The sequence below is a fragment of the Vicia villosa genome, unplaced genomic scaffold, assembly GCF_029867415.1.
Source record: "Vicia villosa cultivar HV-30 ecotype Madison, WI unplaced genomic scaffold, Vvil1.0 ctg.003339F_1_1, whole genome shotgun sequence".
NCBI lineage: Eukaryota > Viridiplantae > Streptophyta > Magnoliopsida > Fabales > Fabaceae > Vicia > Vicia villosa.
Window position 1 is genome coordinate 200,951 of NW_026706183.1, and position 66,968 is coordinate 267,918.

Sequence of the window (66,968 nt, forward strand, 5' to 3'; positions counted from 1 at the left end):
GCTCTAGCAAATACTTAACCATGGTGTTGGTCCCACATGTCAGCCACTCGGAGTATATGAGAGGGATTCGAATGGGATAATCTCTTTGTGATGTCATCATGAACAGTCCGATCAAGATACACCCGGAAAGACAACATGGCTTGATTACCTTTGTGGGGAAGATACATGATAGCCCTCTGCATATCCTCCATATATTGCAGATAAATATCAAAACCATTAATACGGTAGAAGTGAGAAATGATCCATCCCTAAAAAACGAATAGGAGTCATGTAATAACAAATTATTAATAGTAAATTAAATTCAATAGTTGGAATAAAAGGTACTGTCAGTAGTGTGGTAAAGCTTGTAAGATTCCTCGTCCTCTAGTTAGAGGCTTCATTCAGCTTTTGGTATATGTATACCAAACAACTGGTCTGCCAATTCCACTCCCTCACTATATCCAAATCCATGAAGTACCAGAGGTATGTTAAATCCACGTAGTTTACACTTTTGTCCATAAAAGTGGACGTGCCAACCAAGAACATGAAGTAACACACCTTAAAGCATATTCCCGGTGATACTGAACAAAGAAGGAATCACTCTTAGTATCAGAATCAGTTGTCGCAATGAGATGTTTGTAATAAACATCCTTCAAGAATGATAACTTGGCATGAGCCTCATTAGTCGAGGAACACTGCTCAACCACCTTTTTTGGTTGAGCTCCCAAATAGTCAACCATCCATTTAGTGGTAACATCACGAGTGATGCGAGAGTGGTTAAGGAACCTCCCTCTGATATTTGATATGAAGGTGTAGCAGGCAGGCGGCATCATCTAGAGTGATCGTCATATCTCTAAGCGGAAAGTGGAAAGACGAAGTCTCCTTGTGCCATCTCTCTATGAATGCCATGCATTATATGGATAATAGTGATGTAACAGGAACAATAAAGTCCGACAAGTCCATAGCAAAAAATGGCCTCCTAAAACCAATTCGCATAAGGATGATAGAAATCAAATATTTTTTCGTGCGCGATTCACGGACTTTAGTGGCAGTCGTTCTTGTAAAGATAAATAGTAATATTAATTTTAACATATTTGTGCGTAAATCATTATGAAAAGTGTAATAAAAAACATACCTGTCTAGTGGAAACATGTCGAGCGACATGATCAAAGTAATAAATCAAGAGAGCGGTGTCAGATGGCCCTCATGGATACTCCGGGTTAACCTGCACGGATTCCAAAACATGAACCTCCTCGGGTGTCGAAACATGAACCTCCTCAAATTTCGGAACATGAACCTCCTCGGGTCTTCATTATCCCTCATAGCTTACTCAACTCTCGCGTTGAGCGAAAGTAGTTTGGCTTAGCCTGCCGAGTATAATCTTGTTCGAGTTTTCAACCATTTTTCTGGAAAAAAAATTAGTACTCAAAAGGAAGGAACAAAAACAGGTTTGAAAAAAAAAACTCATGCATAATTTTGGAAGTTCATCTCCGAAACTCCTCAAAGGTGTTTTTGGTAATGCACTTTCGAAAACATATGCGATTGTCATTTTGGACCTTCAACCTAAATCCCTCAAAGATGCAACTTTTACACCAAAATAGCCACATTTTACCAGTTATACTTCAACCTATTTAATTTAAACGATTCTAAACAACTTATTATACACATACAAAATAGTTCAAATGATTCAGAGAAACTTACTTAAATTTAGAGCTTTGAGAGTTGTTGAAATGTGTTAAAATGAGTAGAAATGAGTTTTTAAAGTAGAGATTGTAGAGTTTTGGGGTGCTTGGGTGTTTGACTTTGTAAAAGAACAAAATGAAGGATTTATGTCGTTGATTTATTGTATATATTCTTATGGGAGACGCATCTCCGAAAAGTCCCAAAACTTAAAAAAATGAAATTATTCGAAGATGCATTTTCGAAAACACCCATGATTTTGACCAAAAAGATGTTTCAGAGATGCATATCCAAAAATATCCTTAACAAAATAAAATATAATACGTTCAGATATATATATCCGAATTCAGAGATTAAAACGAGAATTTCACCAAAAATTCCTAAGAAAATTAAATGGTGTATAAATAAATTCCGGAAAGAAATTGCCTTATTAGCCCACTTTCGACTAGCCCACTCCCCAAATGGAAACTAAGCCCAATCCATACTAATATGGTAGGGGACCCATATGATAGTGTTAACCCGATTCAAAACATACTGTACACACAGTAGTATAATAATAAACCTTACACGTGTTAACTTGCACAATACTTCATCATAAAAAAACGGCTGACGATGGCGGCCGTTAGATCCCACAAGTCGTCTCACGTGGCGGAACGCTATTGGTCCACTTTCTAGTGGGTCCCATTTCTTTATCCATCTCACTTCTCGTCCCTTCCAAAAGTTCGTGAATCGTGATTCGTGACGACATTTTTCATTTATGACACTTTAATTTCAATTTAATTTTATTTTTGAGACAGTTTCTTTTTTTTTTACTAAACTCAATCGCCTCTTCGCTCTCTTCTTTCTAATCCCATATATAAAGTTGAAATCTCAACCACGAACCAAGCTTTTCGCTTCAGTTTGTTCCCGCACTCTCACTTTTCTCTCCTTACCTTTCATCCAAAACCAAACCCTAACACTTTCCAATCTCTCTCCTTCACTGCAGAGTTCAGTGTTCTTCACCAATTTCAGATCTGTTACTAAATTTCTCGATTCATATCGCTTTCAGGTTTTCTCTCATTTCTCTTTCAATTTCATCGATTAAACATGTTTGGATTTGAGTTTTTCGATTATTTTTTTTTGTTTTTGGTCTAGTTTTGTAATAATTCTGGTCTGTATATTTTTTTCTATCTCCAAATTGATTGAATTAAACGGTTAGGCGGTTATTTTTTCAATTCAAACGTTCATTTAGGAACTTCTATTGTACAGGTGGATTGATTATTGTTTGTTTTGTTTGTTTTTATTTCCATTTCTATTTCTGTGTTTTTTTTCCCGGTGTTTTTGGTTCTAATTGATCAAAAACTTTTTCTAATTTAGATTTCATGTTCAGGAGTGTTGATTGGATATGAATTTTGAGTGAAACTCTTTGGAAAATTCAAATTCAAGTCTAGCATTGGTTAATTCGTGGATGCTGTGTGGGTGGCTTTGCTTTTCTGGTAGTTATTGTGTGGTTTGAATTCTCAGAGGCTTTGTTCGTTGATTTTGATGGGAGAAGAAGCTGTTTGTTTGCAAGCATTGGAAGATGGAAGAACGGAAAATATTGAGGTTCCGAAGTCGGAACTGAAACGTGTTGCTGATACTGAACCACCAAATGTTTCTCCGAATAAAAAACAAGCAAAAGAGGTTTCTAATGACGAAGTGCGTTCTGAAGTTTCGAATCCCAATGTTTCTGCAACGGAACACGCGCTAACCTTTCATGATATTAGTAGCCAACCCACGGAAACGGAAAACATCAACCATGCAGAATGCGGTGAATTAACGTCTACTTGTTTGGAGAATTCTAGTTCTCATGATACTCTTAGTGATGAGGCCGTTGATAGGAATCATGATAATAACAATAATACTTCTCTGTATGATAAAAGCACTAGTAGTAAGGATGCAGTGATGTCCCGTGTTGTGATGGAAATTCCTAAGCATGTTAGTTCAACTGGAATTAGGAAAATTACTTTTAAGTTCAGTAAAAAGAAGGAGGACTATGATTGTCAAACACCTGCGGGCTATACTGATGGATATGGCAATGGCTATCACGGGGATGATGAATATTTGGCAAAGGATGATTATAATAGTGGCTTGTTAGAGACCTCATATGGCATGCAATATGTTCCTGATGGATATTTGGAATCATATTCTGGCAATATGGAATTGAAAATGTCAAAGAAAGTAGTTCCTAACTGCTTCCCTACAAATGTCAAAAAGCTCTTATCAACTGGTATCCTTGATGGAGCTGCAGTGAAATATATTTACAACCCTGGAAAGGTAAAGCACAAATTATCATAGTCTGTGTTTTCAACACTTCTGCTAGGTTTCTTATATTTTGAAATTGTTGCCAGGTTGAGCTAGAAGGGATTATCGGTAGCGGTGGGTATTTGTGTGGCTGTTCAATGTGCAGTTACTCCAGAGTAAGATATATGACTTATTTTGCTTCATTATTGGACTTTTTTCTCTGTATTTACCAGACAGCTAATGTCAATGTTTTCTCAGGTGCTCAGTGCCTATGAGTTCGAGCAGCATGCTGGTGCTAAGACTAGACATCCAAATAATCACATATTCCTAGAAAATGGAAAACCAATTTATAGCATTATACATGAAATAAAAACTGCTCCAAACAGCATGCCAGATGAGATTATAAAGAATGTGGCCGGTTCATCTATCAACGAGGAAACCTTCCAGGTTTGGAAAGGTGACAATTATTTCTTTAGTTTATTATTGCATTATGGGGCCTATAGGTTTTAGGTTCATGTTGCTCAAATCAGATGTCTTAAAAGGGGGGCATGTTATTGGTAGTCTTGAAAGGTTTACGTCATTTTAGGTAAGTCTTGATTTGAAACTAATGCTCAACTATCTAGCTTTAAAACATTTTACATAAGTCCTGATTTGAAACTAATGCTCAACTATCTGAATACTAAGTTTGAACCAATTATTGTTTTATGTAATCTAAGTGCGTGTCTGTATAGTGCACTTTTGAAGAGTAAGCCTATTGTAAGTGTAAGGCAGAAAAGCTACCTGCAATATTAAACTCTCCTTGAAATTAATACTCAATATTTATAGAAGTAGCTTCTCAAATTAATTATGAGTTGTTTTTTCCCTCTAGTTTAAAGAAGCATTCTATTTATTTTTAAAAAGTTGCTTTGTCAAAGTACAAATCATTTTTCTTTTTAAAAACTCAAATAAATAAACCCACTCTCAAACGTGATAGTCATCTGATCTATCATCAAGGAGAGTATTGTTGTCAATCTCCAACATATTCCAAAAGTTTATGTTGCTAGGTGAAAGCTTTTGAATGATTTTATATCTAAGAATTATCATTGCACAGTATCCACGAATGCAAGGAATAGAAATATAAAACATAGAGTAGCCTGTGCATGTTGTTTACTATAATATTAGTCATACTGGATGCAGACTACTTATCAAATAGTTAGAGGTGTTTCTTTTGCATATTTCTTACATATGTTTATATTTTTTCCACGAGTTCTGCAGAAAGTCTTCTAGAAAGCAACAGAAAGGTTCCAACTCATAAAAATTACAATACAAAGTTTACTGGCATGCCTCATTCAAACAACAGGTAAACCTGAATAAACCCAAAAGTAAAAAAATAATATCTCATAATATTCAGGCTGTACCTTAAACCGAACAATGTTTGACCTCTGCCATCTAAGTTTAGTTTGGACTTTATACTCGCAGGTTCAGCTTGACCTCAGTTATTACTCTTTCCATGTCATATTAAGATATTATGTGTTGTTTAAGGTTATGTACACTTCTTAAAAAAATCACTGAGTGTATTAATTTCTATGATATAATGACATTCACCAAACGACCCTTTTAATAAAGTAGTTAGTGGTGTCGTTAGGTGGATTGAGATACCATAAATAAGGGTATTAGTGAAAAAGGTAACCAATGTCTCATTGATGATATGCCAAAATGACAAATAAAGAGTCAAACAAATATTTCTAAATGTAACATTTATTGTGAGATGGAAGAAGTATATATTAGTTATGAATTATTTGTAACTGATACCAACCTCCCATTGTGACTCAAATCCTTGCCTATGGGGCACACCAACCTAATTTTCAAATCTCGTTTTCATTCTTTACAAATTCATTTAGGTTTCCTAAATTTTTCCATGGTTTAAATCTTCCATATTTTGTTTTTGGCGGATATCGAAAAGTCTTAGCTTTTGTTGCCTGGAAATTTCCATTAATAATCAGTCACATATCATCTGCCTTAGTTTTAGTTCTCCTACGCCTCCACCATTTGCCTTTCCAAGTCATGTTTAATGAATCCCATATTATATTTCCCTTTTTAAGTGTTTGGAAATTGTAACAGCTAACAAGCTTAATGCTTAGTGAGCTTTAGCTTTGTGGGGGTAGTAGATATCTCATGATACTTGGTTGTAAGTATTATGATTATGACTGTTTCTTTTTTGTTATGTTTCATGATTTGTTTTCTAATTTAAGTTGTGCTTCACTTTTAGGTATTATAAATAGTTTTCTTATTTAATTAGGATTATAAGTCTGTGATTAATATAGTTTAGGGTTAGTGGCCAATTCATTTAGATGTAGGTAACCTTCATCATCAGAAGTAGTTTTTGCTGTCAATATTTTTTAAACAGTAACAAAACTTTATGACAAATGTCAATGTGTTGAATTTTAACCACTTAAGTGATTTCTACGCTCCACGGACCCCCTTAGGAAAGAGTTAAACCAGAGGCTGTTTCTGTGATGCCTTTAGGTGACTGCACTAAGTCGTGTGAAATGGTGTATCTGCTTGTGCTTTGAGCAAAAAGCCTAACTTCCAGAATTATTTGCTTACATAATTAGTCTTAAGGTTTTCAGTTGCCAGTGCTTTGAGGATTGAAGACTTAATTTTTGCTAAATTGAAATTAATTAGTATTTGTGCTTTTACTTCTAGCATCTCAGAAAACTCTGGATTCTGTCTTATTCTATCAAATTTATACGTTACTAACTTTTCTCTTATGTTAATAAAATTTACCTGACTATTAAACGAAAAAGAGATGACACGACTTCTGACCTATTTTATTCTGATGTTGCAGTCAATCTACAGAAAGTGAAAGCCCTTTCTTTTCTTCGCGTGTACGGAATCATTTTGAACAGCACATGTATGTGAACCAGACATCTGATGAGTGGAAACGCGTGGTGAAGAAGTGTGTTCTCCCTCTTTGTTTAGTTGCTAGTACTTCATACTTGTTTGTTAAGCATGTGCTTGGGCTACCTGCATATGTAGAAGGTTGTCCGTTCAATTAAGTTGTTGTCCATTTCTTCTAGTATATTCACAACAAACCCTTTTTCTGCAGGCCAAGCACCTACACTTATCCCTCAGGTATACTGCAGAAGAGAAGTACTGATGGTTGCACTAAGAAAAGGTACATTTTGTTTTGTATTTTTTCCAGTTGAGGATTCTTCTGATGTGTTTTTTTTTCTCTTTCTCTAGCATCTCCGTGTGGATTGAAATATCTTTGCTAAAGTAGTTTGAAATTTGAATTGAATTTTCTTTTTTCAGGGATAATGATTTACACAGGTTACTTTTTCTGCCTAATGGCCTACCAGATGGTGCTGAGTTGGCCTACTACGTCAAAGGACAGGTGTCTTGATATTTTCTCTTAATATTTTGTGTTTATAGGTTGATCTGCACTTGATTTTTTATTTTTTAAAATATGACTTGACTGATGTGCGTTTCAGAGATTACTTGGAGGTTACAAACAAGGAAGTGGTATAGTATGCAGTTGTTGTGATATAGAGGTATTGTCTTATACCTATTGGCACCAACTACCTTATTTTTATACAAGTGCAAATGGTATGATAAGCATTATGTTTTTTGTTCATTGTTAAACAGATAAGCCCTTCACAGTTTGAAGCCCATGCTGGAATGGCTGCTAGACGTCAACCGTGAGTAGACTGAAATAACTAAATTGACATGTCTATTTTTCTTCATCTCAAAATGACTTTTATCCTTTTGCAGTTATCGCCACATATATACTTCCAACGGATTAACGCTTCACGATATAGCTCTCTCTTTGGCAAATGGTCAAAACCTTACTACGGGAGATAGTGACGATATGTGTGCAATATGTGGAGATGGAGGAGATTTGATTCTTTGCAATGGATGTCCTAGGGCCTTTCATGCAGGTGGATTACCTTTTAAATTTTAAAAATTATTAATCTGCTAATATTGTTTTTATTTGACTGTTTTTCTTATCAAGAAATCTTCGTATTATAATATATTTAACATCAAGTTATCATGAACATTTTCTTATATTCCAATGATATCAGTTTCTCGATTTTTTTTTTCATACCACTTAAAGAAGTCATGTGTTATCCAATGCTTCATTAGATAATAACATAACAGATGTCATTTTTTGCATACCTGGTATAGCTTGCATATCAGTCTCTTGCTACCTTATTTTGTTGATACCGACAACAAGATGTTATAATATTATGGTACTTTCTATTTCAATTGCAGCCTGCTTGGGTTTACACACTGTACCCGCTAGTGGTTGGCATTGTCTAAATTGTAAAGATAATACTGATGATGAAAGAGGTGTGAGACCCATCATGATACGGTTGACACGAGTTGATAAAGAACCAGAATATGAAATGGGTGGATGTGTTGTTTGCAGGTAGGCGATACAATTGCTTGTTTATTTAAAATATATCAAAGCAATCACATTTTCACAACCGTATGGGGAAGCAGTTTCCTTTCCTTGGGGGGAAAGGATGTGTCATTTTACTTTCAATTAGTATTATGGTAATACCCTGGTGGATCATGATGTTAGTCATGAAATCAAGGGTTCAGTAGCATAAAACCTTAATAGTTCAATGCAATGCATGTCATAAAAGGTACTCTCATGGTAAGACTAGTGAAGATTTGTGGCAGTAATCTGTTGAATTTTGAAATGGTATTTTTTATTTGTCTTTTATGCTGAAATCAGTTCAGTTTGGTTTCTTACTTGGACTGTTACTGCATACGTGCATATCAGTTTTTTGTCATATTCTTCCGCCAATTTTTTTTGGAAATGTGCGGGAACTTTAATCTGCTATATCTGCAAAATTTGCCATCCAGCATTAGTCTTTATTTTTGTATATATTGCTGTATTAATTTATTTGATTGGTCAACAGGGAAAATGATTTCAGTGTTGATAAATTTGATGACCGAACAGTAATAATTTGTGATCAGGTATGGTCATTACCTGATGAAAATTGTATTTAACTATTTCTTTCTTTTGTCAAACTGTAAGTATATTTTGGTTGTTGTCCAGTGTGAGAAGGAGTATCATGTTGGTTGCTTGCGGGACATTGGGCTATGTGAGTTGGAAGTAAGCACAGATCCTTGTAGAAAATATTTATGTGATACTTGTCTTTTCTGTTTTTCATTTTTTATCATCACATTGTTTTTACTACAGGAGCTTCCCAAAGAAAAGTGGTTTTGTTGTGATGACTGCAGTCGAATATATGTGGCTCTACAGACTTCAGTTTCTGCAGGAGCAGATACTATACCCACACCCTTGTCTGAGCTAATAATCAGGAAGCACAAGGAGAGGGGGTTGTGTACATATGGATTCATGAATGATATTCAGTGGAGAATTTTAAGTGGAAAAAGTCGTTATCCAGAGCATTTACCGTTACTTTCTCGAGCTGCTGCAATTTTTCGAGTGAGTGTTTACTGCTTCTCTTTTACTTATGACTTTAACTCTTTGCTGTAAATGTGGTTGCTATTCTTATATTTTTGTCTCAAAAAGTCTGTTTTTCTGGGTTTTGCTTACATGGTACTCTCTCCGTCCTTTATTATAAGACCCTCTTTTGAGATTTCGGTGTCCCTTAATATATTATTTTATAAACTTTGACTTGCAATAGTGGTTTCTTTTAAAAGATACTCATATTTTAATATGAGGTGGCTTTTCAACAAGTGTTGTCAAATAGTGGCTATAGCGTAGAGGAATTTTTGAACAAACCACCATTGTTCTTTGTTACGCAATTTAGTGCCAAGTGTCGTCAACTAACGGCTATAACAGCATTATAACATTATAGCATAGTGGGATTTGAACCAACCACAAATTTCTGGATCCATGACACCACATTGTTTTCAACACACCTTTCACACACAGTGTTATAGGCGTGGAGCATGCACAATACCAGTGGCCCAACAAAAGATTAAGGTATACTTCTTACACATGACAAACCATCCAATGTGGGATCAACACACCACCATACACCCATTGAAAGCTGCCCAATAAGACCACAGTTAAGGCGGGTTTGCAACAGCGACTATTGAGTATTCATTTTTTTTGGGGGTTACTGCTCTCACTTGTTTAGGTTTAAATTGTGGACTTTTTTTCGGTCGAGATTTTTAACTGTTGTGAATTATTTACTTCTCGTAAATTCCTTTCTAGTGTTCTATATATTGTAACCGCATTTGTTCACGATTTGTTAATGCTTTGGCAGGAGTGTTTTGATCCTATTGTCGCAATATCTGGCCGTGACCTGATTCCTGTTATGGTCTATGGGTAAGCAACTAAAATTTATTTTAATGTTGGTTGACTGTGGTTGGTCCTCATCTATACAATCTTCTTTTCCTGTAATTCCGGTTTCCAAGTGATTGTCTATTTTATTTTGAATTATTAAGTCTTGCATTACTTACTCTAGATTATAGATTACCAGCAACATACTGTTGAAGCTGACATGAATTATAATAAATAGGCACTCTTACCCCCTCTCCCCTACATAATAATTGGTCATGGAAAAGCTATTCGATAGACTCTCTGACCTACCTTTGTGGCAGAACATTGTTAGGGAGAATTAATTTTCACCTTTTCTCTATCATTCACAAGAATTTATTTAAAAAATTTATTCTGTTAGCATTTGAATTTATTTTGTATGACAAGTCTTGACAGTGTCTCTTTGGTTGAGTCAACAATGATGCCTTTTTCAATAAGAGGTTGTAAATGATTTTTCATGGATGTTGTTGGTAACTATTGCCTTAAGACACTAGTTAAGAAATACTACTACACAGGAAAATTTATTGAAAATCAATGTGTATTTAATTTATTAGGACTGCCTTATGTTCAGTTTGCTAGCCCAAAGTTCTGTTAGTATACATCAATTCTATTCCATATTTTCTGACGTGTTATAACGTATTTTGAACTTTGTGCAGGAGAAATATTTCTGGCCAAGAATTTGGGGGAATGTATTGCATTGTTTTAATTGTGAAGTATGTGGCTTTCTCGGCTTTCTTATTTTCCTGATAGTTCTTAATTTTGGCCTAACTGACTTTGTATGTATCATACTTGGCAGTTCTATTGTAGTATCTGCCGGGCTTCTCAGGATTTTTGGCCGCAATATTGCTGAGCTTCCCCTGGTAGCTACAAGTAGAGAGTATCAAGGAAAAGTAAGCAATTTTTTGTGAATCACAAATGGCTCAAAATTGAAAAAGTAGATTAATAGATGCATTCTATTAACACACTGTCTTCCAAATATGATAGATATTTTTTACCAAGGATGAGCTCTATTAACATGCGGTTTTCCATTTAGGGTTATTTTCAAGTGCTGTTCTCTTGCATAGAGAGGTTGTTGTCTTCTCTAAATGTAGAAAAGCTGGTTCTCCCTGCTGCAGGGGATGCAGAGTCAATTTGGACTAAGAAATTAGGCTTTCACAAGATGAGTGAAGATCAGGTAAAAAATACATCTTTTATATTTTTTGGTTAACCAAGTAAAGTAGATATCTTGAGCCCATTTGCTAAGAACCCAAACTTGTGAATCAATTGATGCTATGCATGGAATTGCACCAGTCTTCAATTTATTGCGTCCCAATGTCTTTTTCCATGTTTTTTTTTTCAATGCTACAAATTGTAGTTTGAGACTGGACGTATGTTCCACAATTTGTCACAGCAAATATAAATTGATGCTGAATACTGGTGTCGTTTTTCTTGCATTGGTTAGGAACTTAGGACTATGACTCCCTTTTGTTAATGGGCTATATTCTGATACACCTATAATTCTTGTACTTTAATGGTTTGCTAGTTTTGAGAAATTCTTTTATGTTTTTGAAGGATATCGTACAACCTGTTTATTTTACTTCGTTCTATTTACTGAAATGGCATACTTGTAGAATGTTTATGGTGACCTAGGTTCAGAATTCAAAGAAACTATTGCAAGCATTAACAGTTACATTTTGATTGTTTTGGCCAGTTAACCAAATATCTTAGAGAGGTGCAGCTCACCCTCTTCAACAAAACTTCAGTGCTGGAGAAGACTGTGCAGCTTGTGACAGAATGATGCTTTATCTGGTGTTGTAACTAAATTTTGGTTCAATTTTTTTCCTCACTGTAACATTAGTGCTATGTTCTTGCTCTTAGCTCTATTGTTTTTTCTTTTCCTATATTTTTAAATATTTTTTTGGAGTATGGGTGGTTGTGGCAGCCAGCCATATCTCTTTCTTTTTGTACAATGTAGGATAAAAGAGTAAGCTTAGATAATGGAGAACGTAGCCTAAAATGATAGAAGTAGAGGATTTGAGAGAGCATGCTGACCAATTTTTATATTAGCATGTGTTTGCTATAGGAAAGTTCTTGTATTGAATTTTGTTTTTCAAAGATCGGGTATTTTAATGTTGAATTAAATGACTATGGTTCTTGGCTCTTTTTGGGTGTGTAAGTTTTCTTTTTGAGTGTATAAATTTAAAGTGGGAAAGCAAAAGCATGCGCTATAGCATTTACTTGACAATTTTCAAATGCATTCAAATCATCTTAAAAGATTTTCATTTACAGTCTATGTTGAGTATGAAGTTAATGTATGTTTTCATGTGCTTACATTTTAAGAAAATTAATGAAATGGTTTTTCAAAATTAATCAATTATTTTCCAATTGTTAACCACAGGTAACTAAAAATTAAGCATATTTTCTTCAAGTACAAATGTTATGTTTATGTTTTACCTATTCCAAGGTATTGAAATAATACTTCATTTCTTTGAGTTGCAAAATTAATTTAATCTATCGTATGTATTTTTTTGAGTTAAACAATATTTTTCACTTTTTGAAAACTCAATTTTTTTGCTCTAAAGTTAGACATATCTAGAGACAAATTCAAACATCCATTTGTTTTTTGTATAAACTTGTTAGGATTCAAACATGTGATCTTAAAGAGAATCAGACTTAGAAGTCTTCTTCAATGCTACAACCTCTTGTATTTACTAATTTTATGTTTTTAAACTAATGTTTAATTTGGGAATGAAACTAGGTCATAGTTTGAATAATAATAATAATAATAATAATAATAATAATAATAATAATAATAATAATAATAATAATAATGATAATAATAATTGAAATTTGACAAAATAATGCATAATTAATCAAATATTACAAAGATTAACCTTTTTTTTATCAAAGGGGTTAACCACATTTTTAATCAGTAAATGTTTTCAATTTTTTCTCATTATCATGTACATATGTTAATGAATCAAAATTAGGCAAACTTGTTTGTTTTTCTAATTATAGATGATGAATGATTCTCCAAATTTTCAATATTTAGAGGTTTCGAAAAAAGACACATGTTTTTTATTTTATAATGATAAACTGAAATTAATTGACTTTCCTAAATTTTCTTAAGTTGATTTATTATTAACCTAATATATTAAATGATTCATAATTTTGGCTTAAATACATTTTTATCCTTAATTTAATATTTTTTTAATTTTTAATTCTTTCTTTTAAAAAATCAATTTTTTTGGTCTCTCAATTTTATATCACTTAAAATTTTGATGGTCATCGTCCAGTTATGCATACATGTCATTGAAGATTTTGATAAAAAATGTACTTTTAATAATATGGCATTGATGAGTGAGATATTTTCATTTTATAGAATTAATAAATAGTTAATTATTTTTATTAAGTTTTTTTCTTAAAATTAATTAATACAATTATTAAAATACATTCTTGGGCTTTCAGCCAATGTTATTAGCATATTAATCCAACCCACTAAATGACTTTACTGAATGTTAGAGTAAACTCTGTAAGTTTAAAATAAAAGATGTGGGATATGTAATAGTAGCTTTTGAGTTCTCAACTTGCTATTATCTTATTCTCTTCACAATTCGTTGTCAAGTTTTCTCTTTACTATTCACAAAATTCAATAAATCACAATTCGAGAATTCAACAACAAAGTATTTTTCTCAACGTCTAGGACTATGGACACGAGTCAAATATTTCTGCTTCTTCAGAAAACTTTCCCAATCGATTCAAATCCATGGACTATGAACACGAGCCACGATTGACCGCACAATCAAGGAATAATTTTCTTCGATCGATCCTACTCCATGAACTATGGTCACGGGTCACAGACTTTCCATAGTATGGAATACTTTCCCCGATCAATCAAAATCTACGGACTTGGACACAGGTCATGGTATCCACCAATCAATAATTTGTTTTCCCAGTTACTACTCTATATGAGTCTCGAACTTATGACAGACACATATAGGGGTTATTCTCGAATGCACTATTATATTTCACACATCACCATAATATTATATCAATCATCATGAGATTATAGCAACTGGATACTTTCCCCGGCCAACCCAAATCCATGGACTATGAACATGGGTCACATTATCCATTTCAATTACTATGTTATCATCTCACAACTACAATATATCATGTTTTCGTACGAGCTAGTTCAATTCACAATTTATTCATCATTAACCATCCATGCCATCCGACGCTTTTTGTAGATGGAACGATCGATCTCTAGAAAATACTCGCTCAAGAATGCATGTCGAAGCACCTCTTACATTCGAGTGTTGCAACCTAGGTTATATTTCTAAGTCATTCACCTAGCTATACTCCTAACTTCCCCTCACTAATCATGATAAGGTTTTCATCATATTATTACACAATTAACACATCTAATAAATCATAGCATGATTCATAACCTACTCATCATAATATCATACATAAGGCGCACATCATAGTATAATATGTTAAATAACTCTTAGGCAAAGCTTTCACGCAACCCGCTTCAACCTAACCTATTCCATTTACACACCACATAGTAAGTGTACGCCCGATCTTCATATGGTGGGGTTAACCGGAGTCCACGGTTTAAAGTGTAGTTGAATAAACGTATAGAAACTTTTCAATGTTATAGCCCTCAACGTTAGCTTTCTAACACTTTTAACCACACCCAAAACAGAGCTACAAAACTCATTTACTAATCGTCTAAACCTAATCGAGATTATAGGTTAAAACACAATTGATCTCCTGGAATTTGATCGATTATTATTAATTTAATGCATATACATCATGGTATAAATTATAGGACTACGAAGATAGCTTAGAAACACCAAACATGTGGTTTTGGGAAAAATACAGAGCAACCAACCGATTGCTCTTAGGGAGTAATCAATTGACATAAACTCACTGTCTTCAATTTTTTTTGAAAATTAGCAGGACCAATTGATTGGTCCAACATGTCAATCCATTGACATCAACAAATTTCAGTCTTTTCACAATTTCAGGACGGAACCAATTGATTATTTCTGGAATCCTCTGCATGACATTCGATTGGTTCATGCTTATTTCTCAAAAATACCACTTCTAAACTCATATTTTTCCAACTTTGACAACACCAAACCATTCCCATTCATAAACCAACACAACTTCAAGTGATTATGAGTCATAGCTTCAAGAAGCCAAGCATAATACAACAATTCACATCAGCACCACATAACACCATAACTTATCACAATAACCCTAATCATAGCAATAACCATGGAACAACACACATAAGTATGGATATCAACAAGATCATCATGTATTAGCAATAACTTCATGATTTAAGTAAACAAACATAAACCCTAATTTCCTATTTCATGTAAATTACTCCCAAAAGTTAATTCTATTTAGGAACCCACCTTTATAGATGAACATGATGAAGAAATTGAGATGATTTGGTGGTGATGATGATGATGACTTCATGAGCTTCTTCTTCTTCCTTGATTTTTCTCTTCTTCTTTCTCTTCTTTCCACTTTTTCTTCTCTTCTCAGTCTATTCTTTTCTTTTCTTACTAACAAGAGTAGTGGTGTTTTTTAGAAATAAGCATGAACCAATCAATTGTCATGTAAAGGATTCCAAAAACAATCGATTGGTTCCATCCTAAAACTATGAAAAGGCTTAAAGTTGTTGATGTCAATCGATTAACATGTTGGACCAATCGATAGGTTCTGTTAATTTTTCAGAAAAATTGAAGACATTAAGTGCTTCTCCCCAATAACAACAATTAGAGCACTTAAAGGGATATTGGATATTACACTAAATCATAAACTTATGAACAAAACAAAATCATTTATGAACAAACATTACAAACAAAAACTTTTATGTACAGAATCATAAACTAACCTTAACATAAACAACAACACATTTATCAAATATACTTCAACAACAATATTTATCAACATACCTAACTTAAACATCAACACACTTTAACAAAAAAATATGTAAACTAAATCATAAACTTATGAAACTAAACAAAATCATTTATGAACAAGCAACATAAACAACAAGATTTATGTACAAAATCATAAACTAATATTAATATAAAAAATAACACATTTATCAATCATATCTTAACAATATTTATGAACAAAATCACAAAATAACTTTAACTTAAACAACAAAATATGAAAGAATGAAGGTCCAAGCGGATAAGAAAAGAAGTGACAAGACAAGTTAATAGAAAAATGTAATAAGTTATTCCCTCATTAGTATAACTATAATGAGGATCAATACAAGATCAACATTTTAAGTATTTATTTTCCCCACAGTATCATTAAATATGGGAGTTGAGAATCTTTTTAAGCATGGAAGTGCCTCAGGAGAAAAATGTCATTTTTTTTGTCTCAAGCCAAACTCTACAATAATACAAAACCCATTAAGGAAATTACTTACCTCATGGTTTGATATCCATTCATAAGTGTCACACCCTACAATAATATAACACCCATTATTAGTAAAAATATAAATGATATAGAGATGGAGACTGACACAAAAGAGAGAAAATATTTGTTTTTATTTCAAACTTAACAATATGCTCTTACCATATTGGTTGAATGGAATATGTAACATCCCTTATAATATACATCTAGAAAATAATTTATACGAAATATTAATTGATGCTGATATAATACAATGTATGACATGTGACATACATTAGTGCCTCAACAAAAACTGAGATGTAAGTACAATATCCTCATTGCACATAATTCACAGTGGAAGATCACGACAACAAATTCTTTGAAACATCATCAAACAAGCTTCCTCTTGCCTTTAACCTGCAAATAACTACCTGAAAAACAACAACAATAGTGGGGGTGAGATATATGTCTCAGTGAGTTCCCCTATATTATGGGTTTGGTCGACTCTAAAAGGTTCTCTTATCAATTCTAAACACCCACTCAACCATACTGACTAATCTTTACGGGATCCTACAATCCAAAGGTACTAGAGAACGAGTCTTGTATCATGTGAGAATGCTATAATGATTATCGTCAATTACGACCAATGTATACCATCTGTAGCAACTGAGGCTTATGGTTACACTTACGGGATAAACGTGTAATTATCCATTCTTTATGGCCATTATACCCAGATTAATCTAGTCTAGAGTCTAATACCAATTCTATAGTTTTCTCACATCATTATGTTTTATTCACACGACATTCAACTTAACCAATTGGTGTATTAATTAAGTCACGTCTTTTTCGGCACTCTTACTAGTATGAATGTATCTTTATGACTCCTAAGTAGAAGTAATATACTCACATCATCTATAATTCTCCAGATAGGTACTTAGTCACACAACTAATTACAACTATGCTCGGTTTGGATTTAGTACATGGCATTCCATCGCTATTTACGACCCATCCCGATTTAGTTTAGTGTGTCTAACTAATTAAGGCTCCATATGGTTGAATTAGTACCCGAGTTAGTTACAATTTATAAATCACAGACAACAAACATATAGTTATTCACCTAAGTCCCATCTCACAGAGACTTACAAGACTACCCCCCTTACGGTTAGGTTTTCAGGGTTTACCTTCCGACCTACTATTGGGAATACCATTCCTCAAAGACCAGTCTCACGATTTTACTTACCTACCTAATTTTAGGGACATAGATCATCTAGTTGAGTTATTAGAACACCACCCTCAAGGAAGAACCAGGATTTAACTTATGTTCGAGGTAATATGTCATCTACTGAGGACGGTAGTGAGGAATAACCAAGCTTTGACTTATGTTCAAGGTAATATGTCATCTGCTCAGGCGTCTCTTTTGATGACCCAGAAGGACTTAATTAGAGTCTTTGCGCCTTGATAACGCTTCTTTGATTTAACAACTCAGTGACTATACTAGTGTTACCCTAGAGGCAGTTTCACATTTGTCTGACAATGATTTGTAGTAGGTGAATCATTTTCGCCGTCATTTGACTATCTCGAGGGAGCAAATTCGACTGGACCAAATGCTCAAAGATGAAGATATAATTTCTCTGTGGAAGTAATCTTATTGGTCTCCCTTTTATTTTTTAATTCTTTATTGTTTGTAAGTACTGTATAATGAAATAACACATATACATATATTTTCTTTTTTATGATGAAATACATTTTTACCTATTTAAGGTGTATTTGTAGGATCCTGAATGCAAAGCTCTATATCATATGCGAAATTACGAGGTCTTCCCTCGAACTTAATTGGAATTCAATGAGGGTGTTCCTTGTCAAAGGACAGTTCCCTTTCCCCCATCAGATGAAAACCTGGCCAGAGGGAAGACGTGTGGTCAATCTATCACGACCTCTAGAGTGTCTAGTTGTCAAAGAGGATGTACTGTTATTTCCTATGGGGACTGATTGATGTAGTTGAATATGCAATGCATCTTTGGCAACACCCTTGACTTTAGGTGAGGAATTTATTGATGTATACAAACATATAAAGAGTCTCTGATAGAATCCCTAACTTTAGGTGGGGAATTAATTGTTGTAGTCAGATGTACAAAGCGTCTCCAACAGCACCCTCAATTTTATTTGTGTGTGATTTGTATTGTAGGGTTTTGATTGTTGCAGTCAGATGTGTAAAGTGTCTCTGAGATCATCCTTGACTTTGGGTGGATCAGGCCTCAATTTATTTGCCTGTACCCTGGACTCGCCGTCACAATGCACAAATACAAAGAAACAAATATTTCAAAAAATGCAGTATTTCATTTATAATCGTAAGACATTCATGTATATAAAGATGTTGGTAGTACAATCACAATCTTTAAGATAAATGGGGCAAAGAAAGCATAACCAGGAGGGCTAGTCGTCGCTTATTTATTTTGTTCGCCTATGTTGTCCTAATCACTTCTAGGAGGACAGATGTCCATCCTACCGAGTTATCCGGTTAGGGAAGCAATATTTATCTCCATGGGCATGTCTTGTCCTTGATCTTTTTGGAGACCTTGGTAGATTCTTTTTGCTCCCTCTAGGTTAGCATTGATGATGGATGGATCCCATACAAGTTGTGGTATTTAAGTTTACGATGCATCGGATAAGCTACGGCGTCCAGCGTGGCTGCAAAAGGTCTTCCTAAGATACATTTATAAACATTTTTGCAAGGAAAAACAAGGAATTGTGAATTGATTTTCCGTATTTCTTTCCCATCAACTAAAAAGACCATCAACTCCATATATCCTTAAGGAGAAGTGGGTTTCCATTGAATTCTTGAAGGTCTGAGCCTTCATACACCCATATGATGCATATGTCAAGACCCATATTTTTGAACAACTATAAGTACACAATATCACAAGAGTTGCCAATATCAATGAGGAACGAGGAGACATCAAACTGCTTAACTTGAGCTTTAATAACCAAGGGGAAAATTTAGTTAGGGATACCTCCGACCTTCTCCAAGTACTGGAACCCCAACATGGGTCAATCAGGAGTTTTTGTCGATGTGTGTGTATCCTTTCTGTGGATGGCCATCATCTTAACGATTTTCCTTTTCATAGTCCCCTTGGAGGGGAGATTTTCCTGATGTTCTCCTCTTGTAATGGTGGTGGCTTATGTGCATTTTTCCTTGATGGCCTCCTTTTGCTTCCGTTGTTGGTCCTAGAATCTAAAGTCTTCAATGGGGATTCACCTTTACACGATTTCTCCCTTCGATGGTGCCCTTCAGTTGGATACAATCGTCAGTGTTATGGACATGACTCTTATATAAGTGAAAGTACTTTAATTTATCAGTGTTTGATGTTTCCCTAACGGGGTACGAATGTCAGACTCCTCCCTTACTAAATTCGATGTTGGCGCAGACCTGGTAGATATTTTCCTAAGAAACGGTTAGAGGGGTGTACTTGTTGTACAATCCTTGCATGCTTGAGTCAGATTCATCTTGGCATCAATGAGACTCTTTCCCGTCCTAGAAACTAGATGGGACATCAACGGAAACGAGATTATCAAAATGCGTATTCAACTTCTCTTCTAAGAGCATGTAAAACTCAGCCATGGCCAACATCTCTTGGATGGTCTTCACTTTCTTCCTCCCTATCTTCGACTGGAAGGGATGGTCCATCAGGAGGCCATCCTCAAAGATCCAACACTGAATACCCTATTCGGCTCATCCGAACTCGACAAAAACTTGGGCGAATCGATTTGTGTACAATTGCAAGCTTTTCTTCTTTCCCTAGATGATCTCGCTTAGGGCAACTTCCGTCATTTGCCGCCTCTTTCTGGCTTTGAAGCGTGTAGAAAACCGCTCATAAAAATCTATCCAGGATGTAATGCTCTCGTGTGACAAGTTATTTAGTCTTGTTAGTATGATCAAGATTTAATGTAAATAATTTGCACTTAGATGCATTTTCAACACTGGAGTGATTTAGCCGGTCGTTGACGAGATGCACATGCTCGTTAGGGTATCCCTTTCTATCATATTCACTCAACTTGGGTGGATTTTCCATGGATTTTGTCACCTTGTTTACAAAAATCCTAATAGATAATAGATGCTTTAGATGCACCTTTCCCGATAGATTCTTTGCTAGAGCCGGGAAAGGAACGTAGCTGCTTCGGTCTCCCCCAAGGCTTTGGGGAGGAGTCTGTTACCTCCTGCTCTTATGTTGATCTTTCGACTTAGGAGCTTTGTCTTTCTTCTCCCTAATTGGTTCCTAGACGGAAAAATGAGTCCTTCTTGACACAACATCTTGGACAATGTTTCCGCGAAATGGAGTGTTGTGAAAGGTTATAGGTGTTGTAGCGTTTCTTCGAGTGCATGCGTACTTTGTTGTCGAGTGATGTTGTAGACATTATCCAACAGTTGTTAGCACCTTGTACTCTGAGACTTGCTTGTATCACTAACACCTTAGCTCGTTAGAACCTGGACCAAATATGGTTGCAATGGAATTGTCGTTCCAGGATTTGCGATGCCTTACAGAAAAGGTAGAGGTGGTTGATTTGCGATACCTTAGCTCGTCAGTCTATCTCGCCTTAAGTCCGTCATTTTTTAGTTAATTATAGTAATTTCAATTTTTGATAGTTTTATTTTATACATTTAATTGTAAAATATGTAAAGAAAATTAAGTAAAATTGTTTAAAAAGACGCTTTTATGAAAAATTGTTTTAAAAAATAAATGAAAAATTTGATTAAAAGGTAAAAAAAATTATTAATATACTAAAAAATTGAAAAAATAGACTGACAAGTCCGCCGCTTGTCAACCCGCCATCTTGGCAGGACGGACAAGATTTTTATGTCCATTTCACATAACGGATTTGTCCGCTCCACTCATTTTTGGATGGACTTAAAGCGGGACGGGCTTCCGTTTTACCACCCTAATTAAGATTATTTTGATGAGTAATGCTACTCTTACACCCAATTCCTACACCCAATACTTACACCAAACACTGTTCACCGTATTTATACGGTGAACAGTGTTTTAAAATAAAATAATAATATTTATAAAAAATATTTTTTATTTTTAAAATTACGGACGACACTGTTCATGTACAAACGTGCATTAACCAAGTTCAATATTGCATTAACCAAATTTTTACACTGTATTAACCAAGTTTGATGACTGCTAAAAATTATTTTTAATACCTGGATTTTGCATTAACCAACTTCATTACTATATTAACCAAGTTTTTACACTGTATTAACCAAGTTTGGTGACTGCTAAAAATTATTTTTAATACCTGGATGTTGCATTAACCAACTTTATTATTGTATTAACCAAATTTTTACACTGCATTAACCAAATTTGAATAATGTTATTCGCACACCCATGAACAGTACTTTACAGTAGTCACCAAATTTGGTTAATGCAATGTAAATTGTTGGTTAATGAAATTATAAAGTTGGTTAATGACACAAATTTAAAAAAATAAAAAATTATTTATTATTATAATGATATTTTATTGTTCATAAAATATATATTTTTATTTAAAAAACACTATTCACCGTATAAATACGGTGAATAGTGTTGGGTTTAAGTATTTGGTGTAGAAAGTGGTGTATGAATAGCGTTAATCTATTTTGATTGACATTTTACAATTGATGTACTATTTTGATCTATGTTTGCCATTAGAATCATTTTTGAGGAAATCGAATCTAGAACTGTCTTAAACATTTAAACAGCAACGCAACCCACGACCTCACCTCACCTCACTTCACTTCACTTCACTTCACTCCACTTCACTTGTCATCATCAATATCATCATCACACTCTCTCTCACTACTTGATCGCGTATTTCAATTTCAAACCCTAAAACACATTTCACATCTAACACAAATGTATTCCTGTATTCCTCAATACATTTCTCTCCATTTCCACTTCTCAACAACTTCCCCAAATTCCAAGGTATTTTTCAACTCTTTCTCTCATTCTTCCATAACTGCATCTTTCCTCACAATCTTCACTTTATATTCCTTCACAGATATTTACCTCCTGCTCTTATGTTGATCTTTCGACTTAGGAGCTTTGTCTTTCTTCTCCCTAATTGGTTCCTAGACGGAAAAATGAGTCCTTCTTGACACAACATCTTGGACAATGTTTCCGCGAAATGGAGTGTTGTGAAAGGTTATAGGTGTTGTAGCGTTTCTTCGAGTGCATGCGTACTTTGTTGTCGAGCGATGTTGTAGACATTATCCAACAGTTGTTAGCACCTTGTACTCTGAGACTTGCTTGTATCACTAACACCTTAGCTCGTTAGAACCTGGACCAAATATGGTTGCAATGGAATTGTCGTTCCAGGATTTGCGATGCCTTACAGAAAAGGTAGAGGTGGTTGATTTGCGATACCTTAGCTCGTCAGTCTATCTCGCCTTAAGTCCGTCATTTTTTAGTTAATTATAGTAATTTCAATTTTTGATAGTTTTATTTTATACATTTAATTGTAAAATATGTAAAGAAAATTAAGTAAAATTGTTTAAAAAGACGCTTTTATGAAAAATTGTTTTAAAAAATAAATGAAAAATTTGATTAAAAGGTAAAAAAAATTATTAATATACTAAAAAATTGAAAAAATAGACTGACAAGTCCGCCGCTTGGCAACCCGCCATCTTGGCAGGACGGACAAGATTTTTATGTCCATTTCACATAACGGATTTGTCTGCTCCACTCATTTTTGGATGGACTTAAAGCGGGACGGGCTTCCGTTTTACCACCCTAATTAAGATTATTTTGATGAGTAATGCTACTCTTACACCCATTTCCTACACCCAATACTTACACCAAACACTGTTCACCGTATTTATACGGTGAACAGTGTTTTAAAATAAAATAATAATATTTATAAAAAATATTTTTTATTTTTAAAATTACGGACGACACTGTTCATGTACAAACGTGCATTAACCAAGTTCAATATTGCATTAACCAAATTTTTACACTGTATTAACCAAGTTTGATGACTGCTAAAAATTATTTTTAATACCTGGATTTTGCATTAACCAACTTCATTACTATATTAACCAAGTTTTTACACTGTATTAACCAAGTTTGGTGACTGCTAAATATTATTTTTAATACCTGGATGTTGCATTAACCAACTTCATTATTGTATTAACCAAATTTTTACACTGCATTAACCAAATTTGAATAATGTTATTCGCACACCCATGAATAGTACTTTACAGTAGTCACCAAATTTGGTTAATGCAATGTAAATTGTTGGTTAATGAAATTATAAAGTTGGTTAATGACACAAATTTAAAAAAATAAAAAATTATTTATTATTATAATGATATTTTATTGTTCATAAAATATATATTTTTATTTAAAAACATTATTTACCGTATAAATACGGTGAATAGTGTTGGGTGTAAGTATTTGGTGTAGAAAGTGGTGTATGAATAGCATTAATCTATTTTGATTGATATTTTACAATTGATGTACTATTTTGATCTATGTTTGCCATTAGAATCATTTTTGAGGAAATCGAATCTAGAACTGTCTTAAACATTTAAACAGCAACGCAACCCACGACCTCACCTCTCCTCACCTCACTTCACTTCACTTCACTTCACTTCACTCCACTTCACTTGTCATCATCATCATCACACTCTCTCTCACTACTTGATCGCGTATTTCAATTTCAAACCCTAAAACACATTTCACATCTAACACAAATGTATTCCTGTATTCCTCAACACATTTCACTCCATTTCCACTTCTCAACAACTTCCCCAAATTCCAAGGTATTTTTCAACTCTTTCTCATTCTTCCATAACTGCATCTTCTCTCACAGTCTTCCCTTTATATTCCTTTACAGATATTTACTTCACGCAATTTCAAAATTCGCGCTGTATCATCAACAGAGAATCAGGCCTCTCGATACATTCCCGCTGCTCCGATTTTCCTTCCAGAAGGCCCTTGGAAGCAGGTCATTCTTCTATTACTGTAGAGTTTGTTTCAATTATTTTCTCTCTAAACTTAGCATATGTACATTGTTGTGATTTTTATTACTGTCTGAAATGTTTAATTTCGAGTTTTTCAGATTCCGGGCGGAGTTACTGCTGCGGAGGGGTTCAAAGCTGCGGGAATATATGGCGGATTGCGTGCTGCAGGAGAAAAGCCTGATCTCGCACTTGTCACATGTGATGTTGACGCCATATCTGCAGGTTAGCTTTCTCATCTCGATGATTATCACAGTTTTAGTTTTGGGTTTGGTATGCATTTTATGTAACCAGATTTCTTGCAGGGTCATTCACAACTAATGTGGTTGCTGCTGCTCCGGTTTTATACTGCAAAAGGACACTAGACATTTCAAATACTGTAAGCAAGTTCCGTGTTCCTTGATTGCACTCCAATGGCTTAATATGTCTTCCGAGATGAACTTTTGAATAATGTATTGCTTGATGATTTGCCAGCTGATACATCAATTTTATCAAATTTTCAGGCACGTGCTGTGTTAACTAATGCAGGTCAAGCAAATGCCGCTACGGTATGCCACTGAATCTCTTTTTATTTCTATGTGCATGTGGGCATTGAATAATAATCAGCGTATAGTATAGTCTACTACTGAAGTGTAGTTTTACTATAGATACTTCAGTTTGATGAATGTTATACAATACCTTAGATCATTTAACATGTTTTTGTGTCTGTGTGAGAAATTAAATAAATATTTTATTGGTTGAATCCTTTCATGTATCCAGGGAGAAGCAGGTTACCATGATACGTTAGAATGCGTTGAAAGCCTTGCAAAGGTATGCATTGATTTAGCGTGTTTAATTAATCTTCCTTACAGTGCTTGAAAGTGATTGTGCAATATTTACTAGAGATGTTCATAATTTCAGCTACTGGGAGTGAAGCCCGAAGAAATATTAGTTGAATCCACTGGTGTAATTGGTGAAAGGATAAAGAAGGTAATGCTACGTGCTTGTGTCCTTGATGATCACATTCTGTAATATTCATAAGATTTTGGACAAGCCACTTGCAAAATATTCAAACAAACTTAATTGTGTAATTACTTTTTTTCTAAAATTTATATTTGCCATTTCGCTTTCAGGGGGCACTTTTAAATTCACTTCCCTTACTAGTGAATTCACTATCTTCTTCAGATGAGGGGTAATTTCTGCATTTACGAATCAACTTCCATTTTTTATAAGTGAGATGAGATACAGACCCATTTGTTTTAGATTTTTTTAAAATCATTTTTAACCCATTTGTTTTAGATTTTTTTTAAATCATTTTTAATATAAATAACTTAGAGATTATTATTTAAAGACTTTAAAAAAAAGCATAAACCATGGTTAGAAAAGCTTTCAAGTTGAAAACAATGCATGTTAAAATAGTTTTTATTTGTTTGGTTGAATAAACATAGGTACCATAATAAGCTATGCTTTTGTTTCTTTTATATTAAAAAGGATTTTCTTTAAAAGCTAATTAAAATAGCTATCTCGTTTTCAATATAAAAATTATTCTTTTAACAAGATGATTTTTCAGACAAGCTTACACACAAACATAACTAAAATATCGAAAATGTTTTTAGAAAAATCTAAAACAAACAGGCCCACAATCATATGAAAAAAAAAAATTTGTGGTTATTCAATGATCATTTTATTCAGAGAGCTTTTTCTAAGCCTTATTTTCACCATTTTAGTTTCTTATTTATTGAAAATGTTAAGTTTCTATGAAAACTTATTTGTTCATTCTTTTCAATCTTTTCCTTATCCACTTCTTCTTTAACGCTTATTTGTTTCCATACAGGGCAGGTTCTGCAGCAGTGGCAATCACCACAACAGATCTTGTTAGCAAGAGTGTGGCAATCGAGTCTTTGGTATTGCTCGTTCCTACTTAACTTGCTGTCTTCATGTTCATACAACTAATTCATATTTATCTGGTTTATGAAGCAGACATACACAATAACACACTCTGTATGGATGGGTAGATTTAGTCATGTGGATAACTAATAAAATGCAATGTTGTCAGTTTACTTGTACGGTTCGTTGATATGAACAGTCACAACAACACAGTGATTATGTGACATATGGAAACACTAATCAACACTTGATTACTTAGAAAATTTTATCATTATGCAATGCTCCCACTTCACTTCAAGTTGTAATTGGAAGCTTTAGTTCATAGGACCTGCATAGCTCATTGATGTTTATAAAACAAAAGGCGAGGGAGGATAGTTGAATCAGTTCGCATATAAATAATCTTGATATGTACAGTAGCTTCCAAAGTTTTGGGAATTAAATAAGCATCTTATGTTTGGTTCTTATTTACATTCTATATTTCCAATTTCAAGGGGTGGGAATAAAAGTGAGATTGTCTAACTCTTATTTTTGTTCGGTATTGGTTAGGTTGGAAGAACTAAGGTCAGAGTTGGGGGAATGGCAAAAGGTTCTGGAATGATCCATCCAAATATGGCTACCATGCTTGGGGTATGTCTTACTTGATGCTTTCATTTTTCTAATATATGAATTTTCAAGTCCATTCCTTGAGCTAAGTCTATGCAAATTCCTTGAGCATAGGTAGTAACAACTGATGCCGAGGTAACTAGTGATGTTTGGAGGAAGATGGTCCAGGTTGCTGTTAATCGAAGCTTCAATCAGATAACTGTATGTGATTTTCACTCTTTTCTAGAGATTGCAAATTCTGATAGCAACAGTGGTGCTAATACAATAATTTAAATATAAATTTTTTTTTTCTCTCTGAACTAAAGTGCAAAAACATAATGTGGTAGTTTCACAATTGAAGTCATAGTTATGTCAACAGAGTATTTAGAAAACTTGTGCAAAGTGATGCCATGTTCTCTTCATCAAAAAGATTTTGCTCATTATATTTTAGATGATGATTGATTCTTACATTGATTTTGCATCATCTTGCTTCAGGTAGATGGAGATACAAGTACTAATGATACTGTTATTGCTTTGGCTAGTGGGTTGTCTGGGCTAAGCCGCATTTCTTCTCTAGACAGTGATGAGGCAATTCAACTTCAGGCATGCCTAGATGCGGTAAGCTTGACCTTGTATAATAATGTAAAACTATAAAAGAAAGTACTGTGATGTACTGGCGGTACTGGCTGTAGTGCCGCATTTCTTTAGTACTATATTCTTTTTGGGTTGAATAATGTAAAACTAGAATTGGCAGCATTTTGAATGTTATAGTTGAATATGATGATATCTTTTCACGCATAACTCTTCCTTTCCTTGCAACGAAGTAATAAAAGATGCTTGAGATTTCCTTTTTGTCATCCTCTCTATCCTTAGATCTTGTGCTGTGATTTCCTTGAGATGTGAAATTTATCGTCCAGAAGTGCTCTTCTTTCAATAAATGTGGAATTTTGACTTGTCCTTTCCAGGTAATGCAAGGTCTTGCCAAATCTATAGCTTGGGATGGAGAGGGAGCAACATGCCTCATTGAGGTTTGTTCTTTTGCATTGAGGATTGCTGTACTATAACATTGATTGGTGCTATTGTGTTCTTTTATACTTGCAATAGTAATCCTCCACACTCCTTGGCATGAATCATGACTGAAATATCTAGAAGAGAACTAGATATTGTTCTCATCATGCACTTCTATCAAACGTTCCTCATCTATTCAGATTTTTCTTAAGTAATAATCGATATAAATACTGGGTTGAATTGCATATGTTAAATCAAATTAATTTTCAATAATATATAGCTCATCTTTCCCCCTCTTTTATTTTTATTTTTTCTCCATCCCTCAACTTCAATTCATTTGCATTTTAACTGTTTTTGTTATCATTCTCTTGATGTGATAGAAAAATCATTGCAGACAAATCCCATTGACAGTCATATTATGTGTATACCTCTCCTATTAGGTTGCTGTCTAGCTGGGTTTTGAAGTTTTGTTAATGTTAATTAGTGAAAGTGTGGGCCCAGTTCTGCTTTATATTGTATTTTATAACCAACTTCCATCTTCTCTTTGTAGGTCATTGTGACTGGTGCAAATAGTGAGGCTGAAGCTGCAAAAGTTGCTCGTTCAGTTGCATCATCTTCACTTGTAAAGGCATGATAGTTAAACTGAAGAATTTTTTTGATTTGAATGTGACTAAGTTCTATCTTCTAACATAATGATCATCATCAGGCTGCAATATATGGTAGAGACCCCAATTGGGGACGTATTGCCGCAGCAGCTGGCTACTCGGGGGTTTCTTTCAACCAAAACGTACTTAGGGTGAAACTGGGGGATATTTTACTAATGGATGGTGGGGAGCCACAATCATTTGACCGGTAAGAGTTTACTGTTTTGGGTTATTTTCCTTGCATCTGTTAAACTAGTAAATCTTCATTTTTTCTAATGTTTTTTTGTTTTTATCTACTCCTAATTTTTCTTACTAAATCTTTAACAAGCCTAGACACTAACAAAATACTTATCTTAAACCCGATGCTGTGGAAGGGTGTCACTTTACCATTACTAGCACCTATCTTATTAATAAAGCATTTAGGAAACTGTTTAGTTTATTTGACTTATAGCATTTTCATTAGAGATCAAAGAATCAATACTGTAGAGTGTAGAAATGAGAATAAAAAATACGAGGGCAAGATAAATTGCATTAAGGAAAGTGTTTTAAGATAAATTGCATCAACTGTTTTATCAAATTATTGGTCGTTACGTAATTCAAGTCTCATATCCACAGAGCTTAGATTCTACCCATGCTTGCTCCTGTATGTGCGCTCGAGAATATAACTTGTAACATGCTTTTCAGTTCATCCCTAATGTTATTGTTCATTTATTTATATTATAAAATTTGTGACTGTTGCAGGGGAGCAGCTAGTAGTTATATGAGAAAGGCTGGGGAGACTCACGGTACAGTTAGAATTCAGATATCTGTTGGTAAGTCTAACACACTTCATTGGTTTTTTCCCCTTTTGGAGATTGTCTAGAGTTTATAAGCCTTAAAATTATTTGTTTACCTGTATTTGATATAGCATCTGTTTTCCTACTAACAGGCAATGGACCAGGACATGGACAAGCATGGGGCTGTGATTTAAGCTACGATTATGTCAAAATAAATGCAGAGTACACATCATAGCCAAATGATTGGCTCGTTCTGGCATAATAATTGATTGTGCACTATTTTATTTTTCCGTTAATTAAGAAAACCATAATTATGTAAGTTGTACTGAAATCAGTTCATAAAGAGATTAGCTGGAATTAATAAAAAGTTCGCGACTGCATTGTTTTCTACTGAAGCATCAATTTCGTATCCAACTCTTTCCGTTTGTATTGTGCACTGCACATAAGCAATTTGAAAGCATGTTGCTACTTGCTTGCATATGTAAGTATCAAATTTATTCCCGGACAGCAGACATCAAATAAAAGATTTAAATATCAGATCTGTGAGCTAAAGATTTAAGTGTCAAACACTGTTCACTATTAGAAATGATATACTATTATCAAACCAAAGTTGCCACACATTATTCAACCCAAAAAGAATATAGTACTACAAGCTGCTTTTCCGCAGGATATTGCATTGTATGACCTGCATGATTGTAGCACTAAACAATTTTTAACCGTGAAATTATAAACTCTTCTTCACACAACCTAATAGGAAACTAATTATTTATGCAATCATGATATAGAATACAAATTATTTATTTATGCACTCTTGATATAGGAGACAAAATCAAGGATGTTACTAAGCGCTTCGCCAACATGACAAGGCTTTGCTGTAGCAGGTATTTTTGAGTTGCTAATTTCATGGCATGAATCATTGTCAACAACATCGAGATTATTTAATTCCTTTGAAGCATCAAATCCTTTGCCACAAGATTCTGGCCAGCTATAGCTGTAGTGCTGCTTCTTATCTTTGCCGCTACCCCCTTTAGAATAGTTGACCTTCTGACCTTTCTTTACATATTTCTTTTCACTCTTCTTGACCCTAGATTTAGGGTGTTTCTTGACTCTCACAGTATGTGACGATAACGTTGGTATTGGATCATACACATCAGGGGCCCACTTAACAGACAATTTCATTTCAGACCCCCCATGTTTTTCACGGCTACCCTTCATTGCAGATACAAGTTTTAGAGATGCCTGTGGTGTAATACAGAAAAAACAAAAACCAATAAACAAAGGATAGTAAAACAAAAGAAAAATACCTATAAATTATGTCTGATCAAAAGTACATGTCTAACCCAACAGTTAAATGCACGTCAAAATATGTACTAACGCAACAAAACTACTTCCCAACCATCTTGGAGGGGTTTTCTCCATTTTTACTCATTAAAATCAAAACAATCTTTAACTTGCATACTAGAACTAGCTCGGATTCATTAAAATCAAAACAATCATTAACTTGCATACTCACTAGCTCGGATTTTATTAGGAACACAATAACAACAAATTCTAGCGTTTAAAAAACTTACTGGCTGAGAAGCCTTGCAGGAGTAACTCTGTTGCGGAGATTGGTTAGAAGGTGATTTTGCCAGTGGTGTATCAGCCTCCTCATCATCAGAAGAGCTTGAAGGTAACACGGTATCAGGATAAGGAAATGTTGAATACTCCTTCAAGCTCGTCAATTTTAGCGTGGTTTCTTCTTGTTCAAAACCATCACATTCACCCTCCTCCCCAACATGACAATCGCCAATATCATCCTCGTCAGATACATGTTCTAACTTCTGATCATTTTGCATTTGTACGGACGTAGCAAAAGTACTTCCAAGTTTACTTATGATAACATCATCCACAGCATTAACAAGAGAGTGGATGTCCATCAAATGTATAGGACCACTCTGCAACACAAACCACAAATCGACAAAACAAAATATGAGATGAATAATAAAAACATCAACAAGTAACAAATAAAAAAATCCACACATAGGTATGTTGCTCGCGCTTTATGACTGGAAGGAGGAAACAGTATCATATCAGTCTTTTACATGAATCAACATATAATGATAATCAAAGTGCTAACAAAAGAAACTGATCAGCATAATTGCATTGGTAAAGGAAGCCAACTCAAAGAGTTCACGATGAGGAGTAATTTAAAAGGTCACAATGCATGATTCTAATAACTGTAAAACTATAGTTTAATAACTACTAAACAATATTCACCAAAAAAGCTACACTGTAAGGCATAATAAAATAATGAAAATCACCTTAGACGACGATGTGTGTAGATTCAATTCAGATAGCAAAACAGCAACAAGCAACAGCAAGCTTTCACGGTCTTTGAAGTAAAAGCAATACCAAAACTTTATTCTCCCAACGAATTTCCTCAAAACCACGCACGATCGAAGAAAGCACGAATCAAAACGAACAAAACCAAAAGAAATACTCCGAAAAAGAGATAGAAAAACTCGAGAAAACGAATTGCAGAAAAAAAAAAAGCGTAGGGTTAACTAAGATTACCACGCCTATCACTTTTTGAAAGATGCTTAAGACGATGAAAAGAAGATCCACCGTGAAACAGAACCAAATGACGTAAAAAGAAGAGTCCAACGGGCACCGAATACATCATTTCTCGCTCGTCGAAACCCTAATTACAACAAAAGAAGCCAGAGAAGAAAAATCTACAAGCCTTTGTTCGATCGGAACCGATCGAAGATCGAAGAACATACGAAATAGATCTGAGATGATTGAAAGTGAAGAAATCGAATCGGTGATCGATTTATTATGATTGAGTTAAAAGAGAATTAATCCATATGAATTTTGATTTTCTGGTCTTCGATGCTGGTATTCAGCAAGCGAAGTTGGATTAAGAGAAACGCGTTGAAAAGCGATCTGTTCTGAAAGGGGAAAATTGTATTTATATATGGAGATGGAGGGAATGGGAAACTTCGCTGGATGGGTAAGAACGAATTTGGATCGTACACGTTTCTGTTTTCATGGTAAATCTGTTTCACCGGAAATCGTTATAATAACATGTGTTAAAAATTAATTTAATTGATATTTCATCAATTTTACAGTCATAATTGTTAAATTTTAATGAGTTTGGCTTCTTCTTTTTTTTAAATCATAATAAAAATATCTTTGATTATGTAAAAAATTTATACTCTTCAATTAATTTTTTAAAATAAATTTAAAAAATATTAGTTGAAATTGAAATGCACAATTATTCTTTTTATACCGTTATTTAATCATAAATGTTGAATATTATAAAAGATTGCATTTTATTTTAACCACTTATAAAATAAGAGAAATCTATGATGATGATGATGAATTGGTAATGCAAATATTTTTATATTGACAATATATAATTATTAATTTCATATAGCTAACTTAAAGATTAAAGTTATTATTCAATTATGTCATATAACTAATTTAAAAATATCAGTTTAATTTAATAGAATACATAAAATAGTGATAGGTTGACAAAGTAAAATTATTACGGTATATATTTTCTAAATAATTAAATAATTGTATAGACTATTTTTTTTATTACTTTAATGTGTATTTTCAAAAACACAAGTTTTATATTTTTTTTTCATATTAATTACTACATTAATTTTTCTAATTCCTCAATTATTTTAAATTTGCAATAAATTTACTATTAGTTCACATCTTAAACGAAAAAAAAAAAAAAACCCTTAATAGCTTGTTACAGACGTAATTGGAGATTAAAATAAATTAAATTGCATTACGTTTAAAAGCAATATTAGTTGTTTTGGTAACAAATTCAATCGGGAAATAGGATATCACAATCCACTCTTTGATTCTTTTAGATTTTCTTAGGTACTCGGCGAAATTCAAATTATGTGTATTTACGAAAGTAGTTTAAAATTGTAAAAAATGTTCCGTAAATATATTTATGAAATAAATTGTGAAATTTTCATAATAATTTAGTCAAGAGAAAATTCCGTAGATATACCTACGAAATAATTGAAAAATTTTTATAATAATTTAGTTAAGAAAAAATTTTGTAGATACACCTACAAAACAAATCATCGTTGAATAATTTCATAGATACACTCCAAAAACAGAATATTTTACATAATAGAATAAAGAGATTTCCTTAAGAAAAATGCTAAAGAGGATAATATTGTTTTATTCTCTTGAAAATATAGGCAAGCGTGAAAAGGTTTTCAAAATAGGATTTATATTTATAAGAAATAGAAAAATATACCTTTCCATTTTTTTTAAAGAAAAATAAGGTTGTTCTCTACGTGCAACGAATGCACCAAAACACAATTTTACAAGAAGATTGAGAATATATATTTTATATGAATTTTGTACCAGAGGTTTTATCTTTGTCCAATAATTAAATATTTGTTTGAAGTTCATTAGTTTGATTATTAATTTATAAATTAATTTTTGCAATATTAGAAGGAGAGAATAAGCAGCTTAAAATGTGAATCAGAAATTTAAATGAACAATTTCAAATAAAATATTATTATATTATTTTGATCCTCAAAGTTCAAAATATAATTCATTTATAAAATTTACGAAATAAATTATCAGCGGTTAATACACCACCCAAAGTGAATTTTACTATTGGACAATCTAATATTTCAAATGAGATGTAGTCGCGCTTGAAGCGTAGTAGGAAAATCGGTTCCAATGTTAAAAGTTCTCTAGCAAGAAAAGAAACTAAAGTTAAAGATGACTCAAGTGAAGATTTGAAAATTCTAATAGCACTTTGACATGATTTATTTTTCAGTTCCAGAAGAACTAATCAAGTATTTGAATATGAAATAAATAGATCTCGATAAATTATGTCTTAAATTAAATGTGATGAAATCGAAATTAAGATAATCAAAATAAAGTCAATATTGACAATGTCATTGTATATAATATAGCGCTAAAGATGATAAATGATAACGAGGATCATGAATAAGAGTTTATCAAAGATTGTAGACAAATTGAGAATTAGGGAATACGTAGGCACATGATTGCGAAATCTTGTCGAGCTCCGTAATCAAAAACTAAGAACATATTCCTTTCTTTTTCTCGTAATAAGTAGAAAAACATAGACATAAGCTAACATTCGATTATGAAACAACTAAATGGGTATCATTGAGTACAACAAATGTGAGGGGTGCTAATACATTCCCTTTGTATACCGACTCCTGAACCCTCATTTGGTTGCAATGTGATGACCATATTATCCTTTCGTTCATGGGTTTTATCGATATTTTTTCTTTCCTTTTGAAATAAATAAAGTTCGGTGATGACTATGTTGTATTTCAAGCGTGTGATGCGCTCGAATATTCTTCGCACCACGACAGGGGCATCTATAATCAGATACCTAGCCTTGACCTACTTGGCTTGTTCCCCCACTCCAAAGGTGGTCTTCAACGTTATGTATTCTTTCACGTGTACTTGCTCCTCAGAGAACCTAACTAGTGATCCCTTGAAGGTCTTTAGGTCATCTGGGTCGAGGCGGAATCTCTTAAATGCATCACAATAGATGATATCTGCAGAGCTCCCTTGTTCTACCAAAACTCTTCTGATTTCCTAGTCATCGCACCTCAATATTATGACCATGGGTTCGTGGGTTCGTTGTTATGGGGGTGGATATGTGATGCATCTTTCTCTACAAAATTGATATTGACTTTGGGGGTCTTATGCTCTCCTTCCTTCTGTTACATGAGGAGATCATCTATATTTAATACCTGACGGGCATATCTTTTTCGGGAGAAGCCATTCTCTTCGCCCCCGAGTAAATCCTCCTGGAATAGTATATAGTGTATGGTGTACGACCTCATTGCCCTCTTATTTGGACGGTTCATTTCCTTTTCTAGATTTGGGCCTTCATGTATCATTATGCATTAGGGATTTTGACTTGCTTGACCCTTGAGAGGAAACACCTTTATGCACTTCTTAAGATGCACCTATTGGATCATATGTTCTATTTTCTTCTTGAGTTGGTAGCAGTCTTCTGTGGGGCTTCCTTTAACTTTATGAAATTTACACCATCTACCAAGATAAGGTCCCATAACATCTGCCTTTAGATTTGGAAGCATAGGGATATCATGTATGTGGAGAACCTTCTGCGAGATATGTCCATAGAGAGTGTTAAGGGGTGCGAATCCCTCCACGACCTTTCCACCTCGCTTGAATGTTGCTTTATCCTTGACGGGCGGGGTGCAGTTGTTCTTCTGTAAGTGTTGTGAGCCTTCGACATTAAGAATACACTCTTTTAGGCCACATGCATTTTTTACGGTATTACTTTCCTCATCCTATATGTAGCATTTCGCCCAATGTGACCACCTATGTTAACAAAGATAATGGCCTTTGGGTGAGGGACTCGTTGAAGTGCCTTACATTAAGACCATTCTAAAACTTTCCTACGAACATTTCTTGGTTCGGGTGGATGACTTTTATGATGGCCTCATTGAAACGAGCAAGGTATTCTCTTGGTGACTTTGAAGGGTTTGTTGATTATTAAATAGGCAGGTGATGCACATCTTTCTATGTTGAATGGATGCAAACTAGTTTACGAGTTTCCTTAACAACTCATGGTAGCAAGCGATGAAAGCTCGTGGCAGGCCCATATACCATCGTAGCATCCTTGAAAGTATCATACAAAAAAATTCATTCAGAGAAATGGGTACTCTGTCGGACCTGCCCGTCAGCGGTGGACTGTTCGCGCCTGGGTCAACTATTCCCGTCAACTGTAGGTTGCGGTCTCTTGCGCCTAGGTCGACCTTGCCCGTCAGCCGTGGTGGCATGGATCAGCGGGTCGACGTTGAAAGGGTCCCGGACCTTGGTTGTTGTTGTTGTTGCCGGCCATGATGATCGCATGATGAATTTTGCTTTGATCCTTGTTTCAGAAAAGATGGGGAAGCAAGTTTCCTACAGACGGCACCATTGATCGTACCTGATCAGAAGGATCTTCAAGGCTTGCGAGGAACTGGATCTTCTGTGAACTGGGGTGTACTTACAAGGTACTCCGATGCCAAAGTGAGAAGAAGGAACAAGCGGGAGCGCAAGTACAAGGTAAGAGAGAATGAATGAAGTTACCTGACTCTCTAGTGAAAGAGGGTATTTATAGCCCCCAGCGCTGGGCCAAGATCTTGCTATAGGACTGGATGCTCGGGCCCAATTCGGAGAACGTCAGGATTCTACGTGAATAGTGGAGACCAGCACGTGGTCTCCATCCTGGGTCAACCGCTCCGTAGTTTAAGGGGAGACACTGTTTTTTAGGGAACGTGTAGATTCCGCTTAATCCGGGGGGTTGGGAGTGAAGAAACCCTACAAGGGGGAGGGTCCTCGGCAGAAGGAGCGGGTGAAGGTGCTCGCAAGGAGCGCCCGCCTTGTCTCGAGCAGGTGGCCTTACTCGAGACAAGTGTTGCTCAACTCCGAAGTCAGCGGAGTCGATCGACCGAAAGTCACATGCTCACGCCCGTCTAACGGGCACTTTAACCATGTGCCGAGGAAGAACGTCTTTATGGACTAACAATAATTTGGGCCTTAGTCCGACTGGGTCAGGCGCCGGCCCAGTCCAGAACACCATTAATCCAAACAAAGGCTTAATTCAAATTTTATAATTAGCAGTTCTTAAACATATATTACTATATAAACTAGTAACAAACCCGTGCATTCGCACGGGTTCTCGTACGGGACGCGCATTTGTTTCAGATATATTTTTTTAATAGAAAAATGTCTGGTACTGGTAAAAAATATTAATTAAATATATAGAAAAATGTCTGGTACCCGTAAAAAAATAATAATTAAATGTATAGAAAAATGTCTGGTACCCGTGAAAAAATAATAATTGAATGTATAGAAAAATATCTGGCACCCGTAAAAAAATAATTAAATGTATAGAAAAATGTCTCGTACCCGTGAAAAAATAATAATTGAATGTATAGAAAAATATCTGGTACCTGTAAAAAAAATATTTTAATCTATAATCCCATGTTTCTATTAATGTTCAATATTTTGATCAGTATTTTGACAGTCCTATTAATATTTAATATTTTGAACAGTCACTTCACATTCTCATTATAATTATTTTAATTTGGATTTATAAAAAATAAAAATTATCATTTTAGTAAAATACTATTTTCAACATCGAAATTACCATTTTTAAATATATATATATATATATATATATATATATATATATATATATATATATATATATATATATATATATATATATATATATATATATATATATATGTATATGTATATAGGTAAACAAACTATTATTTTGTATTCTCTTCGTAATAATAATTATATAATTATATAATATATATAAAGAAATTGTTACTCATTCATGTTATGCATAGAGTACACACGATACAAAATAATAATATTAACATTGTATCATAATTATAAAATTTAATACCAATTATTATATTTTAAAGTTTTTGCAACCAGATGGAGAACACAACACGACTAAGCAATCTTTGAAATGGGTGGAATTAGTAAAAAATGTAATGAAAATTGTGAGATCTATCTTTCCTTTTGCTATTCACTTGCTCTTGAATTTTTCCACCGCAATTTACAAATGAGACTGAGCGTTAAAGTTTGTGACGAAAAGCCATGAAAAATGAAAAAACCTAGATAGAGATTAAGAGTGTGTTTGGATGAAGCATTTTAATGAGGTAATGTAATGTTTTGAGGGAATTTAAAATGATTTACACAAAATGTATTGTTTGGATACAAAAATGAAGAATTGTTAAAATGATGAAAATTTATGGAGTATTTTATCTAAGTTAAATTTAATCATTTTGAAATGACACAAAAAACCAAAGAATTTGAAATTCCTCTCATACTCCATAGTATACATTTGTTACTATTATTTCTTCAAATTTTGCAAATTGATACTCATATTTTTCAAAATTACAAAATTGACTCCAAAAATTTTCTAAAAATTGCAAATTGGTCCTTAATATTTTTAAAATTTACAATTTGGTCCTTCAAATTTTTTAAAATTGCAAATTGGTCCCTACTTTTCAATTTTTTAATTTGACCCAAAAAATTTAATTTTATAAAAAATGACCCCCAAAATCTAACAATGAAATATCTTAATACTCCATCCAAACAAAATAATTTAAAAATGAATGGATTTCAATTGAATCATTTGAATTGCTTTAAATTTTAAATTCCTTTAAAATTTCAAATTACCTCATCCAAACACACTCTAAAGGATTTCATTAAAAGATGCATTAGTTTTTGCATTTAGTAGGAATAAAACCCATCACCTCTTCACAAAATTACCAAAATTTAACCATCTATCCTATTATAATTTCACAATATATATCTATCTTAATCTTAATCTTAATATATTAATCTTATATATAAATGCAAGGTTGTCATGACGACAACCCTAGCTATGTGGCATCATGATAACAACTCTTGGCAACATTTGACACATGTCACTCTAACACCAATCCTAATTTTATTTTTTAAAAAATTGATTTTACAAATCCCATTGCAATGTTAAAAATTATTCTCTTTTATTTATTTTGGTTAATAATAAAATTATACTTTTTATATAATCATGAATTACTTAGTTTTTCTAAATAATAAATACAAATAAAAAATATAAAAAAGATCTTATATATAAATGCAAGGTTGTCATGATGACAACCCTATCCATGTGGCATCATGATAACAATTCTTGGCAAATTTTACAAATCCCATTGCAATGTTAAAAATTATTTTCTTTTATTTATTTTGGTTAATAATAAAATTATAATTTTTATATAATCATGAATTACTTAGTTTTTCTAAATAATAAATACAAATAAAAAATATAAAAAAGAGATTAATAAAATTGATATAATTATATAATATCCAAATATCTAAAAACAAATATTAAAAAAATGTATATAACTAATCTATGATAAATAATAAATAAAAAATATAAATACAATATATATATATATATATATATATATATATATATACATATATATATATATATATATGTATATATATATATATATATATATATATATATATATATATATATATATATATATATATATATATATATATATATATATATATATATATATATCATTTTTAAAATATAAGTTAAAAATCTCTTTTTTCCACATTTCAGAATTACATTTAAATAATAATAAAAAGTAACGTCGATATTTTTTTTTATAAAAATTAAAAAAATTATAGTGTTTTTTTCTTTATATTTTTAAAATTTGATTTTTATAATAATATTTTAAAGTTTCCATATCATATTGGTTTAATTATTATTAAATAATTTCTCAAATCAAAAAAAAGATATGTTAGAGAATTGAAGTAAATAAAATATTGTGAATAATAGTTATTTTTAAAAATAAACTAAATATTAAGTGATATGATAATTTAAATGTTATATACATTTTATTTTAATACTTTCATGGTATAAAATAATTTTTTTTACTGAATAACATAAATATAACTTCTTTTTTTTACCTGAATCAGGAGTACAAGATATCATGGCTGCTCTGGAAGTCTATGACATTTTATTTTGCATAAATACATATACTATTTTTAATCCTAATATATTCTCATTTCTAAGATATTATTATTGTTATTATTACATTCATTTGTACGGAATTTATTTTTATTGATTTTATATTTTTAAAATTTGATTTTTATAATAATATTTTAAAGTTTCCCATATCATGTTGATTTAATTATTATTAAAAAAATTCTCAAATCAAAAAAAGATATGTTAGAGAGTTGAAGTAAATAAAATATTGTGAATAATAGTTATTTTTAAAAATAAACTAAATATTAAGTGATATGATAATTTAAATGCTATATACATTTTATTTTAATACTTTCATGGTATAAAATAAAAATATTTTTCCCAAACTCAAAACTATATGTTAAAGAAGTGAAGTAGATAAAATATTATAAAAAAAATAATTTATAAATGGAATTAAAGATAAAATGATATGATAGTTTAAAGTTTATAAGCATCTTATTTTAACTTTTTAGTAATATAAAATAAAATTATTTTTAACTTTATTATAAAAAAGTCATGTATATTAAATATTTATTCTTTTTATTCTTTTTAAAGATGATATATATTTTTTAATTTGAAATGTAAAATAGGGGTGTTTTCTCTTTTTTTATTTTGACAGGAATCTTTAGTTTAATGTTTATATTGTTAAAACTATAAAACTTGATAACACTAATAAAACTATAAATTATTTTTACAACTTTTTCATTGATTTCTCCCTTAAATGGTCTTTGAATTTGTTTATTAAATTACAATTTTTTAAAATTTAATTCGTAATAATGGTTATTGAATTGATTGTTTATGAAACTACTCATTTTCTAAAATTCAATTTGTTCTAAATAATAAATATAAATAAAAAAAATATAAAAAGATTAATAAAATTGATATAATTATATAATATCCAAATATTAATGAAATAAATGTATTAATATACCAAATAAATATTGGAGTTACATCTTTTTATGTTCTGTAACTCCTGTTATTTAATTATGGTAATTCATTCACTTATCATATTGATGTAAATTTTAATTAATAATTTAATTGGTTATTATTTTCGTTATTTATTATTGTTCTATTCATATTCACATGTATGTTTTATTCATTGTATTTTGCAGACAAATCATTGGTAGTGTTCTTCCTCTTTTGTAAAATTATTGTTATTTCAATTTACATATGTGTCTTGCTATTTGTTTTGTGGCATAATAGAAGCTCGAGTTATTTTATTTCAAATATTTAAACTTTCGTTTATATTGATATAACTTTTGTTAGTCTCATATGCTAACTATTTTTATAGTATTTTATTAGTCGAGGTGAATATGACTTTTATCCATGTAAATCAGAAGAATATGATAATAAAATTGTATTACATTATCGTTATATGGAAAGTCTAATATTCATTCAGGTTAGTACATGCCTATAGCCATATATTTGAATAATTGAAAACTTTTCTTTTTAATGATCTTTTTTATTAGTTCGTTATTCTACTTTTCTTTATCATTTTTGTATTGAATAACATAAATATAACTATTTTTTTCACCTGAATCAAAAGTACAAGATATGATGGCTGCTCTGGAAGTCTATGACATTTTTTTTTTACATAAATACATATATTTTTAATCCTAATATATTCTCATTTCTAAGATATTATTATTGTTATTATTACATTCATATGTACAAAATTTATTTTAAAAATAATAATTTCATAAAAAATATGATATTCAATATAATATTCACTTAATAATAATAATATTAATATTAAATTTTATTTATATATATATATATATATATAATTTAATAAATTGAAACTATATTAATAATTATTAGAAATATATGAAAAATATATAACATTCATCTAACAAGATAACAAAAAATATATATTTAAGAATTGAGGTAGCAAAAATATTATAAAAATAATAATTTTAAAATAGAGCTATAGATTAACTGATATGACATTTTATTTTAATATTTTAATAATGTAAAATAAAAACATTTTTTAATTTTTATATAATATTTTTTAATATTTTAATTCTTATATAATCCACTAACCTTATTAATCATCCAAAACTCATATTATTAGGTCTATTTAACAATAATATTATAACAATAACTATTATATTACTATGTCTTTCATATTGTAGTTATTTTTGGAAAAGTTATATGTAAAGTTATACCAAGCCATCAATATTTTATTTAAAGGAGTATTATTATTTTTTAGTAACGGTGAATTGGTCACTGCTCCATAAATGGTCTTTCTTAGTGCCTAAATAATTGGCATTCAATTCATTCATTATAATAATAAATAAATAATTAGAGTAATATTTTCATCTCCCCTAACCCAGGATAAACTCCTTCATTTTTTTTATAAGTTATCATTATTCTTCGGATAACCTCATTCTTTTATTTCATTCTTACCACACATCAATGTTAAATTTTTTGAGAAAATTTAATCATCTACTAATATCGGATCAAAGGATTAGTCCATGAAGTTAACTAATGTTTTTTTCTATTATTATTTTTCAATAATTCATTTTACCATTTAGTTTTTCTTTTTCAGTGATTACATTATTATTAAAAAATGTAATTATTTATCACGGACTAATATGTACTATATATAATTAATCAATAATCATGTAATTTTTGTTTAATGTTCCACTATTATCTCACCTCTGCTATATATTTCTTCATGTTAGCATAAGAATTAAATTTTTGAATGTTAGGTTGAGACTATTTTAAGGTCATATCTTCATCTTCATTTTCTCTTATATTTTGTTTTCATTTAATTAAAAAAATCACATTATATCATAATAAAACTTCGGTAATATTCTTTTCATCTTACTCTCACACTTTTCTCTTTTCAATCTATGTTTTACATATTTTCTTACAATTAATATTTTTTATATTAAAAATATGATTAACAAATTATTAAAAGTAAATTATACAAAATTACCCGTGCATCGCACGGGCAAACTACTAGTATATATAAATGGAAGGTTGTCATGATGACAACCCTAGCCACAGTCATCATGATAGCCATTCCTAGCAAAAATCCTATAGTGTTATTTACTAATTTGACCCTACACCTAATGTGTTATTTACTAATTTGACCCTACATTAAAAATAAATAATAATAATAATATAATATTTCGGCACTACTATTAATAATAATCATATAAATAATAATATAATAATATATAATAATATAATATATGATAATACTATCCAGATAACAATATTAGAAAGAGTTTTATTTATAAATATTATAATTTTTTGTATATTATACAATAGCCGAAAATAAAAAATATAAATACAATTTTAATAAATATATAATAATATCATAACAATCAACATAATAGTAATAATATTAATAAAATACAATTTTAATAAATATATAATAATATCATAACAATCAAAATAATAGTAATAATATTAATAAAATAATAATAAAATATTGTAAAATTATTCATCTAATAATAATAATAATAATAATGAGCTAGCTGTAAAAAAATAAAAAATAATAATAATAATAATAACAATAAGGATTAAATTATAAAATATCATTTTTACAATAAAAATATTTTATAATAGAGAAGAAATAAAATAAATAAATAAGATTATGATATATATATATATATATATATATATATATATATATATATATATATATATATATATATATATATATATATATATTACAGTTTTCAATTTTATATAATTCAACAATTCAATTTAATTATAAAATATATTAAATTATTATAACAACGTAGTTAAAATTTAAAACTATCCAAAATCTTGACAACATTTCATATTTACAATTACTTGACAACATATTTAAATTAAATTAAACTATTAAAAACCCAAGAATTTCATTCACTACATGATAAATTAGTAAAATAAAATTTATCTTTGATTATATTATAAAAAAATATTTGTTCGTATATTTCATTAGTATTATAATAATAATAATTGTTCTTATTGGAGTTACTAAACATTAAATTAGGAATAATTATTATATTTTATAATGGTTATATTATATCAAAATAATTATTAGTATATTTCGGTTACTATCTTAATAATAATTATTTTTATTGTAGTTACTAAATATTAAATTAGTGACGATTCTTATTTTATTTCATTATCCATGAAAATAAGCAAACGGTCCAACAAATTTCATTTAATGTATTATATAAAATTCAATTTTAATATATATGTATTATTTTTAAAATATAAATTTCAAAGTATTTCTTTTCTATATTTCAGAGTTAACTAATAAGTTAAAATTTTGAAATTTAAATTATACATACTTTTATATAAAACTTATATGATATTAAAATTAATAAAAATATATATTTAAATGAATAGCAATGAATTAAATTAATGAATAAGTTAAAAAAAATTCCATTAACTTTCACCGTTCTATTTAAAAAAATAAACAGAGTGTCCATATAAAATTTTAGAAAAAAATTTCCCCACAATATTGATAATAATTCTCTTTTGATTGTTTTATGTTTAATTTTTTATCTATTAACTACACATATATTTAAATTTTTTATTTATTTGACATTATAAATATACATAAATTACTTAAATAATATTTTTATAAAAAAATCATATGATTTTAAATTAAAAAAATGTTTTTTTTATAGATTTTATAATAATAATAATAATAATAATAATAATGAAATGAATAGCAATGAATGAAATTAATGAATAATTTAAAATCTATGAAAAATATAAAAAATTAATACTCCACTTAGGATACTAGAAGGTTAATGAATTAGTAAATACAATATATAAGTTTAATAATTTAAAAATGTTATTAATTGAATAAATATATAAATATAACTCATACATAAGTTTAACTATTTTTTTTCTTTCTATTTTATAACTCCTATCATTTAACTATATTCATTCACTCACTTATTGGTGAAATAAGTATATAAATATAAATATATCACATAAATATTTGAACGTTTTCTTCTATTTTATAACTGCCATTACTTAATTAGGACCATTCACCCACTTATTACATTGATATGAATTGTAATTAATAATTTGATTGACTATTATTTTAATCATTGATTATTATTCTATTCATAATCACGTGTCTATAAATACTGGATATTGAGTTTTCACCATTTTCTACAAACAAATATTTGGTGGTGTTCTTTGATTTTTTTATTATATTACCTCTTCTTTTTAATTGATATAACTTTTGTTAGTTTATTGGTCTAATTTTCTTTATAAATATTTATTGTTTGATTTGAAGATGATTTTTTTTATATGTGAATTACAGGAAGAGGATACAATTTTATTGTACTATTGTTTAGGAAGTCTATGAAATGTAAATACATCTCTTTGGTCCACTTTTTTTTATTGATATAATTTGTGTAAGTTTGTTATTCTACTTTTCTTTGTTATTTTTTTTATTGGTTAATAGGAATATGACTATTTTTTTATATTAACCAGGAGAATAAGATATAAGAGACTTTTATGCATTATTGCTGCAATGGAGGTCAATGAAGTAGTCATTCACATAAATACATGTCTTTAACCCTAATATTGGAATTACATAAAATTCTTCTTTCTATTTATATAATTTTTGTAAGTTTGTTATTCTACCTTTCTTTCTCATTTTTTTTTAATGGTTGATAAAAATATGCGTATTTTTTATATTAACCAGCAGAGTAAATACACCACCACTTATCCCATTTCTATTACATTATTATGTTATTGTTGTATTTATTAATAAAGATTTCACTACAAATATTATACCCAATAAAAATATACTCTTATACACTCTTATTTATATTCAAAATAACTTTTGATGATTTCTAATCCTAAACTTTTTAAAAGCAACTATCCTACGCTAATAAACAAAAAAGCTTGTGCACATATTATAATGCTATATTTATACACATATGGAATAAAAAATTTATATTTAAACTTTTATGTTATATTTCATTTTCTGATTCTTTAATTTTCATTGGAAAATATCTATGATAGTTAAGTTTTTTTTATAACAAAATCAATTAATTAAAATTCTTACTTTTTCTTACACAAGAGAAAATTATTAAGATTTAAGTATGATTAATTTTTACTTATTTTATGCATTGTTTAATTAATTATAAAATAATATTTAAAAATTTAATTTAAAATAGTTTAAAAAATTCCCAAATATTCATTGTGCATATTTGAATTTTTATAATTAATATAAATACAATGAAGAAAATTAAATTTATCAAAATAAGTATTAGTTATCTCAAGTTTTAAAAACTTTCTACTTTTTATTTTTAAATAAATTTAAATTAATATTAAACTTAATTACATAACAATATTTATAAAATGTATTTATTCATTGAATTATATTTATCAAAAAATATTAAGAATAAATTTAAATTAGTATTTAATAAAAACCATGGTTCCTACTATACCTTTTGTTGACTTTATATTGATATTTAAAATAATAATAATATAGCTAATAACAATAATAAAAATAATTCAAATATATAATTTGCAAATACTTAACAATTTTATTTTATTTTATTTATATAGATTATTATCTACACGTACTATAATAATTTTTAAGAGTCTATTTAAATAAAGATTTTAAATTTTTTAATATTTACACAATAACAAATCATATAAATTAAATCTATTTATCTCCTTTTAAAAAATTAAATTTTTTTAAGTAATAAAATAATAACTCCTAAATAACCATTTTTTAAATTCTTAAAATTCAACATATTCTCAAATATTATTCTAAATTCATATATAATAATTATTCAAATAAATTTATTAAATTTTTTTTATAAATATAATCAATTGATCTTTTATATTATTCTTAAAATTCACCTTTTACTCAAATATGTGTTTATAAAACTACATATAATAATTACTCAAATAAAATCATTTAAAAAATACTTTACAAACAAAATACTAATTTAAAATTTTGATAAAATTTAAAATTTCATAAACAACGCCAATAATATATTATAAGTTAACCGCGCAACGCGCGGGTTATATACTAGTATATATAAATGGAAGGTTGTCGTGATGACAACCCTAGCCACGTGTCATCATGATAGCTATTTCCTAGCCACGTGTCACTATGATAGCTATTCTTAACAAAAAAAATCCTAATGTGTTATTTACTAAATCGACCTTCATATCCACCTACAACTTTTTAATTTTTAGTTTTTTTTCATCTCTTTAACTATTCATTAAAGGTGCCATAAATTACTATTTTAATGCAATATTTTATTTCTGTTTTTTTCGGTTACTATTTTTTATTAATGGGTAAAATATCCAACGTGATATTTTTTCTTCCAACTTCTACGATAATTTCACATTTGGTACATCCTTCTCCTTCTACAGCTGTTACCTATCAACCGTTACCTATCACATATCCCATAAATAATCGTAAATCTAATAACTTCATTTGCAGATCTAGATAGACTTTTTTCTTCTCACTCCCACCTATATATTTGGATTCAAATCTGTCTGCTTATCATCAACTTCATCCGATCTCTTCAACTTCGACAAGAGAAAAAAAGTGCAAATAGGATTTCCAAATCACTTTGTTAGGGTTTCCACCAAAACTCATATTCTCACCATCATCTTTCTTTTATTCTTCCTCTTTCTTTTTCATGCTCTTTTCTTAACAAGTTTGTGTTATTTAGTGGTGCTGGAAACTAATTTACCTGAATTTTGTTACGGGTTGATCCCAAGTCTATATTATGTGAGTTTTTTAAATTGGGTCAGTGTGTTAAGGGCTTCAAATGCAAATTTTTACCTGATTTGAATGCTTGGAATGCTCGGAAGAAAGGAGAATATATAAATTATACAGTGATAAGTGTGATGATAATATGTGGTTCATTGATGTTGTTTGTTTGTTATTGTTTTGATGAATTTTCATTTTCATTTTTTTCTAGCGAGGAATGACAGGAATGACAGCCACATTAGAGAGAGTGGAGATTGTCTTTTTATTTTCAATATAGTAAAGTGGATTATTGTTTCAGCAAAATCGTGAAATTTGCCTTTTATTATTCTAATTAATTGGTATTCGAAATTTGATAATAATGCTAATAAATAAAATATTTATTTAATAAATTTTAATATGATCTAATTAATAAAATAAAATTAATATTAGTGCTAATAAATAAAATATTTATTTAATCAATACTATATGATCTAATTAATCAAATAAAATCAATAATTGCATATTCAACCTTTTGTGTATTATATAGATTTATTACATGTAAATGTTTTATATATAGAATAACGTGATTTACTAGAACGTAATTTCATAATTGTGATTTTGAAATTTTAATAACTACATATTTTTCACTACTGTAGTGAAAATTATTTTTTTCTCAAATTTGATATTTTTAGTATATTAACTATAAATATGCAATTGTTGTTGACATAAATACATTTATTTTAAATCTAATTTTTTAATTTCTACGATATTGCGATTATTACAATTATATTCATTTGTACAAAAATTAATATAAATTATAAATTAAATATTAAACTTATTATAGTTCAAGTAGTAATATTTTTATACTCTTAATGTTTTAATATATAAATGCAACCATAATAGATATTATTGTTTCTAATTAAAAAATTAAAAGTATAATTTCAAACATAAGCTAAATGGACTATAAACTAATTTTATATGCAAATATAAAAATTTAATATGAATTATTATAAAATAATATAATTTTATTTCTAATATATCCGTGCCGAGCACAGGTGAACAATCTAGTAATGTAAACTATACACATGCACCATATAATTAATTACGCAATTGTTATTAAATTGTTTGCAATAACAATGGCACGAGAATGGTTGGTTGCTTTGAACGCCTCTAATGGTAATAACAGACTCGACACCTTATGCAATTGTATCGGCCATCAAGAACTCCAATTTTATGACTTTTTAACACTCAATTGTATCTTCTATTTTTCACCAAGGCGTGAAGCAAATTTCCAAATAGGAAAGTGTTCACTACATTGTAAACGTTTATGTTAAAAACTTTTCGGTTGCATAATCGGTTGCATAATATTCATAGTTTTCCTATCACAATTCGTTCACTTGCAGCAAGTCATATATATAGAATTCATGTCTCACTGATTGATGTGTATATGAAATTACTATAATTTTTTTATAAACTGACAGAAGTGACATTGACACTTAAACAAAAAGAAACGCAATAGTATAAAGCAACTTTGGATGTGTTTGGTTCTACAGTGAAATAATTCTTCTTGTATAGAATCACATTTTGAAATGATTATTTCCTATCGCCTTCATTTTCAGCAAATTGAAGGGTACACCCACAACACAGATTCATGTTGTTGTTCCCGCAAATGCTTGACTGCAATCAAGATCTATCAGTCTGGAAATGATATTTATATAAAGAGAGGAGTGTCAAAATTAATATTGTTACAGATTATACTCACAAACTTAATAATAATTAAAATAACAATGCAACATACGGGAAAAATAGCTCAAATATTTCATTCAAGCCAATCCAATATAAAATTAACATATAGATTGAGGAAAAACCTAAATGATCATTATTTGGCCAGAGATATTTCAATGAAATGTTCGGCCGAACTCAAAAGGAGGTACAGATTAAAATTTAATTTTAATTGCTGAAAATTTAAAAGATGTGATCATTATCATTGAAACACAAAATTGGATCAAAAGATAGTTTATTCAAAGGGAACGATTAAATTATAGCTATTCAGGACACCAAATCTACATCAGAAACTCAAGAAAATTCTAGATCTAAGGGATAACAAGAAAAAACCCTAAAAACAAATCTAAGAACTGGTAAATTTGGTAACGGCCTTGGTTCCTTCAGAAACAGCGTGTTTAGCCAATTCACCCGGAAGAACCAAACGCACCGCCGTCTGAATCTCCCGAGAAGTAATAGTAGGCTTCTTGTTGTAACGCGCCAATCTGGAAGCTTCCTGAGCGAGTTTCTCAAAGATATCATTGATGAAACTGTTCATGATCCCCATAGCTTTGCTTGAGATACCGATATCAGGATGAACCTGTTTCAGAACCTTGAAGATGTAAATCTTGTAGGTTTCTACGCTCTTCTTCACGCGCTTCTTCTTCTTGTCGCTTCCTCCTTCCTTCGAGATCTTCTTCTCGGCCTTTGGCTTTTTCTCGGCAGGTGACTTCTCTGCGGGTTTCTTCTCGGCGGGCTTCTTCTCTGCCTTTGCGGGAGCCATGGATCGGATTTGAGAGTTTTCCGGTGGAATGAAGAATGGGTAAGATTGACTGAGTTTGAGGAGTGAATTGATGAAGATGAAGAAATTGGAGATGGAATATATAGGAATGAGAAACTGAGTCTGGTTGGAGGATTGGGTTTCACGCGAATCGGTGACGTGTTTTTTTTATGGTTGTTGATTAATTTTGGAAAATAACGGCTGAGATTTTATTTGTCGTGTTCTTCGCCGAGTAGTTGCGGATTGCTAGTTTTGTGAGCTCGAGTTGAAGCACGTATCTTCTGTCTTTGCGATTTATTTATGAATTTAATTTTTGTATATAAATCATTCCTTATTTTACTAACATTTATATATTTTTTAGGCAACTAATTTATTTTAATTAAAATAAAATTTGGGGTCTTTATTATTAAGCTTTCGTGTTACAAAAAGTACCGATCACCATCGGATAATTTAATAACAAGTGTTTTGGTAAACAAAATTTTCTAATAACATTTGTCAATCTCAGATATTTCAAAGAATACTTTTGAGTCTGACTTAGTTTCTGGTGTATATCTTTTGTTTTTTTTTTTAAATCTTGGACTGGTCCAATAGGAGGACTCCGGACTTTGAGATGAGCACACTCTCAAGACCCAAGTCTTCATCGCTAAGTCAACCCTTGAAGGTTGTAGTAATCTTTATGACGTTGTAGCCATGAATGATGTAACACCCTTCTAAACCCCGCGGCAATTTAAATAAATATATCAGAGTAACATGAAACTGTTAGCCGGAGATTTCGATTGTTAAATATGTTTTTTTGAAGACGTAAGGTTCGAAAAGAAAATGGCTTTCCATGGCCATTTCCAAAGATGTTATTTATGATGAAGATTCCTAAAATCGAAGCTGAATCGAGATAGGCTGTCTTCAAGACTTAAATGGTTTTTTGAAATACAAGAGTACTGAAACTTGAAGTATTTCGCTGCATTCTCACGTTGCCACATATCGAAATAGGATTCAGGCGGGAGGTTTTGAATTTCGAATAGTCTGATTACACCAACGAGGACAGATGGCGCTCCAGGGATTCGGAACACACGCATGTGGGCAACGTGGCATTTCGTTAGCGTAGGACCGTTAGGGTCGAATTAGTGTAAATAAGGGTCTTAGTATCAGGATCCAGGGTGTTCATTTTGTACAAATCACTCACAAATCACTCAAGTATCAAGTGTTAAGAGAAAGAGTTCGCTGAGAAATGTACGTATGACACCAACACTTTAAATATATTTGTATTTCTATTACAGAATCGAAATGTCTTTTACTTTTATTTATTTTCTCGCCTAATCTTTCTTTTGATTCAAAGTATCTTTACTTCTTTCGTCAAGTCGTTACATTTCTACACTTTATATTTCTGAAACTTATATTCTTTTACATCTTCGTCAAAGTTCTATATACGATTATAACAAGTTTACTTTCAGTTGTGTACTTTGTTAGTTTATTTCGTAAGTTATTTATACGTTCATACCATAACCAAGTTTTCAAAGCAAAACAAAAGACCAAAGAATATGAACCAAATTATCTTGAAAGACAACTCTTTGACTATGTCCTAGGATCAATCTAGTAGATCCTGCGAATAACCAAAATATATTTATAGTTTGGAGGACTAGCGGTTGTTTACCGGAAATCACCGTAAACAAATTGGCACGCCCAGTGGGACAGTGTCAAAACGTTTGTCATTAATTTGTTGTTTGTTTTTTTTTAGAATATATCAAGACCTTGTATGAACCTTAGGAGCGGTAAATTAACCAACAGTGCGCAACCAATTCCTAAACGAAGGTACAACAAGAAAATGGTCAATTCGACCAGTGGAATGGGAAACCAAGATCCCCCACAAGGGTCAGGAACAATAGCAGCAAGTACTACAAATGTTTCGACTTCTATGCCAGAAGCACAGGAGATACCCACTTCAACAGGATCTGCGGCCGTAAGTAGTTCTCAGGCCATGCCCGAAAATACATCGGTGCCAACAGGGACAATGCCAGTATCTAGTTCGACTACCGTGCCTCCCTTTACAGGCACAAAATAAATACCACATTTTTCGACAAATTTTGCAAGCCAATTACATACCCTGAGGCCACCAACAACATTCGAGGGTTGGAGACCTTGGAACCCTTATGGAATGCCACCATCATATATGGCAGGATTACAAGGTGCAGGACCTACCTACACTCAACCTGGCACAGCGAAATTTTCGCCTAACGCCGGTTCAGTGGGTCGAAGTGTACAAAACCCAGGACCATCAGGCCAAATGCCTACCCTAACTACAAATAATCAAGCAGCATTTAGGCATGAGATGGATGCAAGCAATCACGATATGGTGGGTGTCCTTGCTCGATAAATGGGTTCGATTTTTCTCCCTTAATAACAAACATTGCCAGGACTAACCAGGATAATGTAGAAATATACCAAAAGATATCTTCACAAATAGGACGTATGGCAGATTTCTTTGGAGCCCCTCAAACGTCTACTAGATGAAGGAATAACCAGGCTACCGTTCGAGAAGACGAACCAATCTTGACACCTGTTCAAGATTTAGTTCAGCCATCTAGGCAAAGACCCGGTGAAAGAAATCAAGTGATAGATCTAGAAAATCAGAACCGAAGGACCAATACTGGTCAACAGGAAGTTCTCGAAGAACAGTCTAGGCTAGTCGTAGTTAATAGGGACCAACATCCAGATGAAGTATTACACAAGTTTAGGAGAGACAATATGGCGACAGAGAATAACCTAACCACCCTGATAGAAAGAATTATGGCCAATAATGGCCTTAATACTAGACTTCGACGTCCAAATTACACTTCCCCTGTAGCAGAGTATATTCTGCAAACTGAACTACCAAGGGGTACCAAAGTACCAAAATTTACAAAATTTTCAGGGGATACTAGTGAATCGACTGTGGAACACATAGCCCGATATTTGACAGAGGCTGGTGATTTAGCGGGAAACGAGAATTTGAGAATTAAATATTTCCCTAGTTCGTTAACAAAAAATGCATTTACGTGGTTCACCACTTTACCTCCAAATTCCATAGATACTTGGGCACACTTAGAAAGGATGTTCCATGAACAATTCTACATGGGACAAACCAATATTAGTTTGAAATAGTTGGCTAGCATTAAGAGGAAATTCACATAGCCTATAGATGACTATTTGAATAGGTTCCGTTTACTGAAATTAAGATGCTTCACAGTTGTTCCGGAACATGAATTAGTCGAAATGGCTACAGGCGGTTTGGACTATTCAATTAGAAAGAAATTGGATACTCAGTATTTGAGAGATATGGCCCAGCTGGCAGATAGAGTTCGACAAGTCGAACGATTGAAAGCTGAAAAGGCCAGAGCAAACAAGAATTACAAGAAGGAAAGAGTAGCATATATTGAGGCTGAAGAGGCTGAAGGTGAAACCTTCAAGGAATCATATAGCTTCGAAGAGGTCGAAATAGACTTGGCTGAGTTAAAAGAAGCACCTACGTACTCGTGTAAACTACTCACCCATTCGAATGGGAAAAATCCTGTCGAAAATGACAAGAACGATAAATTTCCAAAGAAAACTTACACTTTTGACGTCACCAAGTGGGACAAAAATTTTGATTTATTAGTAAAATATGGCCAGATGATAGTGCCTCCCAATTTCAAAGTTCCTCTGTTAGAACAACGGAAGAAACGAGGTTTTTGTAAATATCATGGATTTTTAGACCATAAAACCTCACAATGATTTCTTTTCAGGGATCTAATTCAAAATGCTATCAAGGATGGTCGTTTGAAGTTTGCTGATAAAGGAAAGAACAACATGAAGGTCGATGATGATCCCCTCAATGTCGTTGACACCAACTATGCTGAACCAGTCGACATCAACATGGTGGATGTGTCTGAAGTTGACATCGCAGAATGGAAGATGGTTTCGACAGGAAAGCAGGCTACTGAAAGCCTAAGCAACAATGTGATCTTCAATGCTGATGTTGAAGAGTCGTTCAAGTCAAAGACCACTGAAGGTCTTAAGGAGAAAACTAGTGAGGCCACTAAAGACCTCAGGGTAAAGCTCCAACAAATAAGAATCTCTGAAGTTCCCCAGCAGGAGTCAATATGGTGAACGTTGGGCAACCTTTATCTGAAATCGAGGAACTAGAGAAGTGTCTGGTGAAAGAAAGAGAAAAAGGAAACTATGGAAATCCAAGGGCAAACGAAAGCTTGAAAGATTATCTCTGGAGGTGTCACGAGAAAAATGTTGGACGGATGCTAATGTGTCCAAGGTGCTCGATTATGCTGAATCGAAGGGTTCAAGCTAACTATGAAAGGGCCCAACGAAACAAAATGCAGGGGCACTAGAGGCAAGAAAATCAGTTGTTGAAGGTTTACCCAAGGCCTGGAGAAAGCCTTGTAAGTTTCTTGGTTCGATGACATAAGGCAAAGACAGAAATCATTATGTGTCCCAGATGTGGGGCAGTATATGATAATCTAATGGCGGAATCATTCGAAAGGATATCATTCTCTACTGGTTGGGATATTCAAGGAGTAAATCCCAACATGTATGTGTTCGATAATCGAATACCATCAAGAAGGCCTGATAGCCCTCATCCCAAGGTTCGCATAGTGACATTCAAACTCCTCGCAGAAGTGCCCATGGATAGATGGACACAAGCTGGTGCAGGGAATAACAAATGGTGAAGCTGGGACCAAGGTGGACGAGCTGCAATGGCTTATAGAAAGTAGTTCCAGACGTCAAATTGAGAAATGTACAGGCTTGAGAATTATAAAGGTATGAACCCGATGTCCAGATCTCAATGGAGGAGACACCAGAGAATGAAGAAAGCTCAGAAAGAATCCAAAGCGAAGGATGTTGGAGAATCCAACAACACCAAAGTCCCAATGCAAGGGGCAAAATCAAACAAACCTCCTGTAGAACGTAAGTTGTTCAGTTCTGAAAATGAAAAAGAAGAGGAAAAGATGCAGTCTAGTCCTTGGAAAGAAGATGACAGGATGACTAATGATTTCGATTCAGACGGAGTGTCATCTATAAATTTCAACTGCAATATGGTGTCAGTCCTTCCCCGTGAATTTTACCAAGAGACGGAAGTCGAAGATTGCGAGGAAGCTGACGAAGAAGAAATGGCGAAACACAGACCAATGTGTTACTATGTGCTGAATAATGGGGTTGTCGAAGAACAGAATGCATTATTCGAAAGACCTGATCAGGGTATGAGGAATCATCTGAAACCCCTTTACATAAGATCCAAAATTGAAAATATGGGCATTAACAAGGTCCTCGTTGATGGAGGGGCAGCCGTAAATCTAATGCCCCAATATATGCTGAAGAGGATTGGCATGTTCGACACTGATATAAGACCATGTAATATGGTCTTGTCCAACTATGAAGGAAAGTAGGACATACCTTGGGAGTTATCCAAGTGAACCTAACTGTGGGTTCAGTCACAAGGCCAACTATGTTCATGGTAATACCAGCGAAGGCGAACTATAACCTTTTGTTGGGAAGGGAATGGATTCATGGGGTTGTTGTCGTACCTTCGACAATGCATCAAAGGTTAACTATCTGGAGAGAAGATGGAATAGTCGAAAACATGGAAGGAGACCAAAGTTACTATATGGCTGAAGTGAATCAAGTCAACAAAACCAGTTTCGACAGAAACCTAGCCAACATAGGGCCATGCCATGCAGCAGAAGATATATACTCTCCAAATAAAAATGCTATGTATTATTTATCTCTACACCCCAATGGATTCCAGTGGAACAGAGAAATAATGGAAGGTCCAGAAGAGACAGAACCCATTGAAGGATTACCGAAATACAGCCAACTGGCTGGGACGAAGACGTTGATTATGTCTGAGTCATCTTTCTTCGAAAAGATTTGGCTTACATAGCCGAAAATAAAAGAAAAGCGGCTCTCGAGGCCGAACTACCAAACATGGCTGTCGAAGCCATACAGAAGGAATCCGAAGTTCCAGGTCCTGGGATACACTTTATTCCACAACCACCTGACGACAATACCTATGACGGACAAGTTTCAAGCGAAGGAGCAAGTCAAAGATTAGACGCAATTTATGATGAGGAACCTTTGGGGTTCAAAAAGGATCCAATGGCACCAAATATAAAGATGTTAGCTCAAGACCCACTCGAAGAAGTAAATCTTGGAGACGAGAGTCAAAAAAGGGTGACATATATCAGCGCAAAATTAGAGCCCGCCCTAAAATCAAAGGTCATTGTGTTACTGAAAGAAAATAAAGATTGTTTCGCCTGGGACTATGATGAGATGCCTGGCTTAGGGAGAGACTTGGTCGAGTTGAGGTTGCCCATAAAAGAAGGGAAGAAGCCCATCAAGCAAACTCCTAGAAGATTCGCACTAGAAATCCTCTCGAAGATTAAAGCAGAGGTCGAAAGACTTCTTCGTTGCAAATTCATTAGGACTACGAGGTATGTCAAATGGATTGCTAATATTGTACCTGTTATTAAAAAGAATGGTTCTTTAAGGGTATGAATAGATTTTCGTGATCTAAATGCAGCGACCCCTAAAGATGAATATCCTATGCCTGTGGCAGAAATGTTAGTAGACTCAGCCGCAGGCTTCGAATATCTAAGTATTTGTTTACCCAGAAAAATGGTAAATAATCGCTAGTTTCCTTTTTAAAGGTTACTTCTGCGGAATCAACTAGAATATTCCAGGACTAATTGTTTTTCTTTGTTGTTTATGTGAATTTAACTTGCATTAAATGCAGTAATAAATATAAAGTAAAAGAACACACTGAAATTAAAGCTTTAAAAGTAAATAAAGACTATAAAATGCAGTAAATGTGCACTGAAAGTAAAGCATAAAAGAAATGATTGCATAAATTTAAATTGGTACGCATGCATACATTCCAAAGTTGCACTCGTTACTCATTTTTGCACAGAGATTGAGTTTGCTTGTGTTATGTAAAACTGCGGACCTTAAACTATTCATGTGAAACTTGCTTAAATAGTAAAAATAAAATAACTACTACTAACGATTGACTAATTACTATCCAACACGCGTCCACTACATGCAACATCTTCGTCTGTGAACGCTCCATGTGTCCCTTAGGAAACTGCTGAAAACCGTCATCTCCAACGTCTGGAAACGCATAAGTCATTGCATACTTTAGTCGAACGACCATGGCAACTACAAACTTCTAGTCGAACAGTCTCGACTGAAAAACATTTCTTAGTCAAATTGTCTCGACTGAGAGAATGTTTGATACTTCTGCCCATTTTTGAAGACCAATTGCCATTATTAGTAAGTCGAAAATCTTAGGGTAACAAATTGCCCCCCAAACGGCCTCTTTCGACTGATATTGCAAGGAGAAAGATGGCGTTTTGTCTTCTTTAGATTTCGAATTTCCTAACCTCATTAATGCCATGATTATATTACAAATTCCTCGGCGCTAATTATTACCTAAATACTAGGTAGTGGCTATTTAACTGCTCCCACTTTCTTGTGTCAGTTTCCAAGACGTTTTGACACGACTCTTTAATTTACCAACTTCTTTTAGTGACGTCATTATACACTTAGTATATATATATATATATATATATAATCTCCCCTTTTCTTCATTATTCTCCTCTTCACGTTTTCTGTTCTTCAAAGCATTTCAAAGCATTTCTTCTTCTCCAAAACCCTCAAACGTTCTTATTTCCATTTTTCTTCAAACTTCAACAATGGTCGCAAACACCACAAACACCACCGTTTATGATACGGGTTCCAATCCTTTAGGAGACATCATTTCTCGTGAGGAAGAAGAAAAGGGTTTAGATTTTGTCCCTCAACCAAACGTCACAGAAGCCAAAGCCGTTATTTGGCAAAATCAAATGTTGATTCCATTTCAAATTACTCACAAGTTGTCATACCCCAAAATTTGCCCATATTATTTCTCTTGTTCAAATTCAAATCAAGGTACAAAGCTCAAAGACACCCTCTCCTAAACAAGGCTCAAAGATTTAGGGTTTTGTTGTTCTGTAGGAAAATCAATGGATCAAAAGCTCCAATAAATTTCATATGGTCTATGATATCCCAAACTTCCTCCATGACAAAATACAAGTCTCAATTCAAAGGGTTGGTCACTCAATTGCTCAGAAAGTCAACAGTCGACTAGTTTGACCTAAAAGTCAACTGTGGTCAAAATACAGTCAAAACTCCTGATTTTTTGTCAACATCCTCATATTGAAGTATCATTCATCATTTTATCAAGATTTGATCATGATTCATCAAAGAAAGCTCCAAAATCATCAAAAACCTAAGTTTCTAAATTAGGGTTTTTAAGGAGAAAGTCAACCCAACATTGACCAGCCATAACTTCTACATGGAACATAAGAAATTTTCCATCCAAAGCTCATTTGGAAGTAAATTTGATTCTCTACAAATTTGTCTCGCACAAGCCAAGTCTAAAAATGCTTCATTTGGGAGATATGGACCAAAACATTATAGGTCCTTTTCAAAAGTCAACCAGAAGTCATCTTTTTCAGAAGAACACACAAGGAGCATGGAAAATTATTTTGACATGAGATCAAAAAAACCGGTTAGAGGACTCTTCAAGGTTTCTAAAAAGTCCTAGAACTCCTACATACCTCAAAAATTGAGGGAGATTTGCCTTGTCAAAGTTGGACAAATTTGAGAGGGAAAATGTGAAATAAAATGCCTCAAATTGATTTCTTTTGCAAAGGAGCCCAAGTTTTTATGGCCTAATCTTGCTCCCCAAGTCATCTAGAAGGTCCAAGGCCAATGTCACGAATTTTTTACAATTATTTGATTTTTATTGAATTTCTATTCATTAAAAATATGATTTAAATCAAGTAAATCAAAGAAATTTGAAAAGATTTGATTTAGTTATATTTTTTGATCAATTTAATCACCAATAATATCCCAATATCAGCATAATTTCGTGTACATTGAAATTGGAAGAGATTGAGTCAATATTAGGCAAAAATAGAAAGATTCAATACAAATTTTCAATCAAATTTTTCAAGATCCAATCTCATGATTTAGAAGATATTTGATTCAATTTATAACCTAAAGTCCATCTCCTATATATTCTGATGAGAACCATATGCTAGGGTTACGAATTCTGCAGTCTCAAGTGCCTTGCCAAGCTTCCAAAAACTCAAAGAAATTGAAACTCGGTTTTGGAATTAGGGAGTAATTCAGAGAGATCCATAGGTTCAGAGACCTTCCTTGAGTTCCCCTGGAGCTATTCAGATCACTTCCAAGCCCTTACACGCTCATAATCGCTCCTAACAATCCACGGTTTGTTCATAAAAAAATTTCATTCGTTCTCATTAATTTACGATGCATACATGACATTTGGTTGCATATAATTGCTTGTTGTGATGTTTGGATTGTTTCTGGGTGGTCGATTTAACTTTTGCTCGCATAAACTGTGATCTGCCATTGTTAGGGTTTTAAACCTCGAATTAGGGATTCTCGTTTTAGGTAAAATTGGAACTAATCATTGGTACCATTAGAACCGTGAGGCCTGGACGATCACGTCCATGGGGTCGCGAAACGTTTCTTGTTGCATTTTATTGTATTCGTAGATGCAGGTCTATGGCAACGGATAACTGTCCGTAGGTAAAAGCTGGAAGACCTAAGGCGACAGTTCTGAGGAAGGAGATGACCTCGTGGCGTCATCTGATTGGCCTATTCGAATCCCAAAAGCGCGCGAACAAACTTGGAACATCCTGTGATCCTGCCTGTTATGACTCATGCTCATATTGTGTGCCTTTGCCTCCTAGCCATTCGATCTCATTAATCTGCAGATCCGACGCTCCTGAAGCTGCGACCATACCATGGACCACACGCGCGCGCCACACCTGATTAAAAGTTAAGTTTTTTTTGTTTTTTTAATTTTCAATTACATAATCCAATATTTATTTTATATATATATATATATATATATATATATATATATATATATATATATATATGTTTAATTGTTTTTTTCTCCTTCCCTTTGATTATTTCCTAATAAGATTGTTTTTTTACTAAACTTCCTTTTTTTTAAAAAAATAAATAAAATTTATACTTTAATTTGTGTGATTTAAATATTTTCTCTTATTCAAATAATTTAATAAATCCTAATTAATTTCTTTTAATTAATAAAAAATTATAGTAAGACCATATATTTAATCGAATTTATTTTCGCCATCGATTTAATTAGTTAGGTTGAAAAACCAATAATTAATTAAATCGATCATTTACTCTTTTAATATTTATTTAATTCGTACCCTAATCAGGGTTTACGAAGATCACTCCCTACACTGAAAAAATATTTCTTTGTGCGTTTTTTTTAGGGTTAGCAACAGGGTTTCCTCCGACTATGTGCCACACCCATTACAAAGCTAAGTCCCGATTTAATTCTTATTTAAATATTTGTTATTTTATTTAAAATTAGGGTTTGCCTTCAAATATAATGAACTCCGCCTACACTCACTTCTTCTTTTTTTTTTGTCTGCCTTTGCTTTGCCAATTTTTCAGGGTTAACCCCGAGGCTACCCCCGACTACGAACCATATCAGATCAAAAGCTAAGTCTTATTTCATATTTATCTTTAATTTTCTTTTGCCTTCCCTTTTTTATTAGGGTTAGCTTTAACTGTCGATGAATTGATAATGCACTCACCCTTTTGCATTTATTTTCTCTTTTTCCCAATTTTCAGGGTTAGCCAACCGTCAAAGCTCAATAGTCGGTAACCCTAAACTTAACCTCATTTATTTTCTGCTTTAATTATTATTTATGTCAAACCTATTGCACTGCTGATCCGCTGGTTTCTTTTTCCCCTTCCCCATATTATTGTGTGGTTAGTAATCCTAGGGAGTGATAACCCTGAATTGAACTTAGAATCACTTAATTTTTACAAGATAAATATCTGAATTAATCACATGATTGTTGCACCCACGCACCTTTTATGGTACCCCTCTTGTTGCCTGTTGCCTGTTGCCTTGTGTTTTTTTGCAAAATAGCCTTGTCCCTCGAATACGAGGATACCTCAGCAATGTTGCCCTCAGTTCATTCTCAAGGTCATAAGTCCCTAATGATGCTGCCTCCGGTTCGCCAAATATGACCTCGTCCCTCGAAGTTGCCTACGAAGTGCTGAGGTATCCTCTGGTTTCCTAAACAAAAAATGGCTATTCTAATCCTTCCCTTAGACTACCTGCCCCTCTATGGCATGGGACAGTCTTATGGCGAACTGTGATTCGACGACCCTTCAACCTCCAAATCAAAGGACTTCCTTACCCTCTTATGGTAGTGATAGCCCTGAAAGGCTAAAGAACATTTTTCATCTAACCAGGTAATTTGCCCTTAATTGCATGCTCTGGTTTAAAATCTTTTTCTACCCTTTTCTCAAAAATCTTCAAAAAGCTACGCTTATTTACAAGCTAAAGTCTTATTTCTTTTCTACACTTTTTCTTTCAAAAGAGAAAAGCAATTAAGAGCCCATGGATAACCATGGATACAAAGGGTGCCTTACACCTTCCCTTTTGTTATACCCCAAAATTTGCCCGCATCTTTTTTCAAGAAAACTCCAATCTGAAAATTAAGAGTCTCATATAATCATGGATTTTTATTTCAACAAATATCCTGACATATGAAATACTTAGTTTTTAGAATTTTTCTTATACAGTAATTTGGCTTGCAGTTGAATTTATTCTTACGCAAACGCCAAATACTGTTTATTACTTCACACATGCTATTTATTTATTTACAGATAAATAGTACTGACACAATTGGTACAGAGTTAAAATCTTTTTGCAGGCGCAGAATCAGGAAACTCAGACTGTACTGGTAACAAGTAGATTATTATTATCTTTTGTTTCCCACTAATTTTTGTACTATATTCCATTATTTTCAAAAATCTTTTCAAATCTCTTTTTCAAAAATCAAATCCTAACTTTATTCTCTACATCTCTCTTTTTCCCAACACTATCATACACTTTCTTTCAAATCTTACTTCCACTCAAATTTTCCTTTTGTACGGAATCACATCATTCCCCAACGTCTCTATCCTTCTTTCCACTCTATAAATACCTCTCATTTTTTCATAAAAATCTCACATCAAATTCTAATTCATCTCTCAAATTTCTACTTCATAATCCATCCTTTCTTCTTCCTCGACAAAATGGCGAAGCGGTGGGAAACGTGTTTTCTTATGGTCATCACCATTGCTACGGTGATCATGTCTTTCTTCTGTCTACATAGCCCGGAACACTGTGGACCTGGGATGCTTATGCTCCCAATCATCTACATGTTACTATTTGTAGCATGGGTTATCAATCGTCATTCTTAAAATTTGCCGTATTTCTTATTTCTTAAATGTACCGTTTATTCGTACTGTTCAATATAGTATGTAATATTTGTATTGTCAGTATTAAATGTTGTACTATTTGTCATAATATTGCTTTATTACTCAGATAATATTTTGTGTGTTTTCTGCCAGTCAAATATTCATTTTTCTGTGCATTAAATGATTTTCAGGGTTATTATCGGTAATTTTGCCCGCATACAGTAAATATTAGTTATTTATTATGTCTGTGTTTTTTTTAACAAGTCATGTAAATAAACTTTCATTTTTCACATAAAACAAAAACAAAAACAACAAAAAAGAAAATTAACTTTGACTGTTGATTTTTCACTCTAACTGCTACGTCAATACCTGAACAGTCAGTTGACAGCCAAACTGCTGGCAGTACAATTCTCAGTGTTTTGTACCATCAATCAAATCAATCTTTTACAATTCAAAATTCCAAGATTTTTGTTCTAGAAGTCTTCTGAATATCACGCGATTAGCAGAGACTCAACACTGCACAAAAATCAGGTACGCCTAACTGTCTCCTACACAAACAGTCCCTGACTAGGGTTTTCTTGTTTTTACAGGAGAAACAAGTTTTTGAGACCTCAAATGGATTTCATGCACATCCATATATCTCAAAGTACCATCATACAAATTTTCAAACTTCAATTCACTCAGAAGCACCGTCAGCAGCTCAAATAGTCAACAGACGACCCGTTTGACCAAAAAGTCAACAGACAGTCAAAAATGAAATTTTTTGTCAAAGTCCATATTTTGTCAAAGGATTCATCATTTGATCATTGGATGATCATAATTCATCAAGGAAAGATCAAAAATCAACAAAACCCTAAGATTCAAAATTAGGGTTTTTGCCTGAAAAGTCAACTCAACTTTGACTGATCATAACTCTCTCATCCTTCATCCAAAAAATTCAAACCAAAGCTCATTTTGAAGGAAATTCAATTATCTTTCAAATGCAATTGATCCCATGGTCATTGCATTCACCATTTGAAAAATATGACCAAAGACATTACAGGTCATTTTCAAAGTCAACAAAAAGGCACTTTTTTCAAAAGGACACACAAGGAGCATCAAAAATCATTTTGACATGAGACCAAAGACATTGGTTAGAGGACTCTTTGAGGTTTCCAAAAAGTGAAATAACTCCTTCATATGACAAAAATTGAGGGATTTACACCTTGTTGAAGTTGGCTAAATTTTGGAAAATGCATAAAACCAACATTGCTCAAAAATGCATTTTTTCCAAATGGGGCCAAGTTTTCATGGTTCAAACATGTTTGCCATGTTATTATGGGCCTCCCACGACCAAGACAAGGCCCACTCCATTTTTTATTCATTTTTGGTTTAATTTTATCACATATAAGATTAAATTAAAAAAGAAAAATGGATGGATAAAGAATAGCTTACAAACCAAGCATGACTCATCAAGAGAATCATTCAACTCTGCCCCAAGCCAAGTACAAACAGAAGGAGGGTGGAAAATCAAGCCATGGTGGCTTAAATGCAAAGCTACTCATGTTGAAAAAGTCAAGATTCCACAAAGCTAATGAATGCTTCTTAGCTTCACTTCCAAGCAGCTCTTGGCCTATAAAAGAGCTATCATACTTCAGCAATCAAAGGGAGAGACACGAGTTCATAGCCAGTAGAATGCTTGTAACATATTTGTAACAACTTGAATTTTTCAAAGAAATTTAAAATTCGAATTTTAATTTCTAGCTCGTTTCAGTTCAAACTAAACACTTAAATACAATCCTCAATCATCATTGAACATATCCCAATCAGTTTCAAGCCTTGAAGCACTCATAATCATCCATTATACCTCACGGTTTGTTCAAACTAAAACCAACTTATATCTCATAACACACGCATATCTAGCAAGATGTAGATATATATTTGAACTTAGTGTGGTGTGTAGATCGTTTCTGGAAGTTTAATTGAGCTTTGGATGCTTGTATACGAATCTACCATTTTAGGGTTTTCCAGCTCAAATTTAGGGTTTTTAGTTAGAGCCAAAATCAGAACAAATTAAGAGCATGGTTGAATTCAGTGGAACAAGACGAATCGAATGGACATATCGCGCCAAATTTCTTTTCAGGTTTACCCATATTCGCTATTTTGCAGGTCTGAAGCTCATCAATTACAGCGCTTTTTTCATAAAAGCGCTATTAAAGGTCCTGGCGAGAGGTTGAAGACGATGAGGTGTCCTCACCTCATTGGACAGCACGCGCGCGTTTTTTTAAAATTAACCTTTGGTTTCAGTGTTTGCAGGCGTGTCACAAGTGGTGGACCCTCACAATCTGAGCCATCAGATCTCATTTATTAATTCATCCAACGCATCAGAATGAAGCCCTATACCATGGACTTTATTTAAATACCACACTGGATCATTAATTATATATTTCTATTTTTTTTTAATTTCTTTGCAAAATTAATTAAAAATAGTTTCAAAAATCCAAAAAATACACAAAAAATATTTTTAAGTTTCTAAAATAATATTTTATTTTCTGAAATAAAAATATTTTATTTTTCTTCATTATTTCAATATTTTGCATAATTAATTAGTATATATTTATATATTTGCTTTTTAATTATTCTAACCAATCAAAAAATCATAAAAAAAATTGTTCTTTATATTAAATATTGTTTATATATTATAGACTAATTTTGCACATATTTTGAATAATTTTCTCTTTAAGTTTTAATTATTTGTATAATTATTTGTATAATTATGTATTAATTAGCTTAATCAATTTCAAATCAATTTCAAAAATTCCAAAAAATTAGTTTTGTTTTAAAATTAATTGACAAATATTTTTTACATATTTTAAACTTAATTTCTAGGTTTAAATCTATTTTCATCTTTTTTCTTCATTTTAATTTAATTAATCATGCATTAATTATAATTAAAATCAATCGTAAAAAATCCAAAAATATGCCTTTTATTTTTCTTGCAATTTAAATTCCTAGATAAATGTATAGGATGTCAAAATCATGTAAATAGGCTTAGTTTACATTTCCTGCACAATCGGTGTAATAGCGTAGATTTACTTTCCGCACTTTACATTTCCGCATTTTAATTTCCAGCAAATATAAACTGCGTGTATGTCAAAGATAAAATTGAACCGTTAGATCACTAACTTCAAAGATAAAATATCTGAATCCAATCACAATCACACTTGCACCTTTTAAGGTAATCCCTTCTCATTCTTTTCAAAATCAAAGTCAAAATTCTACTGTTTCGAGTACAAAATCGAACCTTTTGTTTGTATCCGGTGAAAGGATAGATTTTTAAAGGAAATAGGATAAAGACCTTACAACTCAGGGTAGACCTCCTAGTTTGCTTGCTCAAATCAAAACAAACAAAATCCTCATACACTGTTGTTTTTCAAAACAAAACTTTCCAAAAAGACAATATTTTGTATACATCCAAACACGGATCATTACGAAGTTAACGTTCTTTTCAAAACATCTTTCGAAAGATAAACAAAAATTTTGTATACATCCGCACAAGGATCATTACAAATTCAATTTACAAAGGTATTTGAAACCACATATGAGCATTCTAAAGCAATTGAAAAGTGATCGAAAAACAAGTGAGCTAAGCAAACTTAAGAGCCCATGGATAACCATGGATACAAAGGGTGCTAACACCTTCCCTTTGTATAACCTACCCCCTTACCCAGAATTTCTTAAAGGTCTTTTTTCTGTTTCTTTTATAAACCTTTCCTTAATTGGATAAAATAAAAGGTCGGTGGCGACTCTGTGAATTTTCAAAAATGCGAAAGCATAAGCGATAAAAAAGAGTCAGTTCACGTATCTCTCCCGCTCAGAGGTATGGCCCGAAAAATGGAGGTCCACAGAACTGGCGACTCTGCTGGGGAGTCACTTTCAAAAAACAAAATGTTTTCTAAAGGGGTTACCTTAGGAGAATAGATTACTTCGATGTTTTCAATTGTTTGACTTGATTGCTCTATTTTTCAAAGGTTTGTTTGGGTATTTTGCTTGTGTGAAAGATTCTAACCCGAATCTCGAGATACCTTAAGTATATGACAATAGACCAAGGAAACTGTACGGCATGTACCGACACGGTTGATCTGGTAGTCATCGTTAGTGCGATACTTTGGTTTATACTGATGTCCCTTGAAAACGATCAAGGAGTATATTAGGCTTCCGAAATGTCATTAAACACTAATTTGTCTTAGAACCTTTTTAGTTGAACTTGACTTATGGCCTATTAAGTGGCTAGCTTTGAAATTGATCGAAGTTAGTTATCCTCGAGGAATATTTTGATCGGCCGCTCG

The 66,968-nt window shown here is 32.3% G+C and overlaps 4 protein-coding genes across 5 annotated transcripts; 2 read left to right on the top strand and 2 right to left on the bottom strand.

Moving 5' to 3' along the window:
- Positions 1-2,427: 2,427 nt before the first annotated feature.
- LOC131640861 (uncharacterized) lies at positions 2,428-12,347 on the top strand. 2 transcript variants are annotated; one of them, XM_058911238.1, is made up of 20 exons: positions 2,428-2,707; positions 3,016-3,954; positions 4,029-4,097; positions 4,180-4,378; positions 5,176-5,260; positions 6,749-6,859; positions 7,010-7,078; positions 7,216-7,297; positions 7,395-7,454; positions 7,549-7,601; positions 7,675-7,841; positions 8,176-8,332; positions 8,832-8,889; positions 8,972-9,028; positions 9,116-9,364; positions 10,155-10,216; positions 10,864-10,920; positions 11,004-11,097; positions 11,241-11,381; positions 11,898-12,347. In XM_058911238.1, the coding sequence occupies exons 2-20, from the start codon at positions 3,184-3,186 to the stop codon at positions 11,982-11,984; spliced, it is 2,628 nt and encodes an 875-aa protein (XP_058767221.1). In that variant the 5' UTR covers positions 2,428-2,707; positions 3,016-3,183; the 3' UTR covers positions 11,985-12,347. The 2 variants fall into 2 exon arrangements, with proteins under 2 accessions (XP_058767221.1, XP_058767220.1); XM_058911237.1 differs by having other exon boundaries at positions 3,029-3,954.
- Positions 12,348-24,145: 11,798 nt separating this feature from the next.
- On the top strand, positions 24,146-29,888 carry LOC131640862 (arginine biosynthesis bifunctional protein ArgJ, chloroplastic). The gene is made up of 17 exons (XM_058911239.1): positions 24,146-24,419; positions 24,494-24,604; positions 24,719-24,842; positions 24,923-24,996; positions 25,121-25,165; positions 25,377-25,427; positions 25,518-25,586; positions 25,730-25,788; positions 26,431-26,500; positions 27,030-27,110; positions 27,201-27,287; positions 27,561-27,683; positions 28,031-28,093; positions 28,624-28,701; positions 28,780-28,925; positions 29,459-29,529; positions 29,646-29,888. The coding sequence occupies exons 1-17, from the start codon at positions 24,351-24,353 to the stop codon at positions 29,726-29,728; spliced, it is 1,404 nt and encodes a 467-aa protein (XP_058767222.1). The 5' UTR covers positions 24,146-24,350; the 3' UTR covers positions 29,729-29,888.
- A 182-nt stretch (positions 29,889-30,070) lies between these two features.
- Positions 30,071-32,428, bottom strand: LOC131640863 (uncharacterized). The gene is made up of 3 exons (XM_058911240.1): positions 31,797-32,428; positions 31,065-31,430; positions 30,071-30,732 (listed from the first exon to the last, which is right to left on the bottom strand). Exons 2-3 carry the CDS (start codon positions 31,410-31,412, stop codon positions 30,295-30,297), a joined length of 786 nt encoding a protein of 261 aa, XP_058767223.1. The 5' UTR covers positions 31,413-31,430; positions 31,797-32,428; the 3' UTR covers positions 30,071-30,294.
- A 17,337-nt stretch (positions 32,429-49,765) lies between these two features.
- Positions 49,766-50,399, bottom strand: LOC131640857 (probable histone H2B.3). Its single transcript, XM_058911232.1, has one exon. The coding sequence runs from the start codon at positions 50,308-50,310 to the stop codon at positions 49,894-49,896; it is 417 nt and encodes a 138-aa protein (XP_058767215.1). The 5' UTR covers positions 50,311-50,399; the 3' UTR covers positions 49,766-49,893.
- Between the last annotated feature and the right edge of the window lie 16,569 nt (positions 50,400-66,968).

Coding starts and splice junctions, on each gene's coding strand:
- LOC131640861 (XM_058911238.1), top strand. CDS start 3,184: ATGGGAGAAGAAGCTGTTTGTTTGCAAGCATTGGAAGATGGAAGAACG. Junction 7,079..7,215: donor GATGGTTGCACTAAGAAAAG/GTACATTTTGTT, acceptor TTCTTTTTTCAG/GGATAATGATTTACACAGGT. Junction 10,217..10,863: donor ATTCCTGTTATGGTCTATGG/GTAAGCAACTAA, acceptor AACTTTGTGCAG/GAGAAATATTTCTGGCCAAG.
- LOC131640863 (XM_058911240.1), bottom strand. CDS start 31,412: ATGGACATCCACTCTCTTGTTAATGCTGTGGATGATGTTATCATAAGT. Junction 30,733..31,064: donor CCTGCAAGGCTTCTCAGCCA/GTAAGTTTTTTA, acceptor ATTACACCACAG/GCATCTCTAAAACTTGTATC.
- LOC131640862 (XM_058911239.1), top strand. CDS start 24,351: ATGTATTCCTGTATTCCTCAACACATTTCACTCCATTTCCACTTCTCA. Junction 26,501..27,029: donor GTGTGGCAATCGAGTCTTTG/GTATTGCTCGTT, acceptor GGTATTGGTTAG/GTTGGAAGAACTAAGGTCAG. Junction 27,288..27,560: donor GAAGCTTCAATCAGATAACT/GTATGTGATTTT, acceptor ATCTTGCTTCAG/GTAGATGGAGATACAAGTAC.
- LOC131640857 (XM_058911232.1), bottom strand. CDS start 50,310: ATGGCTCCCGCAAAGGCAGAGAAGAAGCCCGCCGAGAAGAAACCCGCA.